Genomic DNA, 72,089 nt, shown 5'->3' on the forward strand with positions numbered 1-72,089 from the left:
AGCTCTGCCTCCTCTGCACTGTCACATACAGCTCTGCCTTTTCCGCACTGTCACATGTCACACACAGCTCTGCCTCCTCTGCACTGTCACATGTCACACACAGCTCTGCCTCCTCCGCACTGTCACGTCACACACAGCTCTGCCTCCTCCGCACTGTCACACACAGCTCTGCCTCCTCCGCACTGTCACGTTACACACAGCTCTGCCTCCTCCGCACTGTCACGTCACACACAGCTCTGCCTCCTCCGCACTGTCACACACAGCTCTGCCTCCTCCGCACTGTCACATGTCACACACAGCTCTGCCTCCTCCGCACTGTCACATGTCACACACAGCTCTGCCTCCTCCGCACTGTCACGTCACACACAGCTCTGCCTCCTCCGCACTGTCACATGTCACACACAGCTCTGCCTCCTCCGCACTGTCACGTCACACACAGCTCTGCCTCCTCCGCACTGTCACACACAGCTCTGCCTCCTCCGCACTGTCACATGTCACACACAGCTCTGCCTCCTCCGCACTGTCACGTTACACACAGCTCTGCCTCCTCCGCACTATTACATGTCACACACAGCTCTGCCTCCTCCGCATTGTAACATGTCACACACAGCTCTGCCTCCTCCGCACTATTACATGACACACACAGCTCTGCCTCCTCCGCACTGTCACACACAGCTCTGCCTCCTCCGCACTGTCACACACAGCTCTGCATCCTCCGCACTGTCACATGTCACACACAGCTCTGCCTCCTCCGCACTGTCACACACAGCTCTGCATCCTCCGCACTGTCACATGTCACACACAGCTCTGCCTCCTCCGCATTGTAACATGTCACACACAGCTCTGCCTCCGCCGCACTATTACATGTCACACACAGCTCTGCCTCCTCCGCACTGTCACACACAGCTCTGCCTCCTCCGCACTGTCACACACAGCTCTGCATCCTCCGCACTGTCACATGTCACACACAGCTCTGCCTCCTCCGCACTGTCACACACAGCTCTGCATCCTCCGCACTGTCACATGTCACACACAGCTCTGCCTCCTCCGCATTGTAACATGTCACACACAGCTCTGCCTCCGCCGCACTATTACATGTCACACACAGCTCTGCCTCCTCCGCATTGTAACATGTCACACACAGCTCTGCCTCCTCCGCACTGTCACACACAGCTCTGCATCCTCCGCACTGTCACATGTCACACACAGCTCTGCCTCCTCCGCATTGTAACATGTCACACACAGCTCTGCCTCCTCCGCATTGTAACATGTCACACACAGCTCTGCCTCCGCCGCACTATTACATGTCACACACAGCTCTGCCTCCTCCGCACTGTCACACACAGCTCTGCCTCCTCCGCACTATTACATGTCACACACAGCTCTGCCTCCTCCGCACTGTCACACACAGCTCTGCCTCCTCCGCACTGTCACACACAGCTCTGCATCCTCCGCACTGTCACATGTCACACACAGCTCTGCCTCCTCCGCATTGTAACATGTCACACACAGCTCTGCCTCCGCCGCACTATTACATGTCACACACAGCTCTGCCTCCTCCGCATTGTAACATGTCACACACAGCTCTGCCTCCTCCGCACTGTCACACACAGCTCTGCATCCTCCGCACTGTCACATGTCACACACAGCTCTGCCTCCTCCGCATTGTAACATGTCACACACAGCTCTGCCTCCTCCGCATTGTAACATGTCACACACAGCTCTGCCTCCGCCGCACTATTACATGTCACACACAGCTCTGCCTCCTCCGCACTGTCACACACAGCTCTGCCTCCTCCGCACTATTACATGTCACACACAGCTCTGCCTCCTCCGCACTGTCACACACAGCTCTGCCTCCTCCGCACTGTCACACACAGCTCTGCATCCTCCGCACTGTCACATGTCACACACAGCTCTGCCTCCTCCGCATTGTAACATGTCACACACAGCTCTGCCTCCGCCGCACTATTACATGTCACACACAGCTCTGCCTCCTCCGCATTGTAACATGTCACACACAGCTCTGCCTCCTCCGCACTGTCACACACAGCTCTGCATCCTCCGCACTGTCACATGTCACACACAGCTCTGCCTCCTCCGCATTGTAACATGTCACACACAGCTCTGCCTCCTCCGCATTGTAACATGTCACACACAGCTCTGCCTCCGCCGCACTATTACATGTCACACACAGCTCTGCCTCCTCCGCATTGTAACATGTCACACACAGCTCTGCCTCCTCCGCACTGTCACATGTCACACACAGCTCTGCCTCCTCCGCACTGTCACACACAGCTCTGCATCCTCCGCACTGTCACATGTCACACACAGCTCTGCCTCCTCCGCACTGTCACATGTCACACACAGCTCTGCCTCCTCCGCATTGTAACATGTCACACACAGCTCTGCCTCCGCCGCACTGTCACATGTCACACACAGCTCTGCCTCCGCCGCACTATTACATGTCACACACAGCTCTGCATCCTCCGCACTGTCACACACAGCTCTGCCTCCGCCGCATTGTAACATGTCACACAGCTCTGCCTCCGCCGCACTGTCACGTTACACACAGCTCTGCCTCCGCCGCACTATTACATGTCTCACACAGCTCTGCCTCCTCCGCATTGTAACATGTCACACAGCTCTGCCTCCGCCGCACTGTCACTTGTTGCCGCACACAATACTGCAGGATTCCAGACTACAGTAGTTTCTCTTGTTATGCTTGTGTCACGTGGTAGTGGGTGGTCACATGACTGTGATGCAATCAGCGCTGCGACTGTCCCTGAATATCCTCATGGCTGCTGCTCAGTAATTTCCATTCAGAAGGTAAGAAGCGCCATCTCCTTCCTCTAGCTCTCATGGGGCCAGCACTGACGGCTGCTGGGACTGACAGATATTTACATACAGAGCAAGTAGTCTCACTAGCCGAGAATGCGGATGCACATCCCAGTGTCGGCCACTAGGTGGCGCCGTACAGTCTCTGGGAGGGAGCGCAGACTGCAGAGGTGGCAGCGGCAGTGCGGGGCTGACTTTACTGGTGGTGTAACAGGAGCTTATAGGTTAGGGGTGCAGTGTTGAGAGGCCACTATATATAAGGGCCCCAGGCTGCCAGCTATTGTGAGGGCACAGCAGGGAGATTGTGGAGAGGTCATACACAGCCCTGGTCACACTGATGGCGTATAGAAGAATTTTTTATTCCTAAGGCTATGTGCACACGTTGTGGATTCCGCTGCGGGTTTTTCTGCCCGAAAACGCATGTAAAACCGCAGGTAAAGTGACCTGCGGTTTCACACCTCTACTATGTTAAGGTGTGAAACCGCTGCGGAAACCGCCCAAACAACATGCTGCAGTTTGTAAACCGCAGCACAACCGCGCGGAAAAAACCGCAGAGTGAGCACAGCGTTTTTGAAAACCCATAGGCTTTCATTGTACTGTACCATGTCAGCGGAACTGCTGCGTTTCCGCAGGGCCAAAACTGCTGCGGAAACGCAGCAGAATCTGCAACGTGTGCACTGTGCACGTAGCCTAAAGGCATTGATTGATATACACAGGCTCTGTCCCACTGCATTTCATGACCAGTCATTTTTTCTCGATGTCTAAACTTGTTTATCATCCCACTGATGAAGCCGTACGATGTCATATTTATCTCCACACAAATTGTATTTTGGCTCTATTCTGACATATGTTTATTTTATTTAAAGGAGTTGTCCGTTTTACGATTTTATCCATAGGCTTCCTGTACAATCACAAGGTCAGCTGCTCCTCCACCCCCAGCTCTCCAGTATTAGCTCTCCGCTGCTTTCTCTGCGTTATTGATGTCACGGCCATATGACGTGACCGCTGCAGACAGTTCCTGGGCTAGGCAGTCTGGTGCCATCTACATTGGCATTACCTCTGAGGTCTGGGATTAATGTCACCTTTGCAGCCTGGCAAAAAAAGACTGAGGCCTGGAGCGCCAGTAGGAAGTTGTTTTACGTACAGCAAACCAGTGGAATAAGAAAAAATTAAGGTGGGCAACCTTTCCCTGACAACGACTTCTACATCCTTATAAAGTGGCAGCGTAGTAGTGAGTGATGTATCGGATACTTCCTGGCTAGTATTTGCCATATCTTAGGCAGGATTGCAGCTATGAAAGTGATCAATGGCTCCTTTTTAATTCTCTGCTTCAAAATTAGACTAAGTATGAAGCCATATTTGTGATCCAGCCCATAGCCTGTCAAAATGTCCAAGGAGGAGAAACCGCTGCGGGGAACTTGCAGGCTGCAGAGACGGGAGAGAGATGAGGTGCCCATTTAACGATATGTGTCTATCATATCTACAAAGAAAAAAAAATAAGGAAAAAAGGCTATTCAAATTTTTTGCGTGATTTTTTATTATGATTTGTAATATAAACCGCCTAAACCCTCACATGGCTTAGTCAACAAAACATAGAACGTTACCGCACTTACAATATAGTGACATATAGAAAGATGCATTTGTTTTAAAATTGTATTATTTAAAAAGTAATAAAATATAAATAAATCGGTACATATTTGGTATCACCAATTTCCATAATGACCCAAACTACAAAGTGAGCATGACATTTTTCTTGCCCAGTGAATACCGTAAAAAAATGTTAGAATTGCTATTACGTCGACTTGTCTCACAAAAGATAGAATACAGCCGCATTCACACATTGAGTATTTGGCATCTTACCTCAGTATCTGTAAACCAAGACCAGGAGTGGGTGATAAATACAGAAGTGGTGATGTGTTTCTATTAGACTTTTCCTCTGATTGTTCCTCCCCTGGTTTTGGCTTACACATACTGAGGTAAATACTGAGCAAATACTGATTGTGAACGTGAGCTAAAGGTGATCAAAAGGTCAGACATACCCTGAAATAAAGCCAATAAAACTACAAATTGTCCTGCAAAAAATAAGCCCCATACAGAAATAAAAAGGCTATGTCTCCCAGAATATGGAGACACTAAAGCAATGCTTTTTTCTCTCACTTGTTTTTTTTATGCTGATAATTTTGCAGCATTTAGCAGGTAAAGTGGATGTGATAACATGAAAAGTTATGTCCACTGTGTGTGTGTAAAGGTGATGTCCAATATTCGGACAATCCTTTCTCAATTACCATAGTTGCCCCATGTAAATAATAGCCACTATACCCACCTCTGGTGCAGGTGCTGTTCCTGCTCAGTCAGCGCCTGCTCTCCCAGGGTTCCTGTGATTTCTTGATTTGCCATGTGATCCCTATAGCTGTTCAGTGGCATTTTTCCTCTCACTTCCTTTGGACGAAACTGACTTCCAGAGTAAGGCCGGCGTCATACTAGAGTGAAATACGGACGAGTGAGAGGCGTTAAAAAAACCGCACTGCACATGGACTAATGATTCTCTATGGGGTAGCTCCCATCAGCCATATTTTTCTCGCGTATTTTTTACAGTCCGTGCCAATCGCAGCATGCTGTGATTGTCAGCGTATTACGCCCATAGGACGCCAATGCAAGTCTAGGGGTGTGCAAAAAAAAAAATCACATTACACACGGACCAGATGTGTGACTTGTGAGAAATACGCACCCGGTGTCCTTTAGAAAACCCGGCAATTCAGTGCGCGATACAGTAAATGACAGGTTTAATAAAGAAACGAAAGAATAGATATATACACATAGAATATATATATATATATATATATATATATATATATATACACACAGTATATACATTCTATGTGTCTATATCTATTCTTTGGTTTCTGTTATAAACCCTGTCATAGGGCTCCATTATATGTCCATTTTGAAAGCCTGCGAGAAATTCTCGGTATACGGATGCCATACGGATTACATACGGATGCTTACATGGGAAAAAAACGCGGCCACACCTTGACAACAGATGACATACAGAGCACTATTTAGGGACCATTTATGCGTATTACGGCCGTACAATACGGTCCGTATTTTTTGACGTTGTGTGTGACTCCAGCCTAAGTGAGAACTGCTGCTCTCTGACTTCTTCTGAAGGAAGTGAGAGTGAAGCGGCCAGCGATTGGCTGCAGGGCTCACGTGACATAATGTCACACGAGTCCCCCGAGAGCAGGCGCTGACATCACTGGAATGGCGCCCTCATTGAAGGTGAGTCTAGTGGCTATTATTGTACATGGGGTAACTATGATGATTGAGAAGTAGTTGTCCAAGCAGTGGACAAGGACAGGACGGCAAGCTAAGTATTGGTAAATAAAAAACCAAACCTAATACCTCTCTGTCCCTCTTCTTCCTGCCATTGCACGCTGCTTCTCCAAGACGTCTGGTCACACCCAAGCCCTGGAGGTCACTGCGTATCATAAGCTCTCAACATTAATGTTGCGCCCTTATTACTCGCAGTAATCTCCGAGGTCTGGACACTGCCATAAGTTCTTGGCCTAAAGTGAAGAGTACAGAGATGCGGCACACCCAATGATGGAAGGAAGAAGACCTGACAGCGATCACTGCTTAAAAAACCCCCTAAATACTCACCTCTCTGGCAACCTCACCGTCTAGTCTTCTTTTCGCTGCCCCGTGCTGCATGTCCAGGACTTCTGGCCAAGAGCTGTGGCGCGTAAGACGATGGAAATAAGAGGTCCATATGGCCGGTGGTGAACATTGGATGGCTGGAGCGGTCAGTGGTGAGCTGAATATTATGGGTTTTTCTTTCAGCCCTGTTGCATCTTACTTACATTCTGTAGCTTTCTTTATAACCAAAAATGTATCTTTTTTTTTGTAACCCCGGGACTTCCTGTACACCAAAATGATTTCACTCACATATACAACTCATCCTTTTAAAAACAAAAAAACACAAGATCTCACATGATTATGACGCCGAAAAATAAAATTTATATCTTCTGGAAAGTGACAATAAAAAAGTTTAAAAGAAAATAAATAAATGGTTTATCATGAAAGTCCAAAACTATGCATGAACAAAGGAATTAAAGGCTATGTCAAAGTTTTTTTTCTTCTATGTAATCCGAGAGCAGCATAACGTAGAGGATGAGACCCTGATTCCAGCAATGTTTCACCTATTGGGGTAAATGTTGTACTATTGATGCAATCACTGTTTATCCCCTGCAGATCTAGCCGAGTGCTGAGCTCTGTATAACCCCACTCACACCACCGATTGGCAGCTTTCTGTGTGCACAGTACATAGGCAGAAAGTTTCTAATCATTAGTGGAGGGGGGGTTACACAGAGCAGGAGGACTACATGGCATCAGACACCATGTCCTGTAGTGATAATCTCCTGCTGATAAAACACTGATTGTATTTAAACAGCAACACATAGCCTAGTAAGTGATGCATCACTGGAATAAGAGTATCTGCCCCTGCATCAGGCTGCTCTCAGATTGCATAGCAAAACCTGCTGACAGATTCCCTTTAACACAAATGAGTTAGGTAGCAATGTGACACAGTTGTGTGGATTTCATTCTGTTTCTGTGCTCAGTGGGGGAAGGCAAGTAACAGCTGTAAGATGCATCATGATTAGAGACTGGAATAAAGGTGCACATTGCACCACATTTATCAAAATTGTACGATTAGTACTTATGTGGCCTTCACATGGATATTTTGCACAAAAATGTGGTACTTGTTGTTAAAAATGTGCTGCATGTTTTGCTTTTTCATAGCCATGGGTTTGTATCTACACTTTTCATCACTGTTGAGATTGAGATAAAAACAAAAAATGTCAAAAATACAGAAAATATTAATGTGTAAAGGAAAACAATGAAACATTGCTGCATACTACCAAACATTACTGACATCCTGGACTAACCTCTCGTGTCCCATGTGTAGGTGCTATGGAGCTCAGACCAACAAACATCCCTGTTCCTGAATACAATGGAGTAGATAAGCGCAGATTTCAGCAGGAAATTTATAGCATGGTAAGTGTTTACAGCGCAAATGTGTAATCCGCAAGACAGAGAAAGCAGTTGGCTCCTATGTAATCTGTAATCACCGGTGTCAGGCAGAGGTTTGCCTCCTGTTACATGCTGCACAATTATCCTATACCTTCATAGCATCCGCTGCTGCCTGTGCGTCCCCCAGCACAATCAGTTCTTTGTCGTGGTACCAGGGGCAGCACCCAGTGGCCGCATTTTAAAAAGGGGTTGTCTTTGTCAGCTTCCTCACCTTGGACTCGTGGAAGTGCAAAACGGCTGTAGTCCATCTGTTGTCCACACCTCTTTTCCCTGCTGCTAGGTTTTAAATTGTGAATAAAGGATTGTGCCAGGAATGGTGAGTGCTGCCTCTTCCTTCTGATTGGACGTTGTAATGGTGATTGTGCTGTCTGTTCAGACCACAGGAAGCCCAGTGACTGAAAATATGGCTGAGCTTGGCATGGGGCTAAGGCTCACCTGCAACTTCCTACAATGTGACTTAACAACTAAAACTATTAGTCTATCTGCAAACATATGGTAAAAGAGTCACACTAAATCATTGTGGATTCAAACAAAATAAGGAAGCACACTGTAGCGCCATAACATGCAAACATGAAAAATGAATTGCATTACTGCATTAGAAGTCTGAAAATTGAGAAAGTTTAGCGCATAAAATGGCCAAGTTATGTGTAAGCCACGGTAAGGCATTTCTCGTTTTCCAGGACCCTATCTTATGCCAATCCTCACTTAGACTGAAGTCTTCATCGTAATGGGAACCTATGTAAATCCTCTGTTTTCATACTTCTAATGCAGTAATGCAATTCCTTTTTTGAATTTTCATGTTTGCATGTTATTGCGCTACAGTGTGCTTCCTTTTCTGTTTGAATGTATATGAGTTGGTGACTCTAGGTTGTAAGGTAGCGCTGTCATTCAAGTAGGGGATTCTCACTCAGCAGCCACAAAATCAGATCCGGCACAGGTTTTCCATAAAATCATAACAGTCCATGCGGTTTATTCAGCAGCATAAACCCATAACCGCAACATAAAGTTCACTTAACAGCATAGCGTCCATAACAGAGTTCAGCTCTGTTACCCTGTAGTCATACAGGTTATGCATACACAGGCTTTCTAGCCTCAGCTATCTTACCCACGTCAGGGTAACGTCATGGTTCCTTCATCATGCTGCAGACGTCCATTCCCTCCTAGGAATCATCAGGCACGTGCAGCCATTCAACACAGCGTTCCTTGCTGTCAGGAAGACAGCCCCTATCTCTGCCAGACAGGGCCTTCCAAAACGGACCAACCAGGTCCCTGCATTCACCACATGTGACCTACCCTGGCCACCTTATATGGTCCGTAGCCACGCCCTCCGGGTCACATGGCTATGACCTCATCACAGGTCCTTGAACCATTCACACACTTTTATCACAACGTTCTCAAACACAACCCCTGGGTGGGTGTGTAGGTAACTGGGTCCACCTGTCTCCCCAGTTACCTGGAGACTTCTCCCTGACACAACACACACACATAAGTCTCCATCTCAAGGCCATCCACCTTGAGATACATAATGGTTCTTCAGGATTCTGCCACTCATCTTCTCTTGGGACATCCACACAGCGCCCCCTAGCGGACACAGTGGTCACTACACCACAAGGTTAAGCACCTGTTCACACTATGCTTATACTTGGATGTGACTGTCAGTTTTTGAAATTACTAAATCATTGTGGAACACCAGCTTTAGGGTATGTGCACTCTATCTTATATATAAAATAAAAACAAAAAGATTCCCGCGGCAGAGGTACCACAAAAAAAGACATTTTCTGAAGTGTATAAACTGCAGAGATGAGGAGGAAAGCAGCTCTCACCAAATCCTTGTAGCTTAAAAGTCCTTTATTCTGTTATATGTGGACGATATCCAGCGGTATGCCGGTAAAAAAGGGAGACGTGGGGGGAGGAAAAGTGGACGACGACCGTTTCGCTTCTATCTGGCACTTTTACGGGTCCATATTAAAAGCGACGTATACCTACTTAATTTTATGGGGGGGGTAACAGAATATACGTCATCCTACATATTGTAACGAATGGAAGCGGAGGCAGAGTGTCACGTCACCATCAGACTCGGGGCCTGCTGTTCCGCCCTCAGCCACTAGGAGGCGACGGACTGTCACGCCGCTCTCGGGCTCGGGGCCTGCTGTCCAGGCCTCGGCTACCAGGAGGCGCCGGACTGACATGTCATCGTCGAATTCAGGGCCTGCTGTTCCGCCCTCAGCCACTGTGAGGCGCCGTGGCTCGCGCCCGAGTAATGGCGGCAACAGTGAAAGGGCTTCTGCGCAGGCGTCTAGTGGACACGGACTCCGCTCCTCTGTCAGTCATGAAGGGGTTGGTGCATCGTCATCAGGTCTGGTCCTGGGGGCGGTCCTGATGACATCATCAGCCCGGGAGCCTGTGAGGGATGACCTGATCCCTCAAATACCTTTGGACTGGGCTTGCAAGCCGCCGGATATATTCTTGGTTCCCCTGCGTGTTACTGTGTGAATTGCTGTTGACTGACTCTGACTTTTGCCTGGACTTCTGACTCTGCTTCTGCCTAACGATTCTGTACCTCTGCGACTCTCCTGGTTTATGACTCTGACTTTGGCCTGGATTCTGACTCTGCTTCTGCCTAACGATTCTGTACCTCTGCGACTCTCCTGGTTTATGACTCACTTCGGCCTAGATTCTGACTCTGCTTCTGCCTAACGATTCTGTACCTCTGCGACTCTCCTGGTTTATGACTCTGACTTTGGCCTGGATTCTGACTCTGCTTCTGCCTAACGATTCTGTACCTCTGCGACTCTTCTGGTTTATGACTGACTTCGGCCTGGATTCTGACTCTGCTTCTGCCTAACGATTCTGTATCTCTGCGACTCTCCTGGTTTATGACTCTGGCTTCGGCCTGGAATCTGACTCTGCTACTGTCTACTGTTTTTGTACCGTTGCTGCCTGACTGGTTTAGTCTCGGATATCATTGCCTCTGTGTCCTGTATTGGAACACCTTTCTGGCGACCGTCCTGCTCTGGTCATTGCTCTATTCAGACAGCGCCTCCTGGGCTCTGCTATAAATCCAGATCCCTGTATAGGGGTAAAGGGTATCAGTGTTTCTCGGGGTGCTGTCTGGCTGCAGTCCAGACCGCAGGCAGACGTCACATTATATCCGGCCCAAAAAAATAAAACTGCTCTTGTGTCTATACTTAACACATATAAAAGCAGTTTTCCTTACCTTTTTTTTTTCTTCCTCCTGACTGAGCTGATTCCTGGCCCAAACACCTGTTACATTGCACAGCCTGGAAGGTCACTCTCAGGCTCAAGCATGCTGCAGCCTGGAAGCTTCAAAGAAAATGCTGGCTGTTGGAAATCCACATTCCTGGAGCATCGCCCCCTGGACAGCGCTGGGGGTCAGGTATTGCCCGCAAAAGCGGCCAAACTGTTGTTACCAGTTTCCCTTTCTTTTGCTAAGAAACGTCTGTGTGTGAAGGCTTATGTGGATTGTGGTGCTGCCGGCAACCTTAAGGATTTTTTATTTGCTAAGAGTCTGGGTGTACCTCTGCTAAAGCTTAAAGTGCCTATTCAGACTATTACAATTAATGGTACATCTATAGACCAGGGAGGTGTGGAATTCATTACTGACGAAATTTCTATGTCAGTGGGGACATTACATAACGAACAAATGTCATTTTTTGATATACACAATTTATCAGATCCAGTTGTGTTAGGCATGCCATGGTTGCACCAGCATAATCCAGTTATTGACTGGCGCATAGGTGATATCGTGCGCTGGAGTCCACGGTGTCAGAATCACTGTATGTCACTGTCAGTGAACCAAGTTAAAATTAAAAACCCCTCCATTCCATATGCATTCGGAGATTATGAAGATGTCTTCTCCATAGTGGAGTCTGAGAAACTACCTCCTCATAGAGAGTACGACTGTCCTATAGACTTGGTACCTGGTGCCCGTCTCCCTAAAGGGAGAATATTCAACCTCTCGGGTCCGGAGCGTGTAGCCATGAATGACTACATAGCAGACAGCCTACGTAAAGGCTTTATTAGACCTTCCACCTCACCTGTAGGAGCTGGGTTTTTCTTTGTAGAAAAAAAAGATGGTGGACTCAGACCATGCATCGATTATCGTGAGCTGAACGCAATTACTGTAAAAAATCAGTACTCGCTCCCACTCATTCCTGATCTGTTTAATCAGCTACTGGGAGCCCGCTGGTTTACTAAACTTGACCTCCGGGGGGCATATAATCTGGTCCGCATAAGAAGCGGTGACAAATGGAAAACGGCCTTTAATACACCTCTTGGTCACTTTGAGTACCTTGTAATGCCGTTCGGACTCAGTAACGCACCTGCCGTATTTCAACACTTTGTCAATGACATTTTCAGGGACATTTGTGGGGTGTATGTCGTCGTGTATCTGGATGACATTTTGATTTATTCGGCTGACCCTGTGACACATGCTCAACACGTCCGTTCGGTATTGCAGAGACTGCGAAAAAACTCCTTGTATGCGAAATTAGAAAAATGTGTTTTTTTTTGCTGAAGAGGTACAGTTCTTAGGATACATGGTCTCAGGCAAGGGGTTTCGCATGGACCCTGCCAAGATTCAACCCATTAAGGATTGGGTGCAACCCAAATCGCTGAAAGTGCTGCAGCGGTTTTTGGGATTTGCGAATTATTACCGCAAGTTTATCAGGGGTTTCTCTGAGATTGCCAAGCCACTCACGGACCTTACCCGAAAAGGGGCGGACGTGACTAATTGGAATCCTGAGGCAACCCGAGCTTTTTCTACACTAAAGGAGTGCTTCGTGGCCAACCCGGTGTTGATTCAACCAAACTTGGACCACCCCTTTATTGTTGAAGTAGATGCCTCCGAAGTCGGAGTGGGAGCAGTGCTCTCGCAAGGCACTGCATCCCTCACTCAGCTTCGCCCATGTGCATTTTTCTCCCGCAAATTCTCTGCCACGGAGGGAAACTATGACGTCGGTAATCGGGAATTACTGGCGATCAAATGGGCCTTCGAGGAATGGCGCCACTTCCTCGAAGGTGCCAAACACAAGGTCACTGTTATTACAGACCACAAAAACCTAACCTACCTAGAGTCAGCCAAAAGACTAAATCCCAGGCAGGCTAGGTGGGCCTTGTTTTTCTCCAGGTTTGATTTTATAATCACCTTCCGCCCCGGGACTAAAAATGTGAGGGCAGATGCCCTCTCTCGCAGTTTCTTCCCCACACAGACCGAGGACTGTGAACCAGTCCCAATATTGGCTAATGGAATCGTCGTGTCGGCAGTGTCTTTGGACCTTCTGGAGGAGATCCGTAGGTCTTCAGAGCAAGTTCCTTACACTACGCCCCACAAAAAATTGTTCGTTCCGGCTAACCTTCGTCTGCAGGTTCTAAAAGAATCGCACGACTCTGTCCTGGCAGGCCATCCGGGTCTCAATAATACCACCAGGTTGGTAACTAGGAACTTTTGGTGGCCGACGGTGGTCAAGGACTGTAAGGACTATGTTTCAGCGTGTGAAGTCTGTGCCCGCGCCAAGTCCCTCCATAGTTGCCCTGCCGGCTGGCTTCAGTCCTTGCCCACCCCTGAGAGTCCATGGACCCACATCTCCATGGATTTCATTACAGACCTGCCGCCATCAGATGGGAAAACTTGTATCTGGGTGGTGGTAGACAGGTTCAGCAAGCAGGGACATTTTATTCCCCTGTCTGGGTTGCCTAACTCTGAGACTTTAAGTAAGTTGTTTATCCTGCACATTGTACGTCTGCACGGCGTTCCGGCAAATATTGTGTCTGACAGGGGTACCCAGTTTGTCTCGAAGTTCTGGAGGGCATTCTGTAGACGCATTGGTGTGGAGTTGTCCTTTTCTTCGGCATACCATCCCGAAACTAATGGTCAAACTGAGCGTACTAACCAAGCTCTGGAACAATACCTCCGCTGTTATGTGTCAGGACATCAGACCGATTGGGTGGAACATCTGCCATTGGCTGAGTTCGCCCTCAATAATCGATATCAAGACTCCATTAAAACTACCCCTTTCTTTTGTAACCTTGGACTACATCCGCGCTTTGGGTCGTTTTCGGCCAGGATGTCGGAGCTCCCTGGGGTGGAGCAAAATATACATCGGCTAAAAACGATTTGGTCTGAGGTTAATTCAAATTTGAAAGGGGCTCAGGTTAGACAGGCTTCGGCTGCAAATAGACGACGATCTAAGGGGCTGCACCTGGGAGTTGGCGACAAGGTTTGGCTCTCTACAAAAAATATCAAGCTTAAGGTACCGTCCGCCAAACTAGGTCCCAGGTTCATCGGCCCATACGAAATTATCGAGGTGGTTAACCCAGTAGCCTTCCGCTTAAAACTTCCACAGTCATTCAAATTGCCTAACGTATTCCACAGGTCTCTCCTCAAACCTTATCGTTCTCCCATTCACCCTGTTCAGTCCCCTCCTCCTCCTGTTTCGGTCGGGGGAGCTCTGGAGTATGAAGTCCAGGGTATCCTTGACTCCCGCCTTGTGAGGGGCTCAGTACAGTATCTGGTACACTGGAAGGGCTACGGCCCAGAAGAAAGGTCCTGGGTTCCTGCGGGGAACGTCCATGCCAAGGCATTAATTAGGAGATTTCATCTTCACCCTGACAAACCGGGTTTTGAGGGTCCGGAGGCCCCTCCTGGAGAGGGGGGTACTGTCACGTCACCGTCAGACTCGGGGCCTGCTGTTCCGCCCTCAGCCACTAGGAGGCGACGGACTGTCACGCCGCTCTCGGGCTCGGGGCCTGCTGTCCAGGCCTCGGCTACCAGGAGGCGCCGGACTGACATGTCATCGTCGAATTCAGGGCCTGCTGTTCCGCCCTCAGCCACTGTGAGGCGCCGTGGCTCGCGCCCGAGTAATGGCGGCAACAGTGAAAGGGCTTCTGCGCAGGCGTCTAGTGGACACAGACTCCGCTCCTCTGTCAGTCATGAAGGGGTTGGTGCATCGTCATCAGGTCTGGTCCTGGGGGCGGTCCTGATGACATCATCAGCCCGGGAGCCTGTGAGGGATGACCTGATCCCTCAAATACCTTTGGACTGGGCTTGCAAGCCGCCGGATATATTCTTGGTTCCCCTGCATGTTACTTTGTGAATTGCTGTTGACTGACTCTGACTTTTGCCTGGACTTCTGACTCTGCTTCTGCCTAACGATTCTGTACCTCTGCGACTCTCCTGGTTTATGACTCTGACTTTGGCCTGGATTCTGACTCTGCTTCTGCCTAACGATTCTGTACCTCTGCGACTCTCCTGGTTTATGACTGACTTCGGCCTGGATTCTGACTCTGCTTCTGCCTAACGATTCTGTATCTCTGCGACTCTCCTGGTTTATGACTCTGGCTTCGGCCTGGAATCTGACTCTGCTACTGTCTACTGTTTTTGTACCGTTGCTGCCTGACTGGTTTAGTCTCGGATATCATTGCCTCTGTGTCCTGTATTGGAACACCTTTCTGGCGACCGTCCTGCTCTGGTCATTGCTCCTATTCAGACAGTGCCTCCTGGGCTCTGCTATAAATCCAGATCCCTGTATAGGGGTAAAGGGTATCAGTGTTTCTCGGGGTGCTGTCTGGCTGCAGTCCAGACCGCAGGCAGACGTCACATTGAGATGGTGAAGTTCACATTCGTTTTTATTTTTTAATTAGAACCTCGGGACCACGGTCCGGGGTGCTCCGAAGGGGGCGTGACTAGTGAGCCCTGGACACCCGTAGTAAAGTCCCTCAGGCAGGGCCAGAATGGAATACCCGGAGGACACAGGTGCTACCTCCAGTTAGACCCCGAACATGTGGCAGCTGTCCCTGCAGGACCAAAAGGGATAACAAAAGTTACAGCAGAGTCCGTAATGTGCTGGGTACTGGATCCGGGTGGTTGGTAAGGAGTCGGTTCCAGTGACCTTCACACAGTCCTTGGACTCGGATGGCTGTAGGCGGAACGGGATGGCTTAGGCCCAGATAGTTGCTGATATAACCAGGTAACATAGGATACTGATATGCTGTGGAAACAGAGAGCATTAGACAATGCACAGAGATTGCAGATGCAGCGCAGACAGGTTAGCATGAGAACCGGATGTAGCAATGATAGATACTCGTTGCTCCGGCGCTCTCCCTATGGAGGAGAGGCCAGAAATAGCAGCCAGTGCGCTGCCATTGGTTAATTGCACTTTTTGAATAATGCACGCCACCCCTTTAAGAAGGCAAGAGAGCGGGCGGGCGTGCCCTAATAGCCTTAGCTACAGATCTCCTCACAGGACGCCAGGAGGTGGAGGCAGGAGGAAGGACAGAACGCTGAGCAGCAGCATGAGAGGCTCGAGGTGAGTGCCCAGAATGGAGAGCAGCGGCAGGCATGGACGCAGTGCCAGGACGGGGGCCAAGTGTAACTGTGGCAGACCTGGGCGCAGCGCCAGGACGGTGACCGGGTGTAACACATATATAACAAACATATTAAAATAATACTATAAAAACACAGACATATCTAACTTTTCATTAAGCCTGAAAGGACCTTGGGCATCAGTGTCTAGGGTCCAGTTTGTGTCTTTTTTTTTTTTTTTTTTTAGCTTTAGGCAGTTATAGTCTCCCTCTTGTGTGGGATTCTATTTACTGTATCTCTTCTATACCAGCACATTGGAAGATATTATGGTTCTCATGACATTCTTGAATGTGTTTTGTTAATTTAGGTGATCTTTTGCTGGTTGAGATGGAACGTAAATGTTCTCTAAATCTGCCGAACAGCGGTCTGATAGTTTTACCTATGTAGAAGTAACGACATGGACAGAATATGACATACACTACATGCTTGGTGCGGCAGGAGATTCATTCTTTTACTTTGTGTTATTGTTCCTATCTGAATTGGTTTCCCAATTATATGAAATTTGCAAAAAGAGCAATTACTGCATTTGTATTTGCATGTTACGTTATTGTTTTCAAGCCAATTTGTTTTGTGAGACAGTAATCTACTGTGCACTAAAATATGCCCCAGGTTTTTTCACCTTCTGTAAGAGAACAGGAGTTTATTCATTGCTACTTCTTGTAGATCTCTATTGCTTTCAATTAGGTGCTAATTTTTTCCGATATAATTTTTAATGAAATGCCTCATCTGGTTATGCTTAAAACTGAAAATGAACCTTGATAGTTTAATTTTTTCATATTACCTCTCCGTTTTTTTTTTTCTTTAAATAAAAAGACTTTTAAGCTACTAGGATTGGGTGAGTGCTGCTTTCCTCATCATACGCACCACCAATATATCTCCGCATACACATATCTCAGCATACGCATCACCAATATATGTCAGCATACACACCACCAATATATCTCAGCATACGCACCACCAATGTATCTCAGCATACGCATATCTCAGCATACGCACCACCAATATATCTCAGCATACGCATATCGGCATACGCACCACCAATATATCTCAGCATATGCACCACCAATATATATCAGCATACGCATATCTCAGCATACGCACCACCAATATAGAATCCCCCTGGAAGTTGCTATGGTCCGATGATATAAGGACACGTTTCCAAGCGTCCAATTACTGCTACCTATAAATCTCCACTCTATATTTTTGATTTTCTGAAGTTTCTTTTGCTGTTGGTACGCTGGCGTGTAAAATACGTCATGTGCTTGTACCCTTAGATGTTTTTTCTGTGAATTGTCTTTGTCAAGGTTTTAGTATCTTTTACACAAAAAAGTGACCATACACCGTTAGCAGCTGGACTAGCCCACAAATAATATTTACATGGTTGAACATCTTTATTCAGATTTAGAGTTAATATTTTCAGAAAAAAAATATCAAACACATGGGGCTGTCACTGAAAATGAAATGACCATACAGTAGTAATGTGTATGATGATGTAAGTCCTTTTTTTACCTTTAAGAGAAAACCGGCCATACTTAAGAACTTGGATTTGGGAGCTTGTAAAACACAATGGACGGTGGATTATATGAGCAGGAAGGGGGGAGGACGAGAGGTGAAGATTCATGTGTCTGACGTACCTCGGATGGATTTTATTCGGAAGAATTTCATTTACAGGTAATGACTTCTGTATATATGTATTTGGGTGTTGTACTGGTAACTCCATTGCTCTGTTTCAGGTCTCTGCCATTTGACGTCTTTGTACATAGAGCCGCAGAGAACAAGCACACAGAGTTTTTCATCTCCGAGGTAATTCACAGAAACAGCCCTGACATTTGTCACTTTGCAAAATATGTCAAAATGTGTGAAAATTAGGATATCTATCACTACGCAACTAAATGCAAAAATGGGAACCTTGCATGCCACGTAGAGAAAGTTTCATGTTTAGGTCAAACGTTCTTGCTGTATGATATGTGGAATGGAGAGGATTTTGGGGGTTTCATGTGTGGGAGAAATTCCTACTCAGTAGCAATAGTTGTGCTGATCTTAGACTTCCTGATCAGTATACTATGTGGCCACCTGATTATCACATGAATGTGAGCTTGTTGGATATTCTGGATATTATGACCAAAATTACTAATGACTTACTCACAGCCAAAGTGTCACGCGGCGGCTGCCGCGCACTCCTTCCCTTACCTCCCTCCGGCCCCGGCTCACCCGCTCTCCGCTGGTCTCCTCGCTTCCGCACCGGCCGCTGCGGGCCTCGGCGCGGTCCCCCCCGGTCTTCCTTCCTCGGCCGGCGACCGTCTCTGTTCGGCCCCCTGGATCGCGCCTGGTGCGCGCCCCCGCTCCTCCTCCTCGGCGGGCGCGTCTCCACGCTATGGCCAGGCGCGCGCTCTCCTCCACCTGAGGACGCGCGCCTCCTCCTCCAGCTGGAGGTCATGACCCGGAAGCCCTTCTCTCTTCCTATATCAGGCCGCCTCCTCCTGAAGGCGATGCCTGACTACCACTAGATCCTGCTAGTGACTCTGGCCGCTCTCCTTGTGCTCCCCAGCTCTCTTCCCGTGCATTTACTCATTCCCTCTTGTGCTCTCTCCTAGGTTCTGTGTCTTCGGTCCTCGTCCGTCTCCCCTGTGTCTCCAGTCCTTGCACATCACTCCTGTGCCGCCAAGCCGTGCCGTCACTCCTGTGTCTCCAAGCCGTGCCGTCTCTCCTGTGTCTCCGAGCCGTGTCGTCTGTCCAGTGCCTCCTATCCGGATCTACCTGTCTGTCCGCTTATACGTTCCCGGGTACCAGCTGCCGTGGTGATAGTTACCCGCGGGCTTGCCCCATACACTCCCTGTATAGGGGGTGGTCCACCTGGTCAGCTCGCCCTCGGGAGGTTCGTTGCCACGGTCTAGTGGGTCCACCCCAGGAGTACCTTACACAAAGCTAACAGACAGTTCTCCGTCCTCCTCCTTCTCGACCTGTCCTCTGCCTTCGACACAGTCGACCACTGCCTACTGCTACAGATTCTTTTTTCCCTTGGCATCAATGACCTTGCCCTGTCCCCTGTCCTGGATGGCCTCATACCTTTCTGACGACACATTCAGCGTTTCCCACTCCCACATTACCTCCTCATCCCGCCCTCTGTCTTTTGGAGTCCCCCAAGGCTCTGTCCTGGGGCCCCTACTTTTTTCCATCTATACTCTTGGCCTAGGACAACTCATAAAGTCCCACGGCTTCCAGTACCACCTGTATGCGGACGACACTCAGATCTACCTCTCTGGCCCAGATGTCACCTCTCTGCTGTCCAAAATCCCTGAGTATCTATCAGCCATATCCTCCTTTTTCACCTCTCATTTCCAAAAACTCAATGTAGACAAAACTGAACTCATTATCTTTCCTCCATCTCACATATCTTCCCTGCCCGATCTATCTATTATGGTAAACGACATCACTCTCTCTCCCGCACCTGAAATCCGCTGCCTCGGAGTAACTTTAGACTTTGCCTTGTCCTTTAAACCTTTAAACCACACATCCAAACTCTTGCCACCTCCTGTCGCCTCCAACTCAAAAATATTTCCAGAATCCGTCCCTTCCTCAGCCCTCAATCTACTAAAACTCTTGTACATGACCTCATCATCTCCCGCCTTGACTACTTCAACACTCTCCTCTGTGGCCTCCCTGCTAACTCTCTTGCACCACTTCAGTCTGTCCTCAACATTGCTGCCCGACTAGTCCACCTCTCTCCTCGCTACTCCCCTGTTCTCTCCCCTCTGCAAATCCCTCCACTGGCTCCCAATTCACCAACGAATCCAGTCCAAACTACTAACACTGATCTACAAAGCCATCTACAACCTGTCCCCTCCCTATATCTCTGAACTAATCTCCCAATATCTTCCCTCACGTACTCTTCGATCCTCCCAAGACCTGCTACTCTCCTCCACACTTATTCGTTCCTCACACAACCGCTTCCAAGATTTTTCCCGAATATCCCCTATCCTCTGGAATTCCATGCCTCAACACGTCCGATTATCCAGCACCCTCGGATCCTTCAAACAGAACCTGAAAACCCATCTTTTCAGGAAAGCTTACAGCCTGCAATAATCAATCTGCCGCCTCACCACCGCCCGAGCTGCCGCCTCAAAACCACCAGAGCTGCTGCACCCCCGACATTCTGTCTCTTCCCCACTATCCCATAGAATGTAAGTCCTCAAGGACAGGGTCCTCTCCCCTCTGTACCAGTCTGTCATTGCAAATTTGTTTACTGTTAACGATATGTATAACTTTGTATGTAACCCCCTTCTCATGTACAGCACCATGGAATTAATGGCGCTATATAAATAATAATAATAATCTAAAACCATAAATGTTAAAAATGAATCCTCCTATTTGTAGTTATAAAAGCCTACACTCTTCTATGATGGCTTTCCTCCAGATTATTTAGAGTGTGTGAGAACTTGGGTCCATTCAGCCAACATAGTAATTGTGAGGACAGATACTGATATTGAATGAGAAAGTCTGGTTTCCAAATGGCATTTACATTTTTAACAAAGGTGTTTGATGGGTTAGTGGTGAGGTTTATGTGCAGACTGCTTGAGGTCCTCTGCACCAGACTTGTGACCTTATGCACAGGGGCTTTGCCATAATGGAACAGAATGGGGTCTTCTCAAACTGTTGCAAAGTTGGTATCATACAGTTATCCAACATGTCTTTTCTACCCATCACTGGTAATTAGTGGCCTAACTATAACCTTAAAACACAGCCCATAGCCATATACCTTCTGTACCAAATCTTGCAGTAAGCACTATGCTCGTTTGTAGGTAATGTTCTCTGGGCTTTTACCTATTTATCTATCAGATTGCAACATGGAGAACGTTGATTCCTCACTCCAGGAAACCTGATTCCACCAAGAGTCGAGTGCCAGCAGCTTTTTAGTACTCCAGCCAAAGCATGACAGCCTGCATGGTGGTCTTAGGAATCTGTGCAGATTATTTTTATGCACTAAGTTCTTTGGACCAGAAATGTTCACAAACTGACTTTATCAGAAAGGTTGTCCAGCCCTTGAAATGTTTCACCAAAAGCTTAATAACAAACTGAGCAACATTATCCTGACTGTACATCAGTGTGTATTCTGGCCCCCCAGTGACAATGTTTCTACAAAGACCTATGACCTCATTGCCTGTCCTGGTCACATGTCCGTGTTGAAACCTCATTGAAGGTGGCCAGGACTTCCAAACTGGTGGAGGACCCGGGAAGCAGGACATTTGGTGAAGTGATATCCAGTATTTTTATCCTCACTGTCACCTATTTATCTGATAAATATTATATCTGGAAAGCTCTGCTTTTCCAACCTCCCTTGAGGTGGTTGTTGAACAAAGTTTATTTTAATCAATAGATTTTGGAATGATAATAAGTTCCACAATTGGATGTTTCAAAAGAAAAGAAATGTTCCTGCGCTGCGATAATCTTATAAATGATGTGCTGTGTACTGTGTAATGACTGTGTCTGACAGTTCAGGGGCATGATCTGATCATACCACAGCTCCTAGGCAGGGGACAAGACAGAGAGAGTATACAGACAGGACAGCAGGGGATCACAGTGGATTTTTTTCTTCCAGGTAAAACATTGCTTAAAAACAGGGAGTGACATGTTTTAAATTACAATAAGAATCAGAGGTGATCCTGTGCTGTTCTGTCTGTATCCTCTCTTTTGCTTCCTCTCCTGCCCAGGAGCTGTGGTATGATCAAAGCATGTTCCTGTGTGATCAAATACACCCATCACACAGGACAACCCCTTTGAGCTCCCCATTCTGATTAGATAGTTGCTGACCAAATGATGGTTTCGCTGCCAACTGTGTCACCCGACTCTTTCATACACAGATGTGTTCGCTCTCCAAGTGCTCGTCTGTTCTCTACAGGAGACTCTGCCAGCAGCTTATCTACTGGAGTACAAAGGGATCAACAGTCTGAAATCGGACATTCTGGATCCTTATCTCCCCCAACAATTATCTGTCAGGGGCCCAATATACATTAGATTGTCAGCCGAACCTGTCCATATTGGCTGCTTTGGCCGAAGTTGGCCTAATGTGAATGAAGGCTTTTAGGTATAACTATATAAAACCTTATTACGGCAAGGAATAAAGGGGTTGTGTTCTGCGCTGCCAAGAATACCAATTTAACCCTCGACAGGGGTTTAGTCCTATACTTGTGGTTTGTCCTGAGGAAGACTTTGTTATACTTTTAAACACTTTGGCAAGGACATTCTTTTATCCTGGTTCCTGATTCCTTCTTGGAATTCCCATTGGTATTCTTCATGGCACAGAACAAAACCCCTTCTTTCCTTGCCATTATATCGTGGGTAGCTTTGTGGGTCTGCAGCAGCCATATCAAGCACATTGTGTGTTGTGGTTTCACAACCCAAACAGGTGAGCAATTCCCTGTATCCTAATACCCCAGTCACCCGGATAAGACATTATTGTGCCATTGTGTTTTTTTCAGCTGTTCCCCATTATAAAACCTCATTGGTAGATCTGTGTACATATTTGGTTCACAAAAAATTGACTATTTTTTATTCTTTTAGGATGAAAAATATTATCTCCGTTCCTTAGGCGAAGACCCTCGCAAGGTAAAAAGTGTTATATTAAAACGATTGTGCAACTGGATGACTTCTGGAAAAACAGCCACTTGTTTTTGTAGCCTATGAAAATCCCTGCTCTGCTCATACAGTGGGAAAGCTAGAAGATTTTGTTATTTCTTTTTATCTCATTCATCCATTGTCATGTAGTGATTAGATTAGACACTACATGGTTGATAACATTTTTCAGATTTTTATGGTGTTCTTGTGTTGTATCACTTTCCATGAAGCCCAAAGTCTTCAATGGTGATGGACACTTACATGTGCACCCACCTCTTCATTCTCTTGATAGCTCTGTAACAGGAAATAAGTTTGGAATTATTTATATTTTAAAAAATCATAGTGGATTTTGATTTTTGTATTAAAAAATATCCTGTGAATGATTTTATTTTTCACACCATCTCCTGTTTTGTTGCCATTTTGTTTCCTATATGCAGGACATTGCAGACATCAGCAAACAGTTTCCCGAGTTGGCAGAAGACATTCAGATACCTGCATTTTTTGAGAAAGACCAGTTTTTCTCCAGTGTGTTCCGTATCAGCTCACCAGGACTACAGCTCTGGACACATTATGATGTATGATAACCATAGAAATACAAACAACTTTTCTAAACTATGGCTACTGCCCAGTTTCCCTCTGATTTACCTACCATATGTATGTTCAGCTTTACATTTTGGATTGACATCTTTAAATATGGTTTCCAGTTTATTTGAGTTTTTCTTGAGGTAAACGTCATAAACATCAGATATGCTTCTAATAGGTTTTTTGGCAACATCTGAGTCAATTAGAGACACACCTGTGGATGTAGTTTAAGCCCTTTGCGACATGCGCCGTACTAGTATTGCTCTGCGGGAGGTACGTTGGCTCCGAGAGCAGTGCTAGTACGGCGCCGCTGAGCGCTGCGGCGATCGCATGCAGGTACCACCTGTATGTGACAGCTGACACCCCGCAGCAACACTCACGATCGGTGCTAGCACCAACCATGGGCATTTAACCCCTCTGATGCCGCTGTCAGTAGTGACAGCAGCATAGAGAAGCATCACGCAGGGAGGGGGCTCCCATCAGAACAAAGTAATGCGATCACATTGTCCTGATGGTCTCGATGGAGACCCCGGCCCCAAGATGACCGCGGGGTCCTGCAGGGAAGGTGGCTTGTGAGCGCCTGCTGAGAGCAGGACCTGAGAAGCCTCCTTCCCTGCCTGCCAGATGCTGATCTGATACTCAGCAGTTGTAAGTGTCAGATCAGCGATCTGATGTAAAATATTAATGTCCCATACTGGGACAATGTAATAAAGTTAAAAAAAATATAATGTGTAACAATCCCCAAATAAAGACAATAAAATAAATATGTTACCAATAAATACATTTATTTATGTAAAAAAAACCCCATAAAAGTACACATTTGGTATCGCCACGTCCGTAACAGCCCGCTCTATAAATCTGGCCTACTAGTTAACCCCTTCAGTCAACACCATAAAAAAGGCAAAAAATAATGCTTTATCATCATACCGCCAATCAAAATGTGCAATAAAACGCAATCAAAAAGATGGATGTAAATAAACATTGTACCACTGAAAACGTCATCTTGTCCCACAAAAAAGAAGCCGCCATACAGCGTCATCAGCGAAAAAGTAAAAAAGATATAGCTCTCAGAATAAAGCGATGAAAAAATAATTTTTTTCTATAAAATAGTTTTTGTGTAAAAGCGCCAAAACATAAAAAAAATATAAATGAGGTATCGCTGTAATCATTCTGACCCGAAGAATAAAACCGCTTTATCAATTAAACCACACTCGGTATGGTATAAAAAGAAAAGCAATTCCCGAATTGCTGTTTTTTGTTCATTCTGTCTACCAAAAATCAGAATAGAAAGCGATTAAAAAATGTCATGTGCCTGAAAATGGCACCAACAGAAACGTCAGCTAATCCCGCAAAAACAAGCCATCACATAACTGTGTCGGCTGAAATATGGTAAAATTATAGCTCTTAAAATATGATGATGCAAAAACCAGTTTTCGCAAGAAAAAGTGTCTTTTAGTGTGTGACAGCAGCCAAACATAAAAACCCGCTATAAATCTGGTATTGCTGTAATCGCACCGACCTGAAGAATGAAGTTACCTAATCACTTATACCGCACAAGGAACGGCATAAAAAATAAATAAAATCAATTCTTCACATGCTGTTGATTTTTTTTCATTCCGCCTCCCAAAGATCGCAGTAAGCCTCGGCGCACATTTATCCTGCACTCTGCACTGAGCGCTTACACTGGGGTTTCCGTGTAAATCTCTGAAATATGTGATTCAGACAGAATCTCTGGCTCAATATTCCTTACAATGTGGCACATGGAGGCACTTTGGACGCCGTCTGACCTGTGATCCGACGGTGTCCGTCTTTTTAGGATTGCATAAAATTGCCATCGACCACAGTTTTGTGCAGGTCTGAAAAGAAGAAAACCGAGGAACAGAGGCCAGACAGAGTCCAGAGTAAATCTGCTGTCTCACTATAGTGAATGGATGCATCGGGGATTTCATCTGAATCACGTCACCCAGAGATTTAGATGGAAACCCCAAAGTAAGTGCTTAGTGTAGAGCGCTGGATAAGGCTGGCTTCACATTTGCGTATGGAGGAGCTGCGGAGGGATGCGAACTTCCTCCATGAAGCTCTGCCCACGGCCGCACCTCCTCCGGTCAGCTCCGCCTCCGTCGGCATGCGGCCTGTGTACCCTATCTTTAACAGTGGGTACGCAGGCCGTGCGGATATATGCGGATGCCTCCGCATGCGTCGTTTTGATGGTGCTGCGACCTGCGCAAAACGCAACGTGTTGCATTTTGGTGCAGTCGCCGCACCGTCAAAGCGACGCATGCGGAGGCATCCGCATACATCCGCACAGCCTGCGTACCCACTGTTGAAGATAGGGTACGAAGGCCGCATGTTGACGGAGCTGACTGTAGGAGGTGTGGCTGTGGGCGGAGCTTCACGGAGGAAGTCCGTATCCCTCCACAGCTCCTCCATACGCAAATGTGTAACCAGCCTTAGTGTGATCCCAAATTTTATGTAAAATGTTCCCCATAAAAGCTTCCACTCAGTCCACAAAAATAGCAAGTCCTCACTCAGATCTGTCATCATATAGGGCTTCCAGGTTACTAGTAGCACAAAGGCTCTGGAAAAGCAAAATGGCTCCTCATCCACCAGTGAACCTGTCACAATATATGTAATCTGCAATACAAATTTACACTGATGTATGCTATTTAGTTTAGATTTTCCTGCAAAAGTCAGATGCCTCAGTTGTAAATTTCAGTTGTTTTTTTTTTTTTTTTACAGCTCTGGATACATTATGAGATAACTATAGAGATACAAAAAACAACTTTTCTAAACTATGGCTACTGATCTATTTTCTCTGATTTATCTACTCTAAATATGTTCAGTATGCTACAAAATAAAATCTGCACGCAAGTCAAATTCTGCACTGAAAATATATTTTTTACATGGATTTTTTTTTTTAATTATGCAAGTTTGTCTTATTACAATACCCTTAAATAGGATTGCATGTTCTGATGATTCTTGTATAACTGACTCAAAAATCTTCTTCTAGGTTATGGATAACTTGCTGATTCAGGTGACAGGAACAAAACGGGTGGTCTTATACAGCCCACGGGATGCTCCTTATTTATATTTATCAGGTAAAGAAAAGAGTATAGCTGAATATTGGTCATTGTTCTGGCACTGGTCTGAGATGTGGACTTTATATACCAGGAATTAGTGTTGCTTTTATATCTGTGATATAGGCTGTTCTGAGGGTCAACTTTTGCAAATCAGAGAGCGCACCCTCTGAAACTTGTGAACATCGTCTTAGTTGTGAGAATTTTCTTGACTTTAATTTAACATAAAATCCTTTTATTGGCACATATTTATATTAATGAAGTTTCCAAAACTGAACGTGTTTTCTTAATTTACCAGGTGACAAATCTGAAGTGCTAGACGTGGATAACCCAGACTTGGTCAAATATCCTCTTTTTTCACAAGCTAGAAGATATGAATGTACCTTACAAGCTGGAGATGTGCTGTTTATCCCAGGTTAATAACTGCATTGGTATAAAGTTGTCAGACAGATAATTGACCTCAGAAAATGTCAGCCATGTATTGAGTCATGCATTGTTCTTGCTAAAAAGAGAAACGAGATTGATGGCATAATACCAAAAAAGATTGTCATCAATGTCCGATTAGCAGGCGTCCAACTTATGTGAGTCTCCCAAGATCACTGAAAGGGGTTGTCTGGTCTTAAGCTATAAGTATGCAGTCATTCTATGTGACTGCAGATATGAATCCTCCCATCATATTCACTGGCGCCATAAGCAGAAGGACCTGTGACTGCAAGTATGCAATATGCGTACTTCTGGCCACATTCCAACTAGATGGGCACAAGTGTACAGTGCTGTGCAAATTAATTGAGACAAAGCATTTTTTTAAGTAAAATCGTAAGTTGGTTACCAGTCAGTGATTCAAACCAGTTTTAATTGCTTTGAACAGGCACTCACACCTGTTCAAAGCAGTTAAAACTGGTTTGAATCACTGACTGTAACCAACTTACGATTTTACTTAAAAAAATGCTTTGTCCCAATTAATTTGCACAGCACTGTATTAAGTGAGCCTGGAAAAAGTCTAGTTGGAATGTGGCCAGGAGTATGCATCTCCTATACTTGCTGTCACGTGACTGACCATTCCGGTGCTAGCACGCAGTGCACACGATCTGAGGATTCACAAGCGTGAAGTCACATAAAGTGACTGCAGCCTTATAGATTAAGACTGGACAGCCCCTTTAAGAGAAGAGATACTAGGAAAACGCTGTGTCACATTTTGATGGGGGTGCCCAAGCTGTTACATGCCACTGTATATTGGGCTGTGGGCTTCTTCACTGACACGCTGAAGCACGTAGCTGTTGGATGTAGGCCCCTTACAAAGAATTGAAGGATGCACAGCTTGCATATAATGTTGGGGTGCATCATCACGCATCAAAATAACTATGTAGGCAGCTTGACCAAATTTTTATTCCTAGATTATAATTGAAGGGTTATTTATGATTAAGAAAATAATCAGTAAAGCTATTATAATCTATAAAAATGGCCATAAATATACCATTTATAGAGTCAAGTTTTGTTTCACCTTAAAGAAACTAATGCTCCCCCTACAGTTTTTGTAATATTCTGTAAAATGCTGTTTTCTAGACAAGATATACTGGTGGAAACCAGACCTCTTGACCGACTTTGAGACATAATGAACCTTGAAAATTAATGATGGTTATATTTTTCTTAAGCTTTGCTAGTTATTACTGATGTGCAGCATTCTTTGGTAAAATCATTCTTTGGTATGGGCATGCACAAAGACTCCATTGCTCTGAGATAGCATTTTGACTTTAACCCCTTAAGCCCCAAGGGTGGTTTGCACGTTAAAGACCGGGCCATTTTTTACAATTCTGACCACTGTCCCTTTATGAGGTCATAACTCTGGAACGCTTCAACGGATCTAGGCGATTCTGAGAATGTTTTCTCGTGACATATTGTACTTCATGTTAGTGGAAAAATTTCATTCATATAACTTGCGTTTAATTGTGAAAAAAATGGAAATATGGAAAAAAATTTGAAAATATTGCAATTTTCAAACTTTGAATTTTTATGCCCTTAAAATAGAGAAATATGTGACACAAAGTAATTACTAAATAACATTTCCCATATGTCTACTTTATATCAGCACAATTTTGGAAACAAAATTTTTTTTTATTAGGTAGTTATAAGGGTTAAAAGTTGACCAGCGATTTCTCATTTTTACAACAAAATTTACAAAACCATTTTTTTTAGGGACCACCTCACATTCAAAGTCAGTTTGAGGGGTCTATATGGCAGAAAATACCCAAAAGTGACACCATTCTAAAAACTGCACCCCTCAAGCTACTCAAAACTACATTCAAGAAGATTATTAACCCTTCAGGTGTTTCACAGGAGCAGAAGCAACGTGGAAGGAAAAAATTAACATTTAACTTTTTAGTCACAAAAATGATATTTTAGCAACATTTTTTTTATTTTCCCAAGGGTAACAGGAGAAATTGGACCCCAAAAGTTGTTGTCCAATTTGTCCTGAGTGCGCTGATACCCCATATGTGGAGGAGAAACACTGTTTGGGCACACAGCAGGGCTCGGAAGGGAAAGAGCGCCGTTTGATATTTTTAACCTAAAATTGGCTGAAATTGAAATCGGACACCATGTTCCGTTTGGAGAGCCCATGATATGCCTAAACAGTGGAAACCCCCCACAAGTGACCCCATTTTGGAAACTAGATCCCCTAAGGAACTCATCTAGATGTGTGGTGAGCACTTTGAACCCCAAAGGGCTTCACAGCAGTTTATAACGCCCGGGCGTAAAAATAAAAACATATTTTTTCCACAAACATGATAGTTTAGTCCCCAATTTGTTATTTTCCCAAGGGTATCAGGAGAAATTGGACCCCAAAAGTTGTTGTCCAATTTGTCCTGAGTGCGCTGATACCCCATATGTGGAGGAGAAACACTGTTTGGGCACACAGCAGGGCTCGGAGGGAGGGGAAAGAACGCCATTTGATATTTTCAACCTAAAATTGGCTGAAATTGAAATCGGACGCCATGTTCCGTTTGGAGAGCCCATGATACGCCTAAACAGTGGAAACCCCCACAAGTGACCCCATTTTGGAAACTAGACCCCCTAAGGAACTCATCTAGATGTGTGGTGAGCACTTTGAACCCCCAAGAGCTTCACAGAAGTTTATAACGCCCGGGCGTAAAAATAAAAAATCATATTTTTTCCACAAACATGATCGTTTAGTCCCCAATTTGTTATTTTCCCAAGGGTATCAGGAGAAATTGGACCCCAAAAGTTGTTGTCCAATTTGTCCTGAGTGCGCTGATACCCCATATGTGGGGGAGAAACACTGTTTGGGCACACAGCAGGGCTCGGAAGGGAAAGAGCGCCGTTTCACATTTTCAACCTTAAATTGGCTGAAATTGAAATCGGACGCCGTGTTCCATTTGGAGAGCCCATGATACGCCTAAACAGTGGAAACCCCCACAAGTGACCCCATTTTGGAAACTAGACCCCCTAAGGAACTTATCTAGATGTGTGGTGAGCACTTTGAACCCCCAAGTGTTTCGCTAAAGCTTTTTAATGCCCGGGCGTGAAAAAAAAATATTAAATTTTTTTTCCACAAAAATGATCTCTTAGTCCCCAATTTGTTACTTTCCCAAGAGTATCAGGAGAAATTGGACCCCAAAAGTTGTTGTCCAATTTGTCCTGAGTGCGCTAATACCCCATATGTGGGGGAGAAACACTGTTTGGGCACACGGCAGGGCTCGAAAGGGAAGTAATGACATTTTGGAATGCAGACTTTGATGGCATGGCCTGCGGGCGTCATGTTCCGTTTGCAGAGCCCCTGATGTAACTAAACAGTGGAAACCTCCCACAAGTGACCCCATTTTGGAAACTAGACCCCCTAAGGAACTTATCTAGATGTGTGGTGAGAACTTTAAACCCCCCAAGTGTTTCGCTAAAGTTTATTGCCCGGGCGTGAAAAAAAAATATTATTCTTTTTTCCACAAAAATGATCTCTTATAAAGCTTATAATGCCCGGGCGTGAAAATATAAAATCCTATTTTGTTTCCACATAAATTATTTTTAGTCCCCAATTTTTAATTTTCCCAAGAGTAACAGGAGAAATTGGACCCCCAAAGACGTTGTCCAATTTGACCTGAGTACGCTGGTACCCCACATGTGGGAAAAAACTGTTTAGGCACATGTCGGGGCTCGAAAGGGAAGTAGTGACATTTTGGAATGCAGAATTTGATGGGTCTGCTGGCGTCATGTTCCGTTTGCAGAGCCCCTGATGTGCCTAAACAGGAAAAAAACCCACATGAGACATCATTTTGTATACTGGACCCCCAAAGAACAAATCTAGATGTGCCCCCAACTACACTAATGTAAATTAATAGTGCATGGAGGTGTGGTACAATTTGAAGCAATCCTTCATACACAGGCCAGGTTTTTCGGGGCAGGTGTCGCACTGGTAAATGGTGTCCTTGCGTATTCCCTTTTTGTAACACACTCGGCACCTTTTTTGCGGCTTACCTTTTCTACCAGTTGGCGGGACCACCCCCGGAAAATGCTGACCTGGTACGATACGAGCACCTTCAGTTCCGGAAGTACTGGGACCCGCTCCTTCCTGAGCGCCAAACATCAGGGCCTTAACCACTACCTCCTGGAAATGAAGGTACGACGTATCGGTGGGGTGTGCACATTGTGACAGCAGGAATGCGTTGAGCATTGCCATTTGTACGATGTGCACGGCCAGCTTTTTGTACCACGCCCTTGCCTTTCTGAGAGCATTGTATGGTTGGAGGTATTGATTGGAGAGATCAACGCCCCCCATGTTTTTGTTGTACCCCACTACACAGGTCGGTTTTCTGACCTGTGTGGAGGTACCCCGTACAGTGCAGAGGGTGCTGCCATCACCATGTATGGTGGTGAAGAGATGGACATCCCTCTTGTCCTTGTACTTGACCACCAGCAGGTGGTCGCTACATTGGGCTCTGCTCTCACCTTTTCTGAGCATCTGCCCAAGTAGCGTCTTCGGAAGGCCTCTCTGATTTTTGCGGACAGTACCGCAGGCTGCGGTACCTCGTGCAGAGAGGGATTTGTAGAGTGGGATGCTGGTATAAAAGTTATTAGTGTAGAGGTGATAACCTTTATCCAGCAGTGGGTGAATCAAATCCCACACAATTTTCCCACTCACTCCCAGGACAGGGGGACACTCAGGGGGTTCAATCCTGGTGTCCTTTCCTTCGTAGACTCTAAACCTGTGAGTGTACCCTGAGGTACTCTCACAAAGTTTGTAGAGTTTGATTCCGTACCTGGCCCTCTTACTGGGCATGTATTGATGGAATCCGAGCCTTCCCTTGAAATGGACCAAGGACTCATCCACGCTGATGTTCCTTTGGGGCACGTACACTTCAGCAAACTTTTTGTTGAAGTGTTCGATGACCGGCCGAACTTTGAACAGACGGTCAAAGTTGGGGTCATCTCGTGCGGGACACAGTGCATTATCGGTATAATGCAGAAACTTGTGGATGGCCTCAAAACGTGTCCGGACCATGACCATTCGGAACACTGGAGTGTTGTATAAAATATCAACACTCCAATATTGCCGAATTTCCGGCTTCTTCAGTATCCCCATGTGGAGGACCAGGCCCCAAAACTGCCTCATTTCAACTGCATCCACAGGAGACCAGTTGGAATATGTTGAAATCGGGTTTCCGCCAAAAATTGACGAGTGTACAAATTAGTTTGCTCCACCATGAGGTTAACATAATCCTCAGAGAAAAAGACTTTGAAAAAGTCTATTTCTGTGAGGCCGGTGGTGTCAAACTTGATTCCTGATTCTGCCACAAAATCAGGAATCAATGGCTCGTAATTTTCGGGGGGCGAAGTCCATACAGGGTCTACTGAATCAGCTTCGGGCATGGTGGGCGCTGCCTCATCTTCTGTCCTGGAGCGTCTGCTTGGCGGTTCCGCAGGACCCGAGGAAGAAGATGAGGAGGGGGAAGAGGAAGAGGATGAAGAATCCGAAAAATAAAGAAAAGTCGGATCGTCATCCTCGCTATCAGTGTCGGAGGCAAGGTAAGAATATGCCTCCTCCATTGAATAGCGCTGTTGGGACGAACGCGACGGGCGGGACATTTTTTGTGAAAGTGGTGCTTGGGTGTACTTTATTTACAACTATGTGTAAGTGTGGGGGAGCTAGTGATTGGTGCACACTATCCTGTAAAGAAAAAGCTAAAAGAAAAAAGGAAATGGGGAGAAAAATACCTGTGAAAAGAAAAGTCTAAAACAGCAGGCCCTAGCTCTGATAAGTGAACGGTGTCACTTATCAAAGTTCAGTGGCGGCTGCTGGGTGTGCGTACAGGTGTGGTGCAAGGGGGGGTGAAAAAAAGGAAATCAGCAGGCACAAGCTCTGATAAGTGAACTATGACACTTATCACAGTTTGGCGGCTGTGCGATGCAAATAAGGAGTTGGCGCTAAGGGGGCTGCTAAATGTGCGCACAGAGGCGGTGCAAAGGGGGATGGAGGGGGTAAAAAGTGGGGGAAGGGGGGATGAAGAGAGATCGGACAGGGATCAGGGATTAGCACTTACACTTGTAGTTAGGTGGCACAAAGAGGGGGTGAAAAAAAAGGAAATCAGCAGGCACAAGCTATGATAAGTGAACTATGTCACTTATCACAGTTTGGCGGCTGTGGGATGCGAATACGGAGTGGCGCAAAGGGGGCTGCTAAATGTGGGCACAGAGGCGACGCAAAGGGGGATTGAGGGGGTAAAAAGATGGGGAAGGGTGGGGATGAAGAGAGATCGGACAGGGATTAGCACTTACGCTTGTAGTCAGGTGGCGCAAAGAGGGGGTGAAAAAAAAAAAGGAAATCAGCAAGCACAAGCTATGATAAGTGACCTATGTCACTTATCACAGTTTGGCGGCTGTGGGATGCGAATACGGAGTGACGCAAAGGGGGCTGCTAAATGTGGGCACAGAGGCGACGCAAGGGGGATTGAGGGGGTAAAAAGAGGGGGAAGAGGGGAAGGGTGGGGATGAAGAGAGATCGGACAGGGATTAGCACTTACGCTTGTAGTCAGGTGGCGCAAAGAGGGGGTGAAAAAAAAAGAAATCAGCAAGCACAAGCTATGATAAGTGAACTATGTCAACTTATCAAAGTTTGGCGGCTGTAGGATGCGAATACGGAGCTGGCGCAAAGGGGGCTTAGAGACAAAAAGCAAGCACGAGTGTTGATTGGTGAACTACGTCACCAATCAACGCTCGGCGGCTGCTAAATGTGCGCACGGAGGTGGCGCAAAGGGGGGGTGGAGGGGGGTAAAAAGAGGGGGTAGGGGGAAGGGGGATTGGGGGGGATGAAGCTAGATTGGGGGGGATGAAGCTAGATTGGGGGGGTGAAGCTAGATTGGGCAGGGATCGGGGATCAGACAATACTTACAGTTGTAGGGTTTTCTTTCTTCTTTCTTTAGCAGGTATTGTGATGCTACAAGCTGCTGTGGCACCACAATACCCAGCACACCAGGAGATCCAGACGTATGACCGCTCTCTAGGGAATCCTCAGCTAGTGTGAGGACCCCCTGCAGAGCTGTCATACAGGTCACAGGCAGGTCAGGGGCAGGTCACAGAGCGGTCACATCGCTGCTGTGACCTGCCATTGGTGGGATCGAATGATAATATCGATCCACCAATCCCTGCACTGCCTGGTGACCATGGCAACCACCTAGGATCGGAGCTCACAGCTCCGATTCAAAGGCAGGTCATGCCCAGGTCACCAGGAGGGCACAGAGCGGTCACAGAGTGACAGCTGCTGTGCCCTGTGGTTGGCGCGATCGCCTATCTAATCGATCGCGCCAACCAGCTCCTGCAGGCCCTACTGGGCCTGTTTCAGGTCCCTGCCTAGGATCGGTGCTAACACAGCACCGATCCGGACCGATACTGGTAGGGCAGAGCGGCGGTATAGCGCCGCTGTGCCCTGCGATTGGCGCGATCGATGCGATCGGCGATCGCGCCAATCCGGGGGGGGTTTTGCCGGTGCCTGGCGTTACCAGGCATCAGATCCAGGATTGAGTACATCGGTACTCGATCCCAGCCTAGCACATCATTGTTTCAGCCGCGCCGATTGGCTGAAACAATGAGAAGCGCTGTGATTGGCTGTTTCGATTTCAACAGCCAATCACAGCGATCGAGAGGAAGGGAGGGCAGCGACAGACCCCTGGATGCCGAGGCCATCTACCATAAGGTAGGATGGCATCGGAATTTTAATGCGATCATCGCGACTGAAGTCGCAATGTCGCATTAAATGCCATGATGTACTATCCCGTCCCTGGGAATTAAGTCCCAGGGCACATGGACGGGATAGTACGTCTCATGGCAGAAAGGGGTTAAACAGTCATTTCACCAGTTTTAACACGTGAAACTCGCCATGTCATGGAATAGTGGCTGCAGAGCTGGATAAAATATAGTTTTTCTTTTCTAAGTTCTCCTCTCTGTTGCGGAGATTTAGCTTGTAAAGTTCAAGTTAGAATTTATGTTTTCAACTGAGCATTTCCAGAGATGTGTCTCTTGTGGTGAGTATTTGTTATCTATCATTACAAACACTTCCAGATGTCATAGAATCGTAGAGTTGGAAGGGACCTCCTGGGCCATCTGGTCCAACCCCCTGCTCAAAGCAGGATTCGCTAAATCATCCCAGTCAGATGTCTGTCCAGCCTCTGTTTGAAGACTTCCATTGAAGGAGAACTCACCACTTCTCGTGGCAGCCTGTTCCACTCATTGATCACTCTAACTGTCAAAAAGTTTTTTCTAATATCTAATCTGTGTCTCCTCCCATTCAGTTTCATCCCATTGCTTCTAGTCTTTCCTTGTGCAAATGAGAATAAAAATGATCCTTCTACAATGTGACAGCCCTTTAGATATTTGTAGACAGCTATTAAGTCTCCTCTCAGTCTTCTCTTTTGCTAACTAAACATTCCCAAATCCTGCAACCTTTCATCATAAGACAGGGTTTGCAGACCGGTCACCATTCTGGTCGCTCTTTTCTGAACTTGCTCCAGTTTGTTGATGTCTTTTTTAAAATGTGGTGCCCAAAACTGGACACAATATTCCAGATGAGGTCTGACCAAAGAGGAGTAGAGGGCAATAATGACTTCACGTGATCTAGACTGTATGCTTCTGTTAATACATCCTAGAATTGCATTTGCCTTTTTTGCTGCTGCATCACACTGTTGACTCATATTTAGTCTGTGATCTATTAGTATACCCAAGTCTTTTTCACATGTGCTGTTGCTTAGCCCTATTCCTTCCATTCTGTATATGCTTTTTTCATTTTTATTGCCCAGATGTAGTACTTTGCATTTTTCCCTGTTAAAAACCATTCTGTTAGCTGCTGCCCACTGCTCCAGTTTATTTATATCTTTTTGAATCCTCTCTCTCTCTTCTCTAGTATTAGCTATCCCTCCTAGCTTTGTGTCATCAGCAAATTTAATCAGTTTACCCTCAATACCTTCATCTAAATCGTTGATAAAGATGTTGAACAATACAGGGCCCAGGACAGAGCCCTGTGGTACCCCACTTGAGACATTCTTCCAACTGGATGTGCAGCCATTTACGACCACTCTTTGGGTCCGATCACTAAGCCGGTTATGAATCCACCTAACAGTTGCCTTGTCCATTCCATACTTAGTCATTTTTTCAATAAGGATTGTATGAGATACTTTGTCAAATGCTCTGCTGAAGTCAAGATATACTATATCTACAGCATTTCCTTGATCCACCCAATCAGTGATTCCGTCATAGAAGGAAATTAAGTTAGTCTGACATGACTTATTAATTACAAACCCATGCTGACTCTGTTTAATCACTTCATTCTTATCCAGGTACTGACATACATGTTGTTTAATAATTTGTTCAAAGATCTTTCCTGGTATAGAAGTCAGACTCACCGGCCTATAGTTGCCTGGGTCCACCTTCTTCCCCTTTTTGAAGATAGGAACAACATTTGCTCTTCTCCAGTCTTCTGGGACTTCTCCTGTTCTCCAAGAATTTTCAAAGATTATGGAGAGGGGTTCAAAAATTTCTTCTGCTATCTCCTTCAGTACTCTGGGGTGTAGTTCATCTGGACCTGGAGACTTGAATTCATTTAGGTTAGCTAAGTGTTTCCTCACTATCTTTCTGTTTATAGATATCCTGGATTCTTCTATTCCCTTAATAGGACAGTGAAGAACAGTTGATGTTACATTTCCTTTCTGAGAGAAAACAGATGCAAAATAGGAATTTAAAAGTTCGTCCTTCTCAACATCCTGTCTTACCATTTCATCATTTTCATCCTGTAAAAATCCTATAGCATCTTTGACTTTTCTTTTACTTTTGACATATCCCCAAAATACTTTATTATTGCTTTTGACATCTCTTGCAAGCCGCAATTCATTGTCAGCTTTACTGATCTGATTTGTGCCCTGCAGGTTCTGCAGACATCATTATATTCTTCTTTAGATGTGCCTCCCTCTTTCCATTTTATAAACATTTCCTTCTTCCTTTTTAGCATGTGCTTAAGTTCTGTGTTCATCCATCCTGGTTTCCTTAAATGCTTCCTATTCTTCCCTCTTTTCGGAATTGTTAACAATTGTGCTTTGAGAATTTCATTTTTCAAGATTTCCCATCCTTCCTGGACATTTTTGTCTTTAAGGATATCCAGCCATTGGGTCCCTCCAATTCTCTTTCTGAATCCCTTAAAATCTGCCTTTCTGAAATCTAACCTTGAAGTCTGAGTCTTCACAGGTCTTCCTCCTCTAGTTATCCAAAATTCTAAAATAGCATGGTCGCTACCTCCTAGGGTCCCAGCCACGTTTACCTCCTCAACCATTTCCTCCCTGTTTATAAGGATTAGATCCAAGGCAGCAGTTCCCCTTGTTTTTTCCCCTACCTTTTGGATGATAAATTTGTCAGCAAGAGAGGATAAGAATTTCCTTGACCTGTTAGTTTTGCCTGAGAGAGATTCCCAACAAATGTCTGGATAGTTGAAATCTCGCATGACAACTATGTCATATTTTTTGGAGAACTTGGCCATTTGATGCATAAAGAGTTCATCCATATCTTCAGCTTGCACAGGCGGCCTGTAGTAAATGCCTACAATGGTGTCCTTTCCATTGTTCTGTCCTTGTATTCTTACCCAAACAGTTTCCACAGAACTCCCAGTCTCTGAAGCTGTGACCAGCTGACTGTTGTAAGATAAGATCTGTGTTTGTATACATAACCTCATAATTATTTCTACACAGCAGCTGTAAAGATCAGTAAGGAGAGAAGGGCGTGTTCTTTTCTCTCGTGCATGACACTTCCTGCTTATGATTGGTCGACCTCATTTAGTGGAAGAAGTTCATGTCCTCAGACAAATCTCTAGTAACACCCAGTTGAACTATAGCATTATTTAGAACCTAATCTTCATAAAAAAATATTTTTGCAACAAAGAAGAGAAATTAAACCTACATTTTACACAGCTCTGCAGCATTGAATGATGTGGTAATTTTAAAGAAGTACACTCACTAACTTTTTTGTATTCATTGTACATGCATGTAATATATACGGCGAATATCTTAATATACTCACCTACCACTGCTTTCTACGGGATCCAGTGTTGTTCTTTTCTGCTTCTCTGTGATGTCATTGCTCTGCAGACTCTCTGGGTCACACTGCGCTCTGCGCGTGAAGTTGATTTTATAATGTAAGCCTGTGGAGCGTCAGAACAAGGCTCCATAGGCTTTCATTGTAAAATCTACTTCCAACTCATGAATAGTGCATAGAACGAGCTGGCTACTTGCAGTGACGTCACTCAGAAGCAATGACTGGTCCCCTAGCATGTGGCTTCTGTTCACCATTGTACACCACCAATGATTACATGTTTTGGGATTTTGATCTGTGAGCATCCTTTTATATTGGCCCAGGTGGCCACCTTGTGACACTATTTGGTTGCCGACACTTATGATACCCGTATAAGATTGTTGGGGCAGTGTGCATTTATTGGTTTATTACACCCACAGCTCTAGCGCGGCGTCTTTTCTCCCATTATCTATTCATATTTACACAGTGACAGAACAGGCACAGAACCAGCGGCTTGAGCTTATATCTTGTATCCTGAGAGTGCCAGTGTGTTTATACTTTTTGTTTTCACATTTGACATTTACTCCTTATTAAAGTGTTCAGTTGTTCTTAAAATAGTAAGGGTATGTGCACACGTTGCAGATTTATTAGGAATCCGCAGTGGCTTTGCAGTACAATTTTAACCTATGGAAAAAAAGATTTGCTGTGCACATGCTGTGGAAAAATCCGCGCGGAATCGCATCTTTTTTTTCCCGCAGCATGTCAATTCTTTTTTTGGTTCCGCAGCGTTTTTACACCCATTCCATAATAGAAATCCGCAGATGTAAAAACGCAGGCCAAATCCGCAGGAAATCCGCATCAAAAAGACCTGCGGATTCTGCCAAGAGGTGCAGTTTCCGTGCAGAAAATTCCGCACGGCAATCTGCAATGTATGCACATACCCTAATACTGTTCTTTTGTATACAGCTCGTTGCCTGCTGCTGGCTAACATGTAAGCACTGTGCTGAAGCTGACAGTATCAGTGCATTTCTGGCCAGTCTCAAAACAGTGCTTACAAGCTCAATTGAAAAAAGCTTGGAATCACTGTGTAATGGTCAACGTGTGACTGGACACAGCGCCTCCAGCAAGGCGAATTTATGACACACGTGACCCTGGATACAGCGCCTCCAGCGGGGCGAATTTAAATAATACCGGGACGTGCAGCCGGACACACCGCCTCCAGCTGGCGAATTTAAAAAGTACACGTAAAACTGGATACAGCGCCTCCAGCTGGCGAATTTAAATAATAAGGGGAAACACAGGAACAATTACAGTGGTGGGCCCTGTAATAGGAAATAGGGACGTGGAGACCTCCTGAGCTCCCCTGAGGCAGCGTCCCTACACTCCTTACGTTCCCTATACAGGCTCCGCACCTGTCGCCGCACGCGAACCTTATGCCCTGACTCGCCCTGAACCTAGTCCCTCGCTAGGGCATTGGCCGGTGCGGAAACTAATCCCACCACTGCACTAGATCACACATAAGGAAAGTCACAAACAGGGGAAATAGAAAACTTAGCTCTCTCTGTGCAAATGCTCCAGCACAGAGTCCAGCAACCGACTGCAGCCTTCCTCCTGAATAGCTGCCACCAAGTTCAGTCAGCGCTGCAAAGAACTCCCTTCTGTGACTCCTTCCACACCAGGACTCAGACTGAGCTGAGCAATCTCTCCAGCTCCTTCCACCACCAAAGTTGGTTGCAAATGAACAACTATCACCAACCGTGATTGAATACCCTGAGACTCATTTATAGAGCCTCACACCTGATTTGTAATTACAAATTAAACCTACCACTAAGGTGCGATACCACTCCCCACCACCGGGCAACTTAGAATGAAAGACACCACGTGTGATAATTCCAATGGCCACCGGGGGCAATCACGTCACACTTTGCACTTGACAAAGTAAAAAAAATTCACTCTGTCCAATTTAAAACTGTCAGATCATGACACACTGCTCATGTTGTGCTGCCTAGTAACGGTTGCAGTCTCCAAGTTGCAAAACTAAAGGAAAAGTGTTATTAAATTTTTCAGCCACTCTTGAAATATTAATAAGCAGTAAATTGCAAAATTGCTTGGATTTACATGCCCCATCCAATAATATCCATTTATGAAGATGGGAATAATTCTTTACATTCAGTATTACATTTTTTTTTAATCTCTTTATATGTTTATATTGTTTAGCTTTTAGTACAATAGCATTTTTTCTCTTAATATAGACAGGCCGCTATAACGCAACCTTAGGAGCACTAGGATAGGCTGGGCTTATGAATACATAGACTCCTTAGATAGCTTTGCTTCATTGACTCCACTGCTTTATATAAATATAGTTTATTTTCTCCCATGTTTCTATAACATAATTTTTCTTTAAATTATAGCCATGAGCATGTCTTTTTATGTGGTAGTAACTTTCCCTATAATATGTATGAAAATAATCTTACTTATTCTTATTGGTCTAGCCCTCTGGTTTCACAATACGGTTGCTGAGGAGTTTGGAGTTGGAGTAAATGTCTTTTGGAGGCATCTGCCATCTGACTGCTACGATCAAACAGATACGTACGGTAACAAGGACCCCACAGCTGCCTCAAGAGCAGTGCAGATTTTGGATCGCGCACTAAAGACACTTGATGTATTGCCTGAAGAATACAAAGATTTTTATGCCAGGAAAATGGTAGTGCGGATACAGGATAAAGCCTACAGTACCAACTATGAATAACATTTCTTACAGACTGTAGAAGTTGAATCCCCCCTTTTACAACCCCAACAATTTTCTGCTGCTCTATTCTCTTGAAAAGGATAGTAAATTTATAACAATAGCCATAAAGAAACTTTCAAAGTGGCAAAAGTGTGAAAAGGTGGCTTTTGGCATTCAACTTTCTTTGGGTATTTTTACACTAATTACAGTGTTTTCCTGTATAGTAGCATTGAATCTCAGTTGGCTTACTTTTTTTCTACATCCACAAATGCATCAGCATGTTACACGCATGCACGTATAATAATAATACATTTTATTTCTATAGCGCTGACATATTCCGCAGCGCTTTACATTTCAGAGGGGACTTGTACAGACAATAGACATTACAGCATAACAATAATCACATAGATCATAACAGATGCCAAGAGGAATGAGGGCCCTGCTTGCAAGCTTACAATCTATGAGGAAAAAAAAGGGGAGACACGAAAGGTGGGTGGTAACAGTTGCCCTGATTGTATGGACCAGCCATAATGTTAAGTGTGTAACAGTACGGATGCAGAGGGCTAATGGATGTTTAAAGCACGTATTATTCAAGCTACACACTGAAACGCGTAGACTGTGGATCAGCAAGACGTCAGAAGTGACGCTCCTTCAACAGAGCAAACCGGAAGAGGAACAGTTGCCCTGTTGACGTGATGTCAAATTGAAGCCACAGAACTGCCTGTTGATTAGGGACTACCTGCCTGTAAATTCTTAGCCCCATAAGAATAAATCCCCAAAAGTCCTGAAATAACCCATTTAAATACTTAATTTAAATATCTCATTTCTTATTAATACATTCTCAGCTTTGTCCAAAGACTTTTGATACAGTCCTATTTTCTGGAATTTAAAACGAATTAAACACCAGATTTTTTCTTTTAAAATGTAATGTGTTTTTATCACATGTAATAGCTGTTATTAATTTTTTCTATATCTGCTTAAACTGTTTTCATGGATTTTTCATTGCAAATTATGATGATTACAGGATTGGTAATGTGAAAAAAGCTACAAAAAATGCTTCAGAACACGTTGCAATTACCATCACGAGTTTTTAATCATAGAAGAAAAACCTAAAACAGACTTTGGAGCAAAAAGCTACTAAATACACCATATTTGAAGTATGCTGCTTTCGGAAGAAATAAACAACAAATCACCTAAATGATGCATATCAAAACATGGTTGGGCACATTAATCAAAACTATCTAAAAAGAGAAACTTAGGTTCCTATGGACAAGATTTTCAGTTAGACAGGTTTGATAAATGGGGCCCATTATATGTAGATTTCAATGTATACTTTAATGGGTATGTATCATTTAAATTTATTCAATCACCCATGACAGCACCATGAGAGAGGGGATCCACCCACCAAAGACTGGAAACCTACAGGCTAAAAAAGCAGCACCTCTCTCCCGCATCAGTGGGTTTCCTGTCCTTGATGGGGGAACCTGTGACAGATTTACCTGTTGAAGATGGGCAAAGGATTTAATCTTGCACCAGCTGGCCAGCTAGGCAGGGATCCCTTCTGTGACTCGGCCAGCGCGTAGCTCCTGGAGGCTCCACGATGCACTCGTGGGGCCTGGCACGTGTATGCAATGGTAGGGTGGGTATGACTGCTCGTCGCATCCTGTATCCCTCCCCGCAGTTACATGGGCTGGTACTAGAAGTGCTGCGCTCCTTGAAGAGGCGGGTGCATCATGTGGTGTCAGCTGTAGGCGTGCCCAATGACGTCGGGAGGCGTAGTGACGCGACAGGTGATCACCTGAATCACTGTGAGTACTATGGAAGTGCAGGAAGGCGGGTCCAGCCAGGGGAGCGTGAATGAACATCACTCAGTCACCATGGATGCGAGTCCCTCAGGATGGGGGAGCATATCTGGGTGGGGAGGTGATCCAGGTAAGGCTACTTTCACACTTGCGTTTTTTTGCGGTGCGTTTTTTGCGCACTCAAACGCATGAAAAAAAGCATCATGCGTTTGTGTGGGTTTTTTTTGTGGGTTTTGGTGCGTTTTTTTGCACATATGTGCGCATTACAATGTTCACGTATACGCACCCATAGACTATAATGGGTGTTTTGCTGTAAAAAAACGCATTGCTTGTGTATACGCACCCATGTAAAAGATAGGGGGAAAAAACGCATGCGTTTTTTTGCGCTAAAAAACAGCGCAAAAAAACGCAAGTGTGAAACCAGCCTAATCTGGACTAAGACTGAGAAAAGTTTCTCTTGCAATGTTAAAGAGTTGCTGGCTATAGAACAAGCAGTTAGCAGGTTCCTTCTATCCCTACATGGCCTGAGTGTCAATATTTTCTCGGACAATCGAGTATCTGTGGCCTATGTAAACTGCCAGGGGGAACTCTGTTAAAAACACTGATGAGAGTTAAGCCCCCGTTACACACTGCGATATCGCTAGCAATATCGCTGTAAAGTCACCGATTTTGTGACGTTACAGCGATATTACTAGCGATATCGCTGCATGTGATACTTACCTCCGACCGGCTCCCCCGCTGGTTATCGCTGATCGCGCGAGAAGCTCCTGGACCATTCCTCGTCAGCCACTTCCTGCGGCGCTTCCTGCTGTGGAGACGAGCAACGCGTGGAGCCGGGCGGGAGGACGCAGGATCGCCGCGTCCGACAGGTAAGTAGCGATCCCCGTCCCATGCGATGTCGCTGGTGAGATCTGCCTGAGTGGCAGCTCACTAGCCACCACCCAGCGATTCACCAGCGATCCTGACCGCGTCATATCGCTGGTCGGGATCGCTGGTGAGTCGCTAGGTGTAACAGCACCCTAACAGATCATCTGTTTCAGATAGCGGAGAAGTATCTTCCTTGACAGCCCTTTATATAAGAGGTAAAGAAAATAACAAGGTGGATTTTCTGAGCCGCAGTCCTCTGAAACATGGGAAATGGATCGAGAAGTCTTCCCCGATATAGTCAGGATGTGGGGCCTCCCGGTGGTGGATCTATTTGCCATTAGACTGATCTACCTGTTCCCTGAACTGCAGAGAAAAACCCTTGGATGTAGACGCTCTCCTGATTCCCTGGATTTTCAGTCTGGCGTACGCCTTCCCTCCCGTTTCACTGAATTCCCTGGTTGTAAGGAAAATCAGGGAAAACAAGGTCAGGGTCATCTTGGTTGCCCCTTTTGGCCCAAGAGACCTTGGTTCTTATGCCTGAGAAGAATTTCAGTGTCAGATCCATGGGCTAAACTGAAAATCCTGAACCACCTTGTTCAAGAGCCGATATTTCATCCAAAAGTAACCGGCCTCCACTTGACGGCGTGGAACTTGAAAGTTCACTGTTACAAAAGAGAGGTTTTTCCTCCAATGTCATATCTACCCTGCTTCAGAGTTGGAAACCAGTCAAAACTCGAATATATGCTAGAACTTGGAAAAAGTTCTTATCCTTCTCAAGTGCTAAGGTAGAAGAGGGGGCACCAAAACTAAAGATTTTGGAGTTTCTTCAGAGGGGCCTTGAATTAGGGTTGTCTACAAGCACCCTAAAGATACAAGTATCAACTCTTGGGGCCCTATACAGTTGCGACTTAGTGAGTAATTATTGGGTGTCGAGATTCATTCAAACCTCTTTAAGATCTAGACCCATTTTAAAGATAAAACTGGTGCCATGGCATTTAAGATTCTTTCCGTCAAAACAGCCCTGCTGGTAGCATTAAAGGGAATCTGTCACCTGGTTTTGGCAAGCTATTTAAATGAGGTCTGTCCGGTCAGATGGACGGTGTTTCGGATCTTTGCCGCCTCCCCATCCTTGGCCGCCGTCCGCAGTTTTTTCATGAATAGGAGTAGGTGTCCGCCATCATTCGTGCGTGCGCTAAGCATTCTTGGCTAGCGCAGTATGCTTTGCCCAACTGCGGGCAAAGCCGAAAAGCCTTTGGCTAGTTTCACACTAGCGTTTTGGAGCGCAGCGACGGCCTGCGCACGGCCGCCGCTAGGCCCCGCCCCCTGCCGCTCCCCGCCGGTAGCGCCGCCCACCGGCGCATGACGCTGCATGCGCCCTGCGTCCCCTATCTTTATCACAGGGGGCGCAGGCCGTGCGCAGTATGCGTTTGGCGGCGCATGCGTCCTTTTGACGGTGCGCCGACCTGCGCCAAACGCAACCTGCTGCAGTTTGGTTGCGTCGGCGCACCGTCAAAAAGGCGCATGCGCCGCCAAACGCATACTGCGCACGGCCTGCGCCCCCTGTGATAGATAGGGGACGCAGGGCGCATGCAGCGTCATGCGCCAGTAGGCGGAGCTACTGGCGGGGGCGCGGCAGGGGGCGGGGCTTAGCGGCGGCCGTGCGCAGGCAGTCGCTGCGCTCCAAAACGCTAGTGTGAAACTAGCCTTACTGCGCATGTACCAGTTAGCTAGGCCCGGGAATACAGCAAAATACTTCCGGGGCATACTACGCATGTGCGAGCCAAGAATGCTTAGTTCACGAGCGAAAGATGTCGGACACCTACTCCTATTCATGAAAAAACTGCGGACGGTGGCCAAGGATCTGAAACACCGCCCACCAGACCTCATTTAAATAGCCCGCCAAAACCAGGTGACAGATTCCCGTTAAATTAAGCCAGGAGAGTTAAGGGGGTTTTACACATAGCGATATCGCTATATCGTCACCGATTTTGTGACGTTATAGCGATATCGCTATGTGTGATACTTACCGCCGACCAGCTCCCCCGCTGTCCATCGCTGATCGCGCGAGAATGTCCGGCTCCATTTCTTGTCGTCAGCTTCCTGCTGTGATGAAGAGCGACGCGTGGAGGTGGGCGGGAGAACGCCAGGATCGCTGTGTGTGAAAGGTCAGTATCGTGCGCTGCGTCGCTGCTGTATCGCTGTGAGGTCTGCCTGTGTGACAGCTCACTAGCGATCATTTAGCGATGCACCAGCGATCCTGACCGGGTCGGATCGCTGGTGCATCGCTAAATGTAAAAGGGCCTTTAGTGATACCCAGGCCCTTTCTATAGCCCTGCCATTTACTCAGATACTACATGATAAGGTGATCTTTAAACCAGATCCAGCCTATCTTCCTAAAGTGATGAGTTGGTTTCATAGAATACGAGTCATCCTTCCTTCCTTTTGTCCCAACCCAAAGAACGAGGCGAAGTTGCATACATTAAACGTTAGGAGATGTGTAGTTAGGTACCTTTCAGCAGCCGCCAAAGAGTATAGAAAGAATAGGTCTGTCTTTGTATCCTTCCAGGGCTCTAGAAACAAATATCGAGCCTCAAAACCTACTATTGTGAGATGGATTAGGTAATTAGTTAGGCCATTTCTTTAGCCTACTCATCAAGCGGCATGGAAGTGCCAGAAGGTTTAAAAGCGCATTACACTTGGACTGTAGTAACCTCCTGGGCGGAGAAGGCAGCTGTCTGTAGAGATCTATAACGCTGCTACCTGATCCCCGCCGTCTACATACTATAGACACTATAAATTAGATATGGGTGCTACTGCTGATCTCACCTTTGGGAGAAGGGTGCTTCAGGCTGTAGTCCCTCCCTAGATTTGTTTCAGTCTCTGTAATTCTCTTCTGGTGCTGTCATGGGTGATCAAATAAAGTCCTTAGTTATTTAGCGGTAACAGCATTTTTCAGAACCAGTGACAGCACCCTTATATTCCCTCCCGTCATGTGTGGATGAGCACTGCCTTTCATAAAAGTTCTTATAGTTTCACACTTGTAAGTGTTATGTGGTGTTGGTTATACTGTTGTTCTAATAACCATTGGAGGTCCTCTCATGCTCTGTAATCCATTTTATGCCGGAGAGAGGTGCCGCCCTTTTCAGCTTGTAGGTTTAATGTGCTTGGTAGGAGGATCCCATCTCTCGTGCTGCTGTTATGAGTTCTGAAAAATTCCGTTACCGGTAAGTAACTAAGGACTTTTTTTTTTTTACGTTATGCCTTTAAATATGGTACAGATCAGTGAGGTCCAGGTCCCAAGACACCACTCCCCTCGATTACTCAATAGACTTTTTGGTAGCACTTATTTCCTCCATGAGTGCACAGATAAGAGCACTATGCTGACACTGACAATAGACTATATGGGTCTGCACAGATAAGGGCAATGTACTGACAATAAACTATGGGTCTGCACAGACAAGAGCGGTGTAATGACACAATAGACTGTGGGTCTGTATGGACAAGAGCCGTGTACTGACACAATAGACTATGGACAAGAGCGGTGTACTGACACAATAGACTATGGGTCTGTATGGACAAGAGTGGTGTACTGACAATAGGCTATGGGTCTGCAGGGATAAGAATGGTGTACTACTGATACAATAGACTATAGGTTTGTATAATGCTGTGTGAAATGCAGGAGCTGAATGCCAATGATTGCAGGATTGAGCGCTGAGCAGTCTTTTTGGATCACTGATATACTGCCTTATTATTTTACCTCAATGTAAAAGTAGCTACATTAAATTAAAATACCAATCCTCAATTAAGAGTTCTGTGAAATTTTTTATTCATCTAGCATAGTTAGTCAGTACAGAAAAGACAAAAACAGAACAAATTTTCTTTAACATATTGACAAACTCATTTTCAACTGATTCCTGAACAAGCAGGGTCTCATTACAGCAGTTCGTGGATTCAGACATTTGTACAACAGATTACATACAGACTGGAATGCAGTAAATTAACAGGAAAATGATTCAGTGCTGAAAGTAACATTTAGCGGACACTACAGCATGGGTTGCACATTTGTTGCATTCATTTCTACAGCATTCTAACTTGTCGATAACAACCAGGTAATATAAAAAAAGTTCTATAATAAAATAAACGCATTTGTATTTTTGCATAGATGAGGAGTCTCTCAAACTAAAAGAAATCTTAACATCTCTTCCTATAACAAATGGAAACTGTCACAATGAAAATGCATTGTGACCTGCACAACAGAAAAGGAAACGAAGAAAAATTCAGAAATTGAAACGTTGCTCGCAAAGTGACTGTAGTGATAATCCAAAGGGGTAAAAATTAGACTCATCTGGTATAAGGAAGATGTTCAAGATCATTGGACATAGACCATTACACATACGGGACAGGTTACCTTCCAAGCAATCCGACACAGTCTGTTCAAGGAACATCCACACTGGGGATCACTGGTAAAGACCCAGTTCTAAAAGCTGCTTGGTAGGGGTAAGATAAAAGGAAATTAATCCCGTGCTTAGAGAGAATATTTCTGAGAAAGGGGATGTCCTTACTCCCTGGAATACTTTACAAGGACTTTTAAAACAGGACTGTGGAGTCGGTAAGCCAAACCTCCGACTCCATGACCGAACCCACAGCACTGGTCACTACTGAGCATGTGCATAAAGTGAAGCACAGATTCATCTCCACTAAAAGCCCAGATCCTTAAATCAGGAACAGGACATTTATGGGACATTTCATAACGTTTCCAAATTCTTATGAACAAATATTCAGCACATCTTGCATTGTACTATTGAACCCAATTTGTTATATATTTTAGGAGTCAGTCCATTTTATACAAACTCAGACTCCACCAAAATGGACACCAACTCCACAACCCTGCTTTTAAATGTTTAATACATCTTTGATGATGCATGTCGTATTTGGAGTATCAGTGTGGGGCATCAAGGATCTATAACTGGACAGTCGCCTTCGACAAGGATGCAAAGACTATTTGAGTGAGAGTGATAAGCGATCCAGGAAAGTAATAAGTCAGTTTGTATCTACTACACCTTACAGTGGCAGTAAGTCACCTTTGAATCTCCAGATTTTATGGTACATTAGATTTATTCTCTGAAGCTGGATTATTTATTTTTTATAGAAGGAACTGACAATTGATATAGTAAATTTTTTTTCCATACAAAACAATATACCTAATATGTTGCTAATCTTAAGTCCAGGAGTCTAGTGGATGGGTGCTGCAAGTCAGTAAAATCAGTCACTGGACTCCAAAAACTACTATAGTAGGCTTACTGATCCTAAAAAGGTGGTGCCTGCAGATTAGACAGCATGTTCAACGTTGCAGGTGCCTGTGATATTACAGGACAGCTAAAAAGCACAGGGCACATATAATTCCAAGAAACTCCCTCTTATATCAGTGACATGTCAATAGTTGTGATAGGTAAAATCCAAGTGCTGAGACCCCCAATCAATCTCTAAAACAATGGAAAAGGGATGGGGGGCATCCCTGGAGCGTTGTATCCCTTTGGATGTCATCACCTTTGTTCTGACGATCATCTGAGAACGGAGTGTGCAGGGTACAGACCCATATACCCTATATGGATCCTTACACCGCTGAACGATTCTGCCCCTTTGGTTTAGCGAGTATCTCAGCATCAACTAATGAAAACTTCTGGAAAGTTTAATGGAATGACAGTTACACTATAAATATATTAAGAAATCCTCTTACGTTCTGTTTGGTAGTTCTGGTACCATGTTTAACCATTACAGACTACAATACATCTCCACTCTGTATGATAAAAGGGTGACAGCAAGCTGTGAAGCAGTTCAAGTGGAAAAATATCAAAAACGTTGCCTCCATTGCCAACACTGCTGCCTCAATAAGCACCTACTGCCAATTTGAGACTGCCTTTGTATTTAATAAAACAGAGGTCACCCCCAAATGTGTATTAAAAAAATCTTCTAAAGGGTCCCTAATGTCCCACAAAAAGAGCCAACTTTTGCTAGAGCTTGTGGGATCCAGGCATACAGTGGAGGGGACCCCCAAACTCTCACAATGAAAGTGTAATCCCGTTCTTTTCATTACACAAGAGCTTCTGCTTTCTTTACTAAGATGTTACTGAATGGTAACCGTTGTAATGATGTAACATCCTCAAAGTGTGTGGTAGCACGCTGGTAGTACAAAGAGTGAGATCTCACGCTTTCACTGCAAGGGGCTGTACAAGGCTCTGGGATCCCCCTACCCAGAAATTGAAACTAAACTTTTGATACAAAGTTAGCCCCTTTCAGAAGAGAGTGGGGACTGTTCTAAAGGGTTTTGTGAATACACGATATTTAATAAAATCACCAGTCTGGTGCGGCCCATACTTATTAAATAAAAGGGCAGCCCCAGTTTGGTGATCTTTCAGTAATTATGATGGAAGGTTATACAGTCCTGTTACTTTGTATACTACAAATTGTCAGGAAGCAGAAAGTCTTCCAGGACACCAATGTCCTGCCAGCCCTGCGTATATATGGCAAGATGCTTATAGCAAATGCCTGTAGGTGTGCTGCGAATGACGAAGCCGGGTGTGATCTGTGCTGATAGAGATGTGCAGAGGCCATTCTTGCCATATAAAGAAATAACAGACTGACATTACTCTGTTATAGAGGTTGGCTCAAGATAATAAGCCATGACTATATAGATTTTTTACATATTTTATTGTAGATGCATGAATGGATAGGAAAACACATGCAAGAGCCTGTGACTGGACAAGGTAATACTGTGTGGTCAGTGCGGACGTACAGGTCATACTGGGCCATTGTACAGGCACTGTTGGGGCTGCCACATAGACAGGTTTTGGCAGTTCATTAAGGTAGGAATATAAACGATGGCACTGACATTTAACAAGAATATGAAGTCAGTATTAGGTAGCCTGGATGAAGTCAATACTTCATCCATAGAAGGCAGAACCACAATTTTACACGCTTGTAATACACTATTGATCAGTGCACATCATTCCCTCCTGCTCATAAAGGGATTGATACCAATAAACAGGCAAATTATCAAAGTGCTGTATATGTGACTTAGTAATGCAAAAGTGTAAGGCTACATCACATGGCCCGGTCCGTTTTTTTTTATCTCGGAAGACAAACTGCCACAGAGTTTCATATAGCCTTATCCACATCAGTTTTAAAAATGGGTTTCAGACAGGCTACATGAAGGAAAAAAAAAAAAAAAAGCAACTAAAATGGATAAAAAAAATGTTTTGTTTCTCCATAGTAATGAAGCGATGTGTGAATGTAGCCTTAGTGTACATAGCATATATGGCCTCTGTCCAGTGTTTGCACCAAACAGTAGCCACAATCTGGATGTATTTCTAGGCATCTGTCCACCATCGGACGCCATTGCAGAAAGATACCGTACATACAAACATATAGCTACATAAGAAGCAACCGGTCTGTTCCACTTTCCTAGACCACTACAGAAATGGTATATAGATGTGTACTGGCAAGAGGAAAACCAAACAGAACACATTTTGGCCTTTGGTGAATGTGTTATATTAAACATAGGGGACTTTTCCCAGGTATGCACTTTCAGATTAATGTATGACCATTGTGTTATGCATAATATAAAGCATCAATCTCAGAGATTGAGAATAAAAGCATATTTAGGAAGTTTCCTGCAAGCCTTAACATGCATTTATTAACATTACCACTGGTAAGCTGACATTCTATAAGGACATGATACCAACATGAATAACCAGTATTTATACTATGTAATCAAGTTATATGTAGCCCAAACAATACATTTTGGTAATTAAGACTGCAGGGTGCCTTCCTTGCCGAAAACCTTGGCAATGTTTAGTTCGGTAGTAAAGGAATTAGAGCCACTAATGGGACATGCCGCACACAGACCTGGCTTATTGTGTGCATAGAATGAGGACCGCTTCATGTGATGGGCAGACCAAAAGAAACACAAAGAATTGAGATCACGTTATACACTGTATCCTCTGCATCTAAATACTTTCAAAAAACTTCATGGACACGGAAATGATTATCCAGTGAAGGAGTCTCATATGCAAAATGTAAGTGATTATCAACCATGACATTATAACCTTTGAGAAGTTCTGTAAACTTCCTATGTTCTTCCCCAATCCAGGAACGCATGGAGTCACTGACTTGATATGGAGTGACGTGAGTGTGGACTGCGATCCCCGTGTGAGCAAATACTTTTAAAATGTCTGGGCAGGTAACCCATGTGTTGCTGCCTCCAGAATGCCCTCCATCCAGCCAATACATAGATTCAATGTTGGCAAGAAAAGAATTGATCTCATTATCTTTTTTGGCTTCTTGTAGCTCATGAAGAAGTTGATTCAATACGACGCAGCCTTTGCTGAAACCAATCACAGTGAATGACAGGGAGCCCTTTACAGATGGTTGACCAAGGTAAACTGCAGGGTCCTTGATGTCTCCTTCTTCTGAATTGCATCCGTTGGTGGAATATCCGGAATGACTGTAGTCCGTGTTAATGATATACTTATTACTTTCAGAGAGAAATGCATTTTGAGCCATCGTGAAAGCATTGACGAGCAATGTATAAAGCTGCCTAAATGCCCCCAGGTCTGTACTGTGCTTTGGAGCTCCAAACATATTACTGGACACAAAGTTGTCGTAGCAGCTGAATTTGTGCAGATGCATGCGAGATGGCTTTACTATCCAGATGTAGCTGGCAGGGAACCTTTCAGAAAGGATGGCGGAAATATCTTCCAGGCTCCAGCACTTCCAACGAAAATTCTCTGAATGCTTTGCCATAGTGTCCCGATAATTCTGTAAGTGTAAAGCAAATACAAATAAGGGTCAGAAAAAAAGCTGTAAAGACTTGGGAGGTTTCCTAATACACAGGTTGGTACAGAAAAAGCTCCATGTCAGCAACTCTAAGGATGGTTTCTATACTATTGCATCCAAGTTTGTAAAATTACTTATTGCCATATTCTGTACCCAACACAACATTGCTGTGGGAAAAGATAGGATAAGATATACAGTGGGGCAAAAAAGTATTTAGTCAGTCAGCAATAGTGCAAGTTCCACCACTTAAAAAGATGAGAGGCGTCTGTAATTTACATCATAGGTAGACCTCAACTATGGGAGACAAACTGAGAAAAAAAAATCCAGAAAATCACATTGTCTGTTTTTTTTCATTTTATTTGCATATTATGGTGGAAAATAAGTATTTGGTCAGAAACAAAATTTCATCTCAATACTTTGTGATATATCCTTTGTTGGCAATGACAGAGGTCAAACGTTTTCTGCAAGTCTTCACAAGGTTGCCACACACTGTTGTTGGTATGTTGGCCCATTCCTCCATGCAGATCTCCTCTAGAGCAGTGATGTTTTTGGCTTTTCGCTTGGCAACACGGACTTTCAACTCCCTCCAAAGGTTTTCTATAGGGTTGAGATCTGGAGACTGGCTAGGCCACTCCAGGACCTTGAAATACTTCTTACGAAGCCACTCCTTCGTTGCCCTGGCGGTGTGCTTTGGATCATTGTCATGTTTAAAGACCCAGCCACGTTTCATCATCAATGCCCTTGCTGATGGAAGAGGTTTGCACTCAAAATCTCACGATACATGGCCCCATTCATTCTTTCATGTACCCGGATCAGTCGTCCTGGCCCCTTTGCAGAGAAACAGCCCCAAAGCATGATGTTTCCACCACCATGCTTTACAGTAGGTATGGTGTTTGATGGATGCAACTCAGTATTCTTTTTCCTCCAAACACGACAAGTTGTGTTTCTACCAAACAGTTCCAGTTTGGTTTCATCAGACCATAGGACATTCTCCCAAAACTCCTCTGGATCATCCAAATGCTCTCTAGCAAACTTCAGACGGGCCCGGACATGTACAGGCTTAAGCAGTGGGACACGTCTGACACTGCAGGATCTGAGTCCATGGTGGCGTAGTGTGTTACTTATGGTAGGCCTTGTTACATTGGTCCCAGCTCTCTGCAGTTCATTCACTAGGTCCCCCCGCGTGGTTCTGGGATTTTTGCTCACCGTTCTTGTGATCATTCTGACCCCACGGGGTGGGATTTTGCGTGGAGCACCAGATCGAGGGAGATTATCAGTGGTCTTGTATGTCTTCCATTTTCTAATTATTGCTCCCACAGTTGATTTCTTCACTCCAAGCTGGTTGGCTATTGCAGATTCAGTCTTCCCAGCCTGGTGCAGGGCTACAATTTTGTTTCTGGTGTCCTTTGACAGCTCTTTGGTCTTCACCATAGTGGAGTTTGGAGTCAGACTGTTTGAGGGTGTGCACAGGTGTCTTTTTATACTGATAACAAGGTTAAACAGGTGCCATTACTACAGGTAATGAGTGGAGGAAAGAGGAGACTCTTAAAGAAGAAGTTACAGGTCTGTGAGAGCCAGAAATCTTGATTGCTTGTTTCTGACCAAATACTTATTTTCCACCATAATATGCAAATAAAATGAAAAAAAAAAAAACCAGACAATTTGATTTTCTGGATTTTTTTTTCTCAGTTTGTCTCCCATAGTTGAGGTCTACCTATGATGTAAATTACAGACGCCTCTCATCTTTTTAAGTGGTGGAACTTGCACTATTGCTGACTGACTAAATACTTTTTTGCCCCACTGTAGCTCCAGTGATACGCATTTCTCATCTGAAGATGCTTCTTTTGACAATCATATTGCTATTTTACTTTATCATCTGTGTTATGGCCATAATTTTCCAGACGGACTGAGAGTATTCTGACCCATACATCAGGTTGTTCATTCGGGTCCCAAGAGCAGCAGTTTACTCTGAATTTGGCTGTAACACAAATGAGAAAATATCACAGTGATATGGTGATAAAGTCCTAAATCTCTTTCCTAGTCAGCCAAGTACCATGTGGAGAGCAGTGAGGCAGAGAAAGACTTATAATAGGGATGATGGTGGTCATACAGGCACAACCACCTTCAGTAACTTGATTTTCCAGCAGTTAAAAGTCTGTCTCTATAGAAACACAGGAACCAGTGCATTACACATGCACGTTAAAGGGATTGTCTGCTTTCAGGAAAGTGGACCACGAACGCAGTAAAATACCTAAAATAACACAGCAGATCCCCACCCTCCTTGGTGCTGTTGCTTCAGTCTGCATCAGTGACATCACATTGGCACAGTGAAGCGCTTTCAATCTCTGAGGTCAGCAGCTCCTGCCATCTACCTGAGTACAGCCACCAAGCTCAGCCATTAGCTACAGCAATGATGTGCACTGTCACTGCTGCAGCCAAAACACACACACACCTGAGCAGCAGTGGAAGGAGGCTGCCATGGACCCAAGGACAGGTTTGGTAAATTTAGAATTTTAGTGTTTGGGGACCACTTGAGGGGCACCTTTAAATCCCATGTTCACATTTAAGGCATGAACACAACTCCCATAAACTACAAATGAAAGAGTCCAATGCTGGGACACTCGGCATTGTTTTTTGGAGCTAGACAGCGACACCCACTCTAGTCTGGGGACAACAACTTTAAGGGCTCATGCAGATGTCCGTGCAGCACGGTCCGAGCACGGAGCACATTGTACAGACTAACTGTGGTGTCCAGACCCAAGCGCGACGGCCCCATAACATTATAGGGAGTTGAGATCAGGAGGCCAACAGCCAATCTGTACTTTGTGTTCCGTGCTCGGACATCTGCATTAGCACTTATTTACAGAACTATGCTGGAGGATGGAGCCGCCTGCCAACAATTAATGTGTCACTAGGACGCGGCCACACTGACTGATCGCCTCCGCTCCCTGCGTCACTATGAGACGGACACACTGACCGCCTCCGCTCCCTGCGTCACTAGGAGGCGGCCACACTGACCGACCACCTCCGCTCCCTGCGTCACTAGGAGGCGGCCACACTGACCGACCACCTCCGCTCCCTGCGTCACTAGGAGGCGGCCACACTGACCGACCACCTCCGCTCCCTGCGTCACTAGGAGGCGGCCACACTGACCGACCACCTCCGCTCCCTGCGTCACTAGGAGGCGGCCACACTGACCGACCACCTCCGCTCCCTGCGTCACTAGGAGGCGGCCACACTGACCGACCACCTCCGCTCCCTGCGTCACTAGGAGGCGGTCACACTGACCGACCACCTCCGCTCCCTGCGTCACTAGGAGGCGGTCACACTGACCGACCACCTCCGCTCCCTGCGTCACTAGGAGGCGGTCACACTGACCGACCACCTCCGCTCCCTGCGTCACTAGGAGGCGGTCACACTGACCGACCACCTCCGCTCCCTGCGTCACTAGGAGGCGGTCACACTGACCGACCACCTCCGCTCCCTGCGTCACTAGGAGGCGGTCACACTGACCGACCACCTCCGCTCCCTGCGTCACTAGGAGGCGGCCACACTGACCGACCACCTCCGCTCCCTGCGTCACTAGGAGGCGGCCACAATGACCGACCACCTCCGCTCCCTACGTCACTAGGAGGCGGCCACACTGACCGACCACCTCCGCTCCCTGCGTCACTAGGAGGCGGCCACACTGACCACCTCCGCTCCCTGCGTCACTAAGTCATACGGACCGACCGCCTCCACTGCCTGCGTCACTAGGTCATATGGACTGACCGCCTCCGCTCCCTGCGTCACTAAGTCATATGGACTGACTGCCTCCGCTGCCTGCGTCACTAGGTCATATGGACTGACTGCCTCCGCTCCCTGCGTCACTAGGTCATACTGACTGACCGCCTCCGCTGCCTGCGTCACTAGGTCATACTGACTGACCGCCTCCGCTGCCTGCATCACTAGGTCATACTACTGACTGACCGCCTCCTCTGCCTGCGTCACTAGGTCATACTGACTGACCGCCTCCGCTGCCTGCATCACTAGGTCATACTACTGACTGACCGCCTCCTCTGCCTGCGTCACTAGGTCATACTGACTGACCGCCTCAGCTCCCTGCATCACTAGGTCATACTGACTGACCGCCTCCGCTGCCTGCGTAACTAGGTCATATGGACTGACCGCCTCTGCTCCCTGCGTCACTAGGTCATACTGACTGACCGCCTCCGCTGCCTGCGTCACTAGGTCATACCGACTGACCGCCTCCGCTGCCTGCGTCACAAGGTCATACCGACTGACCGCCTCCGCTGCCTGCGTCACTAGGTCATACGGACTGACCGCCTCCATCATTAGGTCATACGGACTGACCGCCTCCGCTGTCGGCGTCACTAGGTCATACGGACTGACCGCCTCCGCTGCCTGCGTCACTAAGTCATACGGACTGACCGCCTCCGCTCCCTGCGTCACTAGGTCATACTGACTGACCGCCTCCTCTGCCTGCGTCACTAGGTCATACGGACTGACCGCCTCTGCTCCCTGCGTCACTAGGTCATACTGATTGACCGCCTCCGCTGCCTGCGTCACTAGGTCATACGGACTGACCGCCTCCGCTGCCTGCGTCACTAAGTCATACGGACTGACCTCCTCCTCTGCCTGCGTCACTAGGTCATACTGACTGACCACCTCCTCTGCCTGCGTCACTAGGTCATACGGACTGACCGCCTCTGCTCCCTGCGTCACTAGGTCATACGGACTGACCGCCTCTGCTCCCTGCGTCACTAGGTCATACGGACTGACCGCCTCTGCTCCCTGCGTCACTAGGTCATACGGACTGACCGCCTCTGCTCCCTGTGTCACTAGGTCATACTGACCGCCTCCGCTGCCTGCGTCACTAGGTCATACTGACTGACCGCCTCCTCTGCCTGCGTCACTAAGTCATACGGACTGACCGCCTCCGCTCCCTGCGTCACTAGGTCATACTGAGTGACCGCCTCCGTCATTAGGTCATACGGACTGACCGCCTCCGCTGCCTGCGTCACTAGGTCATACGGACTGACCGCCTCCGCTGCCTGCGTCACTAAGTCATACGGACTGACCGCCTCCGCTCCCTGCGTCACTAGGTCATACTGACTGACCGCCTCCTCTGCCTGCGTCACTAGGTCATACGGACTGACCGCCTCTGCTCCCTGCGTCACTAGGTCATACGGACTGACCGCCTCTGCTCCCTGCATCACTAGGTCATACGGACTAACCGCCTCTGCTCCCTGCGTCACTAGGTCATACGGACTGACCGCCTCCGCTGCCTGCGTCACTAGGTCATACTGACTGACCGCCTCTGCACCCTGCATCACTAGGTCATACGGACTGACCCCCTCCGCTGCCTGCGTCACTAGGTCATACTGATCGCCTCCGCTGCCTGCGTCACTAGGTCATACTGACTGACCGCCTCTGCACCCTGCGTCACTAGGTCATACTGACTGACCGCCTCCGCTGCCTGCGTCACTAGGTCATACTGATCGCCTCTGCTCCCTGCGTCACTAGGTCATACTGACTGATCGCCTCCGCTGCCTGCGTCACTAGGTCATACTGACTGATCGCCTCCGCTGCCTGCGTCACTAGGTCATACTGACTGATCGCCTCCGCTGCCTGCGTCACTAGGTCATACTGACTGATCGCCTCCGCTGCCTGCGTCACTAGGTCATACTGACTGATCGCCTCCGCTGCCTGCGTCACTAGGTCATACTGACTGATCGCCTCCGCTGCCTGCGTCACTAGGTCATACTGACTGATCGCCTCCGCTGCCTGCGTCACTAGGTCATACTGACTGATCGCCTCCGCTGCCTGCGTCACTAGGTCATACTGACTGACCGCCTCCGCTGCCTGCGTCACTAGGTCATACTGATCGCCTCCGCTGCCTGCGTCACTAGGTCATACTGACTGACCGCCTCCGCTGCCTGCGTCACTAGGTCATACTGATCGCCTCTGCTCCCTGTGTCACTAGGTCATACTGACTGACCGCCTCCTCTGCCTGCGTCACTAGGAGGTGCTGTGCTGATCTCTGGCTCTTCTGTGCAGTATGTCGGTACCGCACAGTGACTGGTCCCCCTGTTGGAGCAGCGGCCGCTGTACTATGAGGAGACCCTGCGGTCAGGCGCGCACTCCCGGCCTCAGCCTACACACATCACTTGCCTGCACGTCTCCCGGGAAATAGATGACGTGGTGCGGCCGCTGCGCTCTGCCCCGGGGCGGACACACCAGCACATCGTTGCACTTCGCAGGCTCAGTTCCCTGCACACACGGGAGTCTAAACAAGGAGTGAGGATCGTGCATGGCGCTCACCCCCGCACACATGCTGATCACTCCGGCCGCAGCGTGCACCAGCAGACGGGGAGCGGAGCGCTGTACGTAACGTGCGCATGGGGCTGCAGTTACTATGGTTACTGAGGAACTGAAAGGCCACGTCCAAGGCTAAAGGACCTTCCCCTATGTCACGTGTTCAGTCACGTGATAGGCGGGCTGAGCATCGTCCTAAGGATAGTACAGAGAAAGTTCCGGGTCATGTGTCCAGTCACGTGCTAGAAGGGGGTGGCTGGCTGTGGTGTCAGTGTGGTGGCGATACCTGATGTCTGATACCTGATAACTGATGGTATCAGACATCAGGTATGAGAATCAGGTATCAGACAGAGTATTTCTGATGTTTGATTTTGATATATGATCATGTCCTAAAATGGACACTGACACTGTGCATGTGGGAGGGAGTGACCGTGTGTGAAAGCAGGGAGGATTAGTGGCCTTGTTCACAGCTGTTTGTGGAAGACGCTAATTTCAGGAAATTAATTAGACGTCTGGTTTTTATTTGACGCGTTTCGAAGTATAATGCAAAAACCATAGAGGAACACGTGTGTAACGAGGCGAAAATAATGAGGGCTGCATGTATTGCACAGGGGCCCTGCCAACAGGGTATCCTAACTCATCTGACAGCAGCAGGGTGATGGGGCAGAGACCTTGATTCCAACGATGTGTCAATGCAGCAGGTTGTGAGAAAGCTTCCCTGCCTCACCTGGCTCTGTATACAGAATAATCAAAAAAAGAAAACTGGGCTCAATAAATGTTGTTCCACAAAACACCAAAAATAAATACTGAAAACAGAGAGTGGAGTCATAGGTGACACCAAAGTGCCACAAAACACCAGGGAATGCACTAAAGAGGCAGTGTTACACCGCTCCGTCATACTCACCCGGCCTCCGCTCCCACGCCGCAGCCTCTCTCCACCCGACGGCCACGGCGGTCACCCCTGACGGGCTCGCAGCCGACGTCATCCCTGCATGCAATGCACATGCGCCATAGGCCGCTCCTTCCTGCTGCTTCTTGTGCTTCGGCTGTGTCCTGACCCGGAAGCACCTTCGGACCAATGGCAGACCAGACGGGGCTATATCAGGCAGCTCCCCCCCCCCCAAGGGAGGCGCCTGATCGTTGTGTTACCTTGCACACTGGGCCCTGCTTCCTCCTGTGCTCTCTGCAGTCCTCAGTGTTTCCTGCAGCAGCCTCGCAGCCTGTCTTCCGTGTTCGCTAACAGCTATTCTCAGTCCTGCTCCAGTGTTCCTGTTTCCTCCGTCTCCTGCCTTTGGTGTTCCTGTTCCATCCTGCTCCAGTCCTGCCTCCGGTGTTCCTTTTCCAGTCCTGCCTCCTACTCCAGTCCTGCCTCCGGTGTTCCAGTTCCATCCTGCTCCAGTCCTTCCGTCCTCCTTTATTCCTGTCTCCTGTGTTCCAACTCTGTCCTGTCATCTACACTTCAGTTCCTCCACATTCCAGTCTATAGTCTTACTCCATTCCTGTCTCCTGTGTTCCAGCCCTGTTCTGTCATCTACACTTCAGTCCCACTGTCCTACTCCAGTCCATCCTGAGCCGCCCCTCTCGGTACCGGCTACTGTGGTACTCGAACCCCTGGGCCTGCTCCTAACGGTCCCTGTATAGGGGTCGGTTCCACCTGGCAACTCGCTCGGGGCCCCTCGGTGTCACGGCCTAGAGGGTCCACTCCTGGAGATTCCGGCTCCTGACCACCCACGCTAACAGGAAGGGAGCTACAAGGGCTTCTCATTAAATTAGAATATCAAATAGTTATTTCAGTTCTTCAGTACAAAAAGTGAATCTCATGTAGTGTCATTACAAACAGAGTGATGTATTGCAAGTGTTTATTTCTGTTATTGTTGATGATTATGGCTTACAGCCAATGAAAACCCAAAAGTCATCATCTCAGTAAATTAGAATACATTATAACACCAGCTTGAAAAAAATTTGTTTAAAATCTGAAATGTTGGCCTCCTGAAATGTATGCTCCATTTCCATCAATTACTGCATCAATGCGGCGTGGCATGGATGCGATCAGCCTGTGGCACTGCTGAGGTGTTATGGAAGCCCAGGTTGCTTTGATAGCAGCCTTCAGCTCGTCTGCATTGTTGGGTCTGGTGTCTCTCAGCTTCCTCTTGACAATACCCTATAGATATTCTATAGGGTTAAGGTCAGGCTGTTACCACGGCTGGTCAGGAGACAAATCTCCAGGAGTGGACCCTCTGGACTGTGGCACTAAGAGGCCCCGGGCGAGCTGCCAGGTGAAGCCTTCCCCTATACAGGGATCGTTAGGAGCAGGCCCAGGGGTTCGGGTACCACGATAGCCGGTACCGAGAGGGGCGGCTCAGGATGGACTGGAGCAGGAGTGCGGGACTGAAGTGTAGACAACAGAGCAGGATTACTGGAGACTGGACCGGAGTAGGACTGCAGGACTGGAGCATAGACAACAGGAAGGAGCAGGAACACGGGAGGCAGGACTGGAGTAGGACTGGAGTGTGGATAGCAGAATGGAGCTGGAACACCGGAGGCAGGACTGGAGTAGGACTGAAGGACTGGAGTGTGGATAACAGGATGGAGCTGGACTGGAGTAGGACTGAAGGACTGGAGTAGGGTGGAGCAGGAACACCGGAGGCAGGACTGAAGGACTGGAGCGCGGCTAGCAGGACGGAGCAGGAGCACAGGAGGTAGGACTGGAGTATAGATAGCTGGACCCATGGAGCACCGGACTGCAGGGCTCCTGCAGGGACCACAGAAGACAGGACTGCGAGACTGCAGAGAGCACACGAGGAAGCAGGGCCCAGTGTGCTAGCAAACACAACGATCAGGCGCTTCCCTCAGAGGGGGGAATGGCCTGATATGGCTCTGTCAGGTCTGCCATTGGTCCGTAGGTGCTTCCGGGTCAGGGCATTGCCGAAGCACAAGTAACAGGAGGGAGGCGCGGCCTATGCTGCATGTGCATTGCATGCAGAGACCCCGTCGGCCGCGAGCCTGTCAGAAGGGACCGCCGTGGGAGCGGAGGCCGGGTGAGTATGCGGAGACGGCGTGACACAGGTGATTTTGCTGACCAATCAAGCACAGTGATACTGTTGTTTGTAAATCAGGTATTGGTACTTATGGCAGTGTGGACAGGTGCCAAGTCCTGCTGGAGAATGAAATTTCCATCTCTACAAAGCTTGTCAGCAGAGGGAAGCATGAAGTGCTCTGAAATGTCTTGGTAGACGGCTGCGCTGACTTTGGTCTTGATAAAACAAAGTGGACCTACACCAGCAGATGACATGGCTCACCAAACCCTCACTGATTGTGGAAACTTCACACTAGACCTCAAGCAGCTTGGGTTGTGGTCTCTCCACTCTTCCTCCAGACTCTAGGACCTTGATTTCCAAATGAAATGCAAAATTTACTTTCATCTGAAAACAACACCTTGGACCACTGAGCAACAGTCCAGTTCTTTTTCTCCTTGTGTGTGGTGGGTCTTGAAGCAATGACTCCAGCAGCAGTCCACTCCTTGTGAATCTCCAACAAATTTTTGAATGGCCTTAACAATCTTTTTCAAGGCTGCGGTTATCCCGGTTGCTTGGGCACTTTTTTCTACCACACTTTTTCCTTCCACTCAACTTTCCATTAACATGCTTGGCCATGCGCTAGGATAGACAGTAATTTGTAGTTGTGTGTGATGATGGATGCCTGCCGTCTGGTGACTGACTCATTAAGACTCCCTACCTCTGGTTGTGTATGTGTATAGGGTACTGGAGTTAAAGTCTGCTCCTACTAGTGGCATTGCCTATGTGCCTCGATGCACCCAGTCCTCAGCACCACACTTGGCGCCAAATTGTGCCATCTAGCAATAGACCCAAGTATACAGCTTCTAGCAGCAGCAACTGCCAGTGCGGCGCCGTACGCTATCCGTGCGCTTTCCAAGCCCTAGTTAAGGTGGTTAGTGGCGTCCACCAGAGCGGTGCTGTGCGCATGTTGTGCGCTTAATCTATTTACTTATCCCTTCCTGGCACTGCACTAGTGTGTCTAGAGGGACTCTAACCCAGAGTCTTAGGGGCGGAGTCCTGTGACTATACACTAGCACTCACATTTGCTCTAGTCCAATTTACAGGGAATTCTCCAAGTACAGTGCTGACCTTTTCTTCTTCCTCTATGGGTTGGATGTTGTTTTGCTCTTCCATTCTTTCTTTTAACTGGTCAGGGCACAATTTCAAATGATCCCTTGATACTGCTGCTGAAGTTTCTCCCCCATCCTTACTGATAAGGCACACCTTGGTGTTATCAAAGTTTGATGGTATGATGGTGTAGGGTTCAGCTTCCCATTGGTCATCTAATTTATGCATCCTCCTCTTCATTTTTAGGACTTGTTCTACTGGTGACAAGGGAACTGCAGGTGCATGGTGATTGTAATGCCTTTCTTGTTTTTGTCTTGCCTGAGCTAAACTCTTTTCTACACACTCTTGTACTCTTCAATACTGTTGCTGCCTCTCTGTGTCCCAGTCAGCATCTGGTGACGTCACCTCAGGTGTAAGGACTCCCATATCCAAATCAATAGGCAGCTTACCATGCCTCGCTCTCATTAGGTAGGCTGGAGTGCAGTTGGTGGAATTCACAGGGATGTGGGTGTAGGGGTCTACCAGATCTGGCAACTTTTCTGGCCACAGATTCCTCTCTTCCAAAGGCAAGGTCTTCAGTAGGTCGATCACCACCTGGTTAATCTTTTCACACATGCCATTGGTCTGTGGATGGTACGGTGTTGTCCTGATCTTCTTGCAACCATACAAGTTACAGAATTCCTGGAACACTTCTGCCTCAAAGGCTGGACCTTGATCTGTAAGCACTCGCTCGGGATATCCGTGTGGTCGACAAAAGTGATGTTGGAAGGCTCTGGCTGCTGTCCTGGCTGTTTGATCCTTGACAGGCACAACTACCAAGAATCTTGAGTAGTGGTCCACGATGGCAAGAGCATAAATGTAGCCTGAACGGCTTGGGACCAGCTTCACATGGTCCAGGGCTACCAACTCAAGTGGTTGTTTGGTTATTATTGGCTGCAAAGGAGCTAGTTGGCTATTACGGTCCTTTCTGCGCAGGTTGCATTGTCCACACTCCCGGCACCAATTTTCAATGGCTTTCCTCATACCAGCCCAGTAGAATCTCTCACGGAGCAAGGCCTCCAACTTCTTCCATCCGAAGTGTCCAGCTCCATTGTGGTATGCTTCCAAGACCATTGATGCCTCCCTCTTTGAGACTACCACTTGCCAGACCAACTCATGAGTGCGGGCATTGATGCTCCGACACAGCTTTCCTTCATAGATGAAGAGCCGGCCTCTTTCCTTCCACAACTGCTGGGTTTCTTTAGGAGCATCCGACTCTGGGCGTGAATCAGCTTGTGACAGTAGCTCCTTCACCAGGTGGACTGCCATCCTGCATTTCTGCCCAGTCATGATGAGGCAATGGATTTAGGGTGGCCTCTTTCAAGCCAGACCGTCTGTTTCTCACTCCTTGGGCACGTTGGGCCGCAATTGGCCGGTGGAAGGCAGGTAACTCGATTTCTTCAAGTGCCTCAGGGTCTTCTCCTGCATCTGGCAGATTAGGCATTCTGGACAGTGCATCAGCATTGGCATTCTTGTGCCCTGCTCGGTACTTGATGGTGAATTCATAGTTAGACAGCCGGGCCATCCATCTCTGCTCCAGTGCTCCTAGTTTTGCAGTTTCCAAGTGAGTCAACGGGTTGTTGTTCGTGAAGATGGTAAACTTGGCTGAAGCTAGGTAATGCTTGAATCGTTCAGTCACAGCCCAGACTATGGCGAGGAACTCCAGCTTGAAGGAACTGTACTTGTCAGGGTTCCTTTCAGTAGGGCGAAGCTTACTGCTGGCGTAGGAGATCACTCTTTCTTTGCCATTCTGTACCTGTGACAGTACTGCTCCCAGTCCCACGTTGCTGGCATCAGTATACAACACAAGGGTTGGTCATAATCTGGGTAGGCCAGAACTTCATCTCCTGTGAGAGCCATCTTCAGTCGAGTGAAGGACCTCTCCAGCTCCTCATTCCATTCGAATGTAGGACTCTGCTTTCTGGCCTTCTTGGGCTGACCCACCAGAAGATTTTGCATAGGAGTGGCTATCTCAGTGAAGCCTTTTATGAACCTTCGGTAGTAGCCTACCAGCCCGAGGAATTGACGTACTTCATGGAGGTTGCTGGGCTTCTGCCAGTCCCGGATGACTGTGACTTTGTCAGGATCCGGTGCTACACCTTCTGCACTCACTACATGACCGAGGTACTGAACCTTGGGCTTCAGGAGGTGGCATTTGGAAGGTTTCACCTTCAGGCCAAAGTTGGACAAGGCTTCAAACACCTCAGCCAGGTGCTTCAGATGGTCTTCATAAGTCTTGGAGAAAACAATGACATCATCAAGGTACAACAGGACTGTCTCGAAGTTCTTGTGTCCAAGACAGCATTCCATTAGCCGCTGTAATGTCCCTGGAGCGGTGCAGAGCCCGAATGGCATGTAGTTGAACTCACAGAGACCCATTGGGGTGGTAAACGCTGGTTTCTCCTTGTCTGCCTCTGCCACGGGAACTTGCCAATACCCACTAGTGAGATCTAAGGTGGAAAAATAGTTAGCAGTTTTAAGTGCAGCTAATGACTCCTCAATTTTGGGTAATGGGTAGGCAGCTTTATGTGTAATGCTGTTAATTTTTCTGTAATCAACACACATTCTCATGGTACCAGCCTTCTTTTTCCCAAAGACTATTGGGGCTGCCCATGGGCTACAACTGTCTCTGATCACCCCAGCCTCCTTCATTTCGCGCAACATACTTTTGGCACACTGGTATTGTGTTGGGGGTATAGGCCGGTACCTTTCTTTTATGGGTGGATGATCTCCAGTGGGCATATGGTGTTGAACCCCTTTTGCCTTCCCAAAATCTAGAGGGTGTTTACTGAATACCCGCTCATACTCCTGAGTCACTCGGTAAACCCCATTCTTATGGTATGAAGGGGTGGAATCAGTCCCCACCTGCAGTTGCTGGCACCATTCCTCCAGCTGCTTTACAGAGCCATTGTCCTCCACCTGGTCGGATGAGACCAAGGGCTCTGCTGCCTGCATTGCATTGTTACTGACAGTAAGCAGCTTAGCAACTGTGGCATACCGAGGTATTGTGGCCTCCTCCTCCCCACAATTCAAGAGGCGTACAGGTACCCAACCTTTACGGACATCAACTACCCCTCTGGCTGTCAGGACAGTGGGCTGGCTATCAGAGTACACTGGCTCTACCATTGCCTGGTAATCTTTTCCTCTGAGGCCTATGGCTGTCCGACACCAAATCAACATTTCACATCTGGGGGGTATTGCAATTGGGAAAGAATCACTCACTCTGACGCTGCCAATTTCTACGCCAGAGAGTTCTACCTGCTGTCTTTGCATCAGGGCCTTGATCTCCTTCTGCAGGACTCTTTGTTCACTGGAAACAAACAGTCTCGGCTACCTTTTGCAACAAAACAATAACCTCGGAAAGACAATTTTCAATCACATTGGTACCTAGAGTCATCATTGGGTTACATTCTCGTCAATCAATGTCTACAACTATCAGACCTTGAGATTTTAACTCTACTCTCCCCACTTTAACAGTAATTTCTTTACATCCTACTTGCGGTAAAGATTGACCATTGCTGGCAACTGTCAGTTCATCACATGGGCCACGGGTAAGTTCAGAGTCAGCCCAATACCGCTTGTAAAGGATAATTGGCATAGTTGTCACCTGAGAGCCAGTGTCCAGCAAAGCGTTCATGGGGATGCCGTCAATCACCACTGGGAGGACCGGTCTCCCTCCAACATACTTAGCTCGCCAGTTCTTTGGGCCTTGTGGTCCTACTCCTGGGGGTTGTCCCTCTGCCCCAGGGGTTGATCGTTTAAATAACAGAATCTTGCAATGTGGCCTGCCTTGTGGCAGTGACGACAGATGGGACGTCCGTCCTGGTCATAGCGATCGTTGGTTCTCCCTCGGAGTGGCGGGATCCTCTTCTTCTTTAGCCAAGGGACATCCTCTGGACTGGAAGCCAGCTGGATCTTCTCCTTGGAGGATACCTGCAGGGACTGCACAGTCTTGGCAAGGGTAGCCATACCTTTGGTCAACTCCTGGACCTGAAGACGCAGTTCGGCAGATGGGTCTTTGTCCAGAGTCTGTGCATCAGCCTCCACAGGACTGGAGGGGAAAGACGCTGCTTCCTGGTGGTATGTGATCGCTGGGCGCCTAGGGGGCGCTGGACGGCTGGCATTTGGTTCATGCAGCACCCAGATAGCCCTGTCTTTGAAGTCTGCAAAGTCTATGTCAGGGTTTTGCAGGGCTATGATGCGCAGCTGTGCTCTGTGGGTACTGGATAGGAGTCCCTCAGTGAATTGTTCCTTTAACAGTCCGTCTCCATCTTTCACACTGTCTGGGTCAATCTGCTTGACGGCTCGCAGCGCCTCCTGCAGGTTAAGAGCATAGTCCCGTATGCTGTCCTGCACTCTCTGCTTACATCCAAAGAATCTCATCTTGATTTCAGCGGCATTGCAGGTGTCAAAGGTGCTTCTTAGCTTAGCCAGGATTTTTTTAACAGTCTCCTTATCAGTGTCCTGCCAGACTTTTACTTCTCTCTGTGCTGCACCTGTTAGCTGCCCAATAAGGATGTTCACCTTCTGGTTTTCAGACAGAGGATACACTTCAAACAAACTGCACAGTCTCTCTTTGAAGTCACTCAGGGTATGTGACTCCCCTGAATACTGCGGTAGCCATGCTGCTCCCGGTATGTAAGGCATAGACAGCGGCATTATGGGGACCGCTGCGGTGGGTGCTATTGGAGCCGCAGCCACGTTGGACCCTGCATATTGCGGCGCTGAGGGGTTGGCGGGGGCGTCTGCCGCTGCATCGGCGTGTGCCTCCGACATTCTCTCCCCCCCTAGTTAACGTTAGCCAGGCCCCGGGGTTGAGCAGGCTTACCGGCGGCAGCTTTGCAGGCTGGATGATCATGGCTGCAGGCCTCCGTTTCCCACTTCTCATGTGCTGTCACTTCCCGTGCGGGACTTGTTCGTGCTCTTCAGCTGGCTCCGCCCATGACGGCCTGCCTCTTTTGTTTCCCGCACGCGCCAGTAGCGGGATAATGGCGGCAATGGTACAAACAGTCTAATGCACACAACACAGTCTCTGGCACACAGTACCCGGGGACACCGGGCTCCATAAATCCTGTTCGTGACGCCAAAATGGGTCGCCCTCCCAGGGCTGTGGGGTACTCGGTACCGGGCCGGTCTCTCAGAGGTGTGAAAAATGAGGATAAATGAACTCATGGAGATCAACATCCAACACTGCGGAGACACCATCAAATGTTTCTCAACGCAGTGATTCTAGAGCAATTATTATTATTATTATGCATTTATATAGCGCCATTTATTCCATGGCGCTTTACATGTGAAAAGGGGAAATATAGACAGGTACAATAAACATGTGTAAGACAAGGGACACACAAGTCCATAAGGAGAGAGGACCCTGCCCGTGAGGGCTCACAGTCTACAGGGATGGGTGAGGAGAGGGTAGAGCAGGTTGTGCGGTGGTTCAGTAGACCGAGGATCATTGCAGGCTGTAGGCTTGTCAGAACAGGTGGGTCTTCAGGTTCTTCTTGAAGGTTTTCGTTGATGGTGAGAGTCTGATGTGTTGCGGTAGGGAGTTCCAGAATATGGGGGAAGCACGGGAGAAGTCTTGTATGCGGTTGTGGGAAGAAGAGATAAGGGGGGAGTAGAGAAGGAGATCTTGGGCCGATCAAAGGTTGCGTGCGGGTAGGTACCTAGAGACCATGTCAGAGATGTATGGAGGAGACAGGTTGTGGATGGCTTTGTATGTCATGGTTACGGTTTTGAATTGGATCCTCTGGGCAATAGGGAGCCAGTGAAGGGCCTGGCATAGGGAGGAGGCTGGGGAATAGCGGGAGACAGGTGGATTAGTCGGGCAGCAGAGTGTAGGATGGACTGGAGCGGTGCTAGAGGGGAGGCAAGAGAGTAGGAGGTTGCAGTAGTCGAGGCGGGAGATGATAAGAGCGTGCACTAGTGTTTTTGTGGTTTTGTGGTTGAGGAATGAGCGGATCCAGGAAATATTTTTGAGTTTGAGGCGGCAGGAGGAGGTGAGGGCTTGGATAAGTGGTTTGAAAGAGAGCGCAAAGTCGAGGATCACCCCAAGGCACCGGGCATGCGGGACTGGGGAAAGAGAGCAGCCGTTGACATTGATGGATAGGTCTGGTGGAGGGGTAGAGTGAGATGGGGGAAAGATGATGAATTCTGTTTTGTCCATGTTCAGTTTGAGAAAGCGAACAGAGAAGAAGGCTGAGATAGCAGACAGACATTGTGGGATGTCAGTCAGTAAGGAGGAGAGGTCGGGTCCAGATAGGTAGATCTGCGTGTCATCGGCATAGAGGTGATACTGCAAACCATGGGATTCTATGAGCTGTCCCAAGCCAAAGGTATAGATGGAGAATAGTAGGGGTCCTAGGACAGAGCCTTGGGGAACACCGACAGACAGGGGGCGAGGTGAGGAGGTGGTGTGTGAGAGGGAGACAGTGAATGTACGGTCCGTTAGGTATGATGAGATCCAGGATAGGGCCAAATCTGTGATGCCAAGAGATGAGAGAATCTGTAGCAGGAGGGAATGGTCTACGGTGTCGAAGGCAGAGGACAGGTCCAGGAGAAGGAGGACAGAGTAGTGTCGCTTGCTCTTGGCGGCTATTAAGTCGTTACTAGTGACTTTAGTTAGGGCAGTTTCAGTTGAGTGATGCGGTCGGAAGCCAGATTGTAACCGGTCAAAGAGGGAACAGGAGGAGAGGTGGGAGGACAGTTCAAGATATACATGCTGTTCCAGTAGTTTTGAGGCGTAAGGGAGAAGAGATATCGGGCGATAGTTAGACACAGAGGATGGGTCAAGGGATGGCTTTTTGAGGATGGGTGTGATTGAGGCATGTTTGAAGGATGAGGGAAAGACACCATTTGTAAGTGAAAGGTTGAAAAGGTGTGTTAGAGATGGGATGAGGACTGTGGCCAAGTTAGGGATGAGGTGGGATGGGAGTGGGTTGAGGGCACAAGTGGTGAGGTGTGATCTTGACAGAAGGGTGGAGAGCTGATCTTCTGTCATGGTGGAGAAGCTGGCTTTTTCAGAACAGGGCTGAGCGGTTAAGAGGGGCATTGGGGGCTGCGGGCCAAAGTTTTATCTGATCATGTCGATCTTCTGCTTAAAGAAGGAGGCAAAGTCTTCAGCAGAGAGGAGGGGGAGGAGTTGCTGTGGAGTGGAGTAGAGAATTGAAAGTATTGAAGAGCTGGTTAGGGTTATGAGACAGGGAGGATATGAGAGATGCGAAGTAAGTTTGCTTTGCGGCAGAGAGCGTGGACTTAAAGCTGGCAAGGGACTGCTTGTATGCGTTGAAGTGCTCAGTAGAATGGGTTCTCTTCCATCTCCGCTCAGCGGCCCTGGAAACCCGTCTCAGTTCTTTGGTCAGGCTGGTCAGCCAGGGCTGCCTGTTTGTTCGAGATTTGCTCTGCGTGAGGGGGGCAGCCGAATCAAGTGTTGCTGTTATTGTGGTGTTATAAAAAGTGGCAGCAGCATCTGTGTCGTGAAGGGAAGCTATGTCTGTAAGGGGGAGAAGGGATTCAGAGAGTGATTGTAAATTGAGGTGTTTGAGATTCCTGCGAGGGTGAGCGAGTTTATGGAGTGGGGGTTGTTCAGTGGGAGAGGAGAGGGAAGAGAATGTCAGTAGGTTGTGGTCAGACAGGGGGAGGGGTGAGTTATTGAGATTAGTGAGGGAACAGAGGTGGGTGAAGATAAGGTCCAGCGTGTGACCATCTTTGTGAGTGGCCGCAGAGGACCATTGAGTGAGGCCAAGGGAAGCCGTGAGCGATAGAAGTTTAGAGGCAGCCGGGGTGGAAGTGTCAATGGGGATGTTGAAGTCACCCATGATGATGGTGGGGATGTCAGCAGAAAGCAAATGGAGTAGCCAGGTGGTGAAGTGGTCGAGAAAGGTGGGGATGGCTAGTTCTGGGGGGCGGTAGATGACAGCCAGCTGGAGGTTGGAGGGGGAGTAGATGCGGACGGAGTGCACCTCAAACGAGGGAAGAGTAGCGGAGGGTGGCAGAGGAATTGGGGTAAAGGAGCAGGTATCAGACAGGAGCAAGCCAACTCCTCCACCACATTTATTGCTGGGGCGAGGGGTGTGAGAGAGATGGAATCCACAATAGGAAAGCGCAGCTGGAGAGGCTGTGTCAGAGGGAGTGAGCCAGGTTTCAGTGATGGCGAGGAAGGAGAGTTTGTTGGTGATAAAGAGGTCATGGATAAATGATAGCTTGTTGCAGAGAGAGCGTGCGTTCCATAGGGCTCCAGGTAAGGGGGTTGGGGGAGTGGGGGCTGGATGAAAAGGTATGAGGTTATCATGGTTGCGAAGACGTGTAGAGGATCGTGGCAGGGTGGTAGAAGTGAGTGTAGGGATGTGTTGAGGAGGGCCAGGATTTGGGGATAAGGAGTAGTAGACAGAGCATTAGAAGGTGGGAGGAGGATAGGACATGATGTGGCCGTGCATGTCTGGAGAAAAATGATTGTATGGGGTGGAACAGTTGTGAGGAGAAGGTTAGGTGGCTGGGGAGAATGGAGGGGGAGATGAATAGTTCCTTACTAGGAGGGGGGATTGCAGGAGTTGGGAAGAAATAGAGTAGTATGGGGGTGATAGTAAAAAGAAGGCGAAACATTGTTGTGGTGTTATAGCTCGTTACCTTACAGTCAATTCCAGTCCAATTCTAGTTCTAATTCAACAGTACTTAGAAATAGTACTTTGAAATAGGATTTTGAAATTGATGGAGCCGACTACGTCTGGAGCAGACCCATGGTGCTGAATATAGGTGCAGCTAAACACAATCAGGTGTGAGTGAAAGTGGGGTGTGACTGCCCAGGCCAAATGCACAGAGTTAAGCAGAGGTCATAAAAGGGGGAAGGGGTTATACAGACCACTTTGATGTGTGGTAAAGATAACAAGATGGGCTACAATTATGGATACTAGAAGATGGGTAAGCTATGCTTATCATATGAAATACAATGCAGTTCCTATGTGGCATTCGGGAGCATGGGAAAGTGGTGGAAATTCAGCAATGCATACCATATAAAATACAATGCAGTTCATATGTGGCATTCGAGAGCATGGGAAAGTGGTGGAAATTCAGCAATGCATACCATATAAAATACAATGCAGTTCATATGTGGCATTCGGGAGCATGGGAAAGTGGTGGAAATTCAGCAATGCATACCATATAAAATACAATGCAGTTCATATGTGTTCAATGCCCCCATCCCTTATGGGAAATATGTAAAAACATGCAAAGCACAAGCTGCGGAGA

At 47.0% G+C, this 72,089-nt stretch overlaps 2 protein-coding genes across 5 annotated transcripts; one reads left to right on the forward strand and one right to left on the reverse strand.

Moving 5' to 3' along the window:
• Positions 1-2,643: 2,643 nt before the first annotated feature.
• TYW5 (tRNA-yW synthesizing protein 5) lies at positions 2,644-41,784 on the forward strand. Of its 2 annotated transcripts, none has more exons than XM_073551442.1 (9): positions 2,644-2,829; positions 7,805-7,893; positions 17,829-17,983; positions 18,046-18,115; positions 22,871-22,915; positions 23,362-23,499; positions 26,517-26,604; positions 26,882-26,998; positions 40,626-41,784. In XM_073551442.1, exons 2-9 carry the CDS (start codon positions 7,810-7,812, stop codon positions 40,880-40,882), a joined length of 954 nt encoding a protein of 317 aa, XP_073407543.1. In that variant the 5' UTR covers positions 2,644-2,829; positions 7,805-7,809; the 3' UTR covers positions 40,883-41,784. The 2 variants fall into 2 exon arrangements, with proteins under 2 accessions (XP_073407543.1, XP_073407544.1); XM_073551443.1 differs by lacking the exon at positions 2,644-2,829 and adding an exon at positions 3,637-4,012.
• Positions 41,785-47,332: 5,548 nt separating this feature from the next.
• Positions 47,333-59,728, reverse strand: CUNH2orf69 (chromosome unknown C2orf69 homolog). Of its 3 annotated transcripts, none has more exons than XM_073551446.1 (2): positions 59,588-59,728; positions 47,333-52,347 (listed from the first exon to the last, which is right to left on the reverse strand). In XM_073551446.1, the coding sequence occupies exon 2, from the start codon at positions 52,330-52,332 to the stop codon at positions 51,547-51,549; it is 786 nt and encodes a 261-aa protein (XP_073407547.1). In that variant the 5' UTR covers positions 52,333-52,347; positions 59,588-59,728; the 3' UTR covers positions 47,333-51,546. The 3 variants fall into 3 exon arrangements, with proteins under 3 accessions (XP_073407547.1, XP_073407545.1, XP_073407546.1); XM_073551444.1 differs by lacking the exon at positions 59,588-59,728 and adding an exon at positions 58,540-58,823; XM_073551445.1 differs by lacking the exon at positions 59,588-59,728 and adding an exon at positions 58,690-58,801.
• Positions 59,729-72,089: the final 12,361 nt, after the last annotated feature.

The sequence above is a fragment of the Dendrobates tinctorius genome, unplaced genomic scaffold (genome assembly GCF_039654945.1).
Source record: "Dendrobates tinctorius isolate UK_male_01 unplaced genomic scaffold, ASM3965494v1 ptg000177l, whole genome shotgun sequence".
In the NCBI taxonomy this organism is placed as follows: Eukaryota; Metazoa; Chordata; class Amphibia; order Anura; family Dendrobatidae; genus Dendrobates; species Dendrobates tinctorius.

What these genes read in the sequence shown, in the direction of transcription:
- TYW5 (XM_073551442.1), top strand. Translation starts at nt 7,810, where the DNA reads ATGGAGCTCAGACCAACAAACATCCCTGTTCCTGAATACAATGGAGTA. An exon ending in AGCTCTGGACACATTATGAT is followed by an intron (nt 23,500 to 26,516) that starts GTATGATAACCA and finishes ATCTTCTTCTAG; the next exon opens with GTTATGGATAACTTGCTGAT. An exon ending in TCCTTATTTATATTTATCAG is followed by an intron (nt 26,605 to 26,881) that starts GTAAAGAAAAGA and finishes TTAATTTACCAG; the next exon opens with GTGACAAATCTGAAGTGCTA.
- CUNH2orf69 (XM_073551444.1), bottom strand. Translation starts at nt 58,701, where the DNA reads ATGTGTGCGGGGGTGAGCGCCATGCACGATCCTCACTCCTTGTTTAGA. An exon ending in ATTTCCCGGGAGACGTGCAG is followed by an intron (nt 52,348 to 58,539) that starts GCAAGTGATGTG and finishes TTACACTTACAG; the next exon opens with AATTATCGGGACACTATGGC.